General features: G+C 43.7%; 1 protein-coding gene and 1 non-coding gene across 4 annotated transcripts; one reads left to right on the forward strand and one right to left on the reverse strand.

The window, feature by feature from the left end:
- Nucleotides 1–8,535: 8,535 nt before the first annotated feature.
- Nucleotides 8,536–9,385, reverse strand: LOC103635044 (uncharacterized). Its single transcript, XR_557112.2, has 2 exons — nucleotides 9,216–9,385; nucleotides 8,536–9,021 (listed from the first exon to the last, which is right to left on the reverse strand). It is a non-coding gene; the product is annotated as an uncharacterized protein (transcript).
- A 23,319-nt stretch (nucleotides 9,386–32,704) lies between these two features.
- LOC100273692 (uncharacterized) lies at nucleotides 32,705–38,324 on the forward strand. 3 transcript variants are annotated; one of them, XM_035961343.1, is made up of 14 exons: nucleotides 32,711–33,023; nucleotides 35,107–35,162; nucleotides 35,317–35,460; nucleotides 35,534–35,626; nucleotides 35,833–35,892; nucleotides 36,001–36,273; nucleotides 36,385–36,459; nucleotides 36,549–36,605; nucleotides 36,710–36,850; nucleotides 36,930–36,980; nucleotides 37,065–37,160; nucleotides 37,267–37,350; nucleotides 37,426–37,528; nucleotides 37,798–38,324. In XM_035961343.1, the coding sequence occupies exons 3-14, from the start codon at nucleotides 35,356–35,358 to the stop codon at nucleotides 37,878–37,880; spliced, it is 1,221 nt and encodes a 406-aa protein (XP_035817236.1). In that variant the 5' UTR covers nucleotides 32,711–33,023; nucleotides 35,107–35,162; nucleotides 35,317–35,355; the 3' UTR covers nucleotides 37,881–38,324. The 3 variants fall into 3 exon arrangements, 2 of the variants coding, with proteins under 2 accessions (XP_035817236.1, NP_001352685.1); XR_002263918.2 differs by lacking the exon at nucleotides 35,107–35,162 and having other exon boundaries at nucleotides 32,705–33,023; nucleotides 37,407–37,528; NM_001365756.1 differs by lacking the exon at nucleotides 35,107–35,162 and having other exon boundaries at nucleotides 32,761–33,023; nucleotides 37,798–38,248.
- The last annotated feature ends 33,765 nt before the right edge of the window (nucleotides 38,325–72,089 follow it).

The following is a 72,089-nucleotide window of genomic DNA, read 5'->3' on the forward strand; positions in this document are numbered from 1 at the left end:
TAATTCATCATAAAGATAACAGAAATCTAGGCAAAAGAATTTTACCTTAAAATTGGAGTAAAAGAGACTGCCGACGATATGTTGCCGCCGGTAGCCGCTTATGTCAGACTCAAGCTTCGGGAAACCGACACTCTTTGATAGGGTGTCGATTATTTTTGCCCCGGCACGATCGCGAATACATCCCAAGGCCTCTTCGTCAATTCCACCAAAAAGCTTAGATCCTGGCTGGTAGCCACAGGATACTCCATATTCCTTTAGCTCCTTTTTCTCTGCCTCGGACAATTCTTGACCCACCAGGTTCCGAAGGTCAAAATCTTTTTCTTCTGAAGCAGCATCAGCAACCTTTTTTCCTTTGTCAGGCATTGCGGCCATGGCCTTCTCTGCAGTTGTAGCTGTATCTTCTGCAGCCATATCCAAAAGGAGTTTGTCAATTCCTGACAGTGTACTCACAAAATCGGCAGCAGCTGCAGCTTCGGAAGTGGCCTCGACACTTGCAATAGGTACTATTCTGGACGCCAAGGATAGAGGTGGTGTCCGCTCAACATCTTGCATAACATTAACAATTCTTCGCTTTTTCTGACCCTCAGTCTTCTCCTTTAAGGCCGAGGGTTGATCCTTCTTCTGTAAAAGTTTCGTCAGTTCTGGTCCCAGAGGACTTAGCAGCTTGATGGGTAAGGATTCAATCATTACCTTTAGAATTTCTGCTATTTTAGCAGCAGGAGGTATTGAAGGATTCTCTTCTGTTGCCTCAGTTACCTTCGGCTCCGGAGCTTCAGCTTTCCTCTTTTTTGAAACTGCCGCCTTCGGCTCAGGAGTGGATTTTGTCTTCTTAGAAATTTTCTCATCTTCCTTAACCATTCTGGCAGCTTGCCTGCTTAGAATGCTGACAACCCTTTTTCTTTTTACCCCTTCGACCCCTTTCTCAAGTTTTTCGTAATCAGGGTAGTCAAAATTCAAGGCGTCCATCACCTGTTTAATCTTCCCTTAGACCGAGTACCGAAGGCTACGGTCATCAGCTGATCTTCCTTCTTGGTATAATTCCCAAGTATTTCGTTGCACCTGGTCTCAATCATGTCTAGCCATTCTTTGCGAGGCTTCTTGAATTGTTTTTCAAACTTAAAACGGTAAGCAAGTCGAACAAGTTCATGTTTCTTCCCCACTTCTTTCCTCTTCGGCATTTCCAAGCCACTTGACGTCAGATATGTTCTGTTTGCCAAGTATTCTTGCACCAAGTCCCTAGTACTGATCTGCTCAGCTACCACTCTAAATTCTACTTCAGCCAACTGACAGGATGACCCCAGTTGCATATTGCATAAGGGCCTGGTCATTCTGAAGCTCAAGGTCAGTGGACTCATAACCATGGTCATCAGCTTCTCCCTCTTTTTCTCGTCAGCCTTCATATAGAACCACTCACTTTTCCAACCAGTTGGCCACTTCGTGCGGTAGCTAAGAACTGGTGCCTTTGTATCCTTTCGATATGTAAAATTGTAACAGCCAAAATTTTCATGAAGGCCATCTGCCCTGGCCTTCGTCTGGTAATGCAGCTCGTGCAATCGGCAGAAAGCTTCGGCATCTAGACTCATCCCTTGGCTTCGGAGGGCCTAGATATAGACACTGAGTCTAACAATAGCGATGGGAGTTAGCTGATGAAGATATATCTCAAGGTTCTTTAAAACTACCCCTATGATTTCATTAAGGGGGAATCGTAGCCCTGCTCTGAAGAAGCTCTTAAAAACGACAACTTCATCCTTTTTCGGCTCTGGGATTTCCTCTTCCCCTGCAAATCGAATAAGTTTGCTCTCAGCCTCTCCAAAATACCCTAATTTCATCATCATAGGCATGTCATCTTTTGTTACAGTGGATTTTTCAAATTCAATATGACTAGGCTTTGTCGGGTTCAGAATGATGTAGTCTTCTTCACTCTCATCATCATTCTCACCAACCACAGCTTGTCCAGCTTTGGCATTGGAAGCACCTTCGACAATAGGCCCTTCTAGCACAACAAGACATGATTGCCTCATCACCTCTGAAATTGGTGTTGTCTCAGTTACGTCGACTTCGTCTCCCTCACGAGAGACTCTAGTAGTTGATCGTACTCTAGCCATTTCAATGATTTCACCTTTTGACAAAGCTAACCTTAAACGATGAAGCGTTTACTCGAGAGAGAAATGCAGAAAGCTTCGGTTATGGTCAAATTTTTTAACAGCACAATAGTGCAATGGCAATGAATGTTGTGGTAACTCCTCACCAACCCGTCTGTTTATATAGTGCTGCAGGGGGGAAGGTGAACCGCTAGGCTGCTCGCACTCGCTGAACGATGGACTGTCCGACGCCTGGAATATTATAATCGTTTCTCTGCAATGAGCTCAGGGAAGGTGTTTTCCGAACCTTCAGCATTCCGAAGCCTTCGTGTTTTTCGCGGATCGAGCTTGTTATGAAAAACGATCTAGCACCGCGAAGGGGCTACTGTTGGGGGCCTTCTTCTGCGCCGAAGGTCCTCTAAGCAAAAACACCTTCAGTAGAACAATACACAAGCAGGTGTGACATGAAGATGTAAGCCGAAGCTACCATTGAAGGAGCTTCGGCATGGTGACGCGCTAAAGACGAAGGACGTTACCGACTTAAAGAGGAAAAGACTGTATAGCCCTTGATAGTATGTACTGTAATTGTAACCAGCCATCAGGGTCATGGATGTAATTTCGTCAGGGCTGTGTCCCATGCCTATAAATAGATGAGTACACTCGTACTGTTCACGCTGACTTGTAATCACCCTCGCGTCGCTCTCGCCTTTTCACCTGCTGCCAAGCCGAAGGTACTAATGTAATATAAATATTATTGATGTTTATTCATGCTTGCAAAATAAGAATATGAATAATCTAACAATTTGGAATGATTATTTACATTCTATTTGTGTTTCATGTATTTCCATCTTTGCTCACTGAAATGATGAAGGTACGTCCTTCATGACCTTCGTCTGAAGATCATTATATCCTGAGGGAAATAATGATTCGAAGGACGAAGGTCACTAATCATTAACAATCGTGTTGCTTTGTTCTTGGTATTTAGCATCTGAGAACAAGGACCAACAGCTGCCAGATCCACTGTTACCTTTACGTTATCCTTTGACTTATCAGGAATGTCCATAATTGTTGTCCAAAGTGCCTCGGCAACATTCTTTTCAGTGTGCATCACGTCAATGTTGTGTGGAAGGAGCAGGTCGTCATAATAGGGGAGCCGAGTCAAGCCCGACTTATATGTCCACATATGCTGCTCACCATATCCCACAAAACCACCTTCTGTATTGGCCACGAGCCCATCTATCTGTTGACAAATTTCGGCACCAGTCATCGTTGCAGGTGGGCGGTCTGTCACTACGACACCTTTCGTGAAGTTCTTGATGTCTAGGCGGAATGGATGGTTAGGAGGGAGAAATTGTCGATGTTTATCGTAGGACGAATATTTGCCACCCTTTTTCAACCAAATGAACCTAAGAGCTTCCTTGCAAACTGGCCATGGGAACTTATCGTGAACACACCATGCGCAGAATAGCCCATACGCTGGTAAGTCATGCATGGAGTACTGGTACCAAACATGAATTTTGAAATTTGTCTTTGTAGCTCGGTCATACGTCCATACCCCTTCCTCCCAAGCACGTACCAATTCATCGATCAAAGGCTCCATGTACACACCCATTTTATTCCCCGGGTGTCCGGGAATTATCAACGACACGAATATATTCTACCTTTGAATGCACACACCGGGGGGGAGATTGATTGGGATAACAAACACGAGCCAACATGTGTACGGGGCAGCGCTCATTCCATAGGGATTGAACCCATCTGTGGCCAGTGCAACACGTACATTACGAGCCTCTTTGGCTTTCTCACGGTGAATGGCATCAAAGTGTTTCCATGCTTCACCATCGGATGTGTGCACCATCTTGTCAGGATTGTATCATTTTCCATTTTTGTGCCATGTCATCTGTTTTGCAGATTCCTCGGTCATGTATAAACGCTAGATCCTTGGTATGAATGGAAGGTGCCTTAGGATTGTCAAGGGAATGTCGAGCTGCCTCTTCTGTCCATCACTAGAGTCTATCTCCATAAACCTAGACAATTTACACTTGAGATAGTACTTTGCCTCCGCGTATTCTTTCCTAAATAGCACGTAGCCCTTCGGACAAGCATGTATCTGCTCATACGTCATCTTGAGTGCACGAAGGAGTTTCTGTGCCTCGTATATGCTCTTTGGCAGAATGTGACCCTCCGGAAGTAGGCTCCCAATAACCGTCAACAAGCCATCGAATGCGTCTCAACTCATGTTGTACTGCGACTTGAACGCCATTACACGCCCAATGGCATGCAATTGAGAAACCTTAGTCTGGCCATGAAGGGGCTTCTGTGCCGCATCAAACATGTCATAGAACGCCTTTGCAGTCGACACTGGCTCATCATCCGAACATCCTCCAGCGTACTGTGCCTCGTGGTCGTTCAACATATCCGCTACCCCCGCATCAGCATCATAAGGCTCGACGCGTTTTCTGAGCACCTCCTCTCTCGTGCGATGCACTTCACCATGAAAGATCCACCGAGTATAGCCCGACGTAAATCCATTCTTCTAAATATGTTCTACCATGGACTTCTTTGATTTTCTTTTCCGATTGCCACATTTGTTGCACGAGCATGGGACTAGACTCGCTCCTTTAGCAAATTCGCCATATGCCCGTTCCACAAATCATCGGTCTTTCTAATCCATTCAGGGGTGACATCGTTCCTTCCTACACGACCCGTGTACATCCACTCACGGTCCTCCATACTCTAACATATATAACCAAAGCCTATCAATAGAAAATGTTGGCAGCACCTCCCCTGCATAGGGAGGTTTCCAAAACCTGCAAATAAAAGTACCAACACGATGGCTGACATCCACACATATATCAATGGCACAATGGCATATGCAATGCATTGGACATCATATATACAAGTAGTCGAAAATTATTTTATATCTATACAACTCAAATGGACTCTATCCAATTTACAATACAGTGAGTAATAAGATGTGATAAGAGTGAAAATTGTAGTTCGGATGTCACGCATGGTAACCCATGTATTCACGCATGTATACTCTATGGCTTTCTAATGCATCTAGCGTATAGGGATCATATACAAATTCTAATTACCTAGTGGCTAGAGATCATATACAAATTCTAATTACAAACTCTGACTATCCATCACATGCTCACATAGATAAGGAATTATCGTCTTATGTGCGACGACGGTTGAGGTCTGGCGGCGTGGGGCCGAGCGCGGCGGCGGTTGAGACCCGGCGGCGTGGGGCCGAGCGCGGTGGCCGTGGTGGCACGAGGCGTGGGGGCACAGCGGCGTGGGGCCGGGCGCGGAGTGGGGGCACGGCGGCGGCGGCGCGGCATGGAGGCGGCGTGGGGGCGCGACGGCGGCGGCGCGACGTGGAGGCAGCGACGGTGGCTGTCGGTGGAGCAGCGAGTGAGAAGAGAGCAGCGGCGGCGGCGTAAGAGATGAGTGCCCGAGTGGGCGCTCGGTGCGGCTAATGTCGCATTCTTTACCGAGTGCCCGCGATCTGGCACTCGACAAAGTTTTTTAATTTCAAAATACGCTTTGTCGAGTGCCAGATCGCGGGCACTCGGCAAAGACATCTGTGCCGAGTGTCCCGTGTCTGGCACTCGGCAGAGCATGCTTTGCTGAGTGTCTTCCTTGGACACTCAGCAAAGTATATGTTTATTTTTTTTATTTTCCTAACCAAACTTTTTGTGGTATGTTTCTACACTATGTAGACTTAAATGTTTCATTTTGGCACAGTTATAAAAGTGTTTGCTATAACTATTCGATTTAGTTCGTTTGATTGAATTTCTTCGGATAATTTAGATTTCAACTGCAAGTCACTCGAAAAATGAAAAACCATGAATGCAAAAATGATATCCGTGTTAGTTAACACAAGTTACGACCGATTTTAGGAGTGGACCGGAATTTTCGAGCACCATGCTCACTAAACATGACCGTGAACTTGCCATCCAGCTGTTTAAAAAATGTATAAAACACAAACAAAGTCAGAAAATCATGAAACTTGTCCACATGTCATGATATCATATATAGAGGATGTGATAAAAATTTGAGAATGTTTCGAGAAAGTTGTGAGGCAGCATGTGTAGAAACCTAAGAGAACTACATTGAAACTCTATGATTTCATGTGTAGACCGCTTAGGTTTCTACACATAGTGCCTCATAACTTTCTCGAAACATTTTCAAAATTTTATCACAGCCTCTATATATGATATCATGACATGTGCACAAGTTTCATGATTTTCGGACTTTGTTTGTGTTTTATACAATTTTTAAATAGCTGGATGGCAAGTTCACGGCCATATTTAGTGAGCATGGTGCTCGAAGTTTCTGGTACGCTCCTGAAATCGGTCGTAACTTGCGCTAAATATCATGGATATCATTTTTGCATACACGGTTTTCCAAGTTTCGATTGACTTGCAGTTCAAATGTGAATTTTTCGAAGAAATTCAAATAAACGAACTAAATCCAGTAGTTATAGAAAACACTTTTATAATTGTCCCAAAATGGTACATGTAGGTCTACATAGTGTAGCAACATACCACAAAAGGTTTGGTTGGCAAAAAAATATACTTTGCCGAGTGTCCAGCTGGGGCACTCGGCAAAGCTTGCTCTGCCGAGTATCAAACGGGGGTTGACGGCCTTTGCCAAGAGCCGCCCTTCGCCGTGCGTGTGACACTCGGCAAAGAAATCTTTGCCGAGTGTATTCCTGTGCCGAGAGTCCTGCTCTCTGCAAACGACGTCGTTACCGAGAGCAGGACTTTGCCGAGTGCCTGACAAAAAGCACTCGGCAAAGATCCGGATTCCGGTAGTGCATGTGTGACCCTGTCGATACACCGATGGAGCAGCACACAAAATTGTTACTTGGAAAGTCTGAGTTGATCTTGGATATGCAACAAAATATAGAATCCTTGTTGGTAGTTTGAGGTACTTGGTTAACTCGAGACTTGATCTTGCCTTCTCAGTTGGAATGGTGAGTAGATTTATGGAAACACCAAACGCTGAGCACTGGACAGCCATCAAGAGAATCGTCAGGTTTGTTGCAGGAACAACCTGATATGGATGCAAATATTCGTAAGGGGCTAATGCAGCACTAGTTGGCTACTCAGATAGTGACCATGCTGGTGATCTTGAAAAAAGGAAGAGCACAAGTAGGATTGTATTTTTTTCTGGGAAGTAATGTCATCACGTGGTGTTCACAGAAACAAAGAGTGGTCTCATTGTCATCATGCGAATCAGAATATATTGCCGCAGCTTCAGCAACTTGTCATGGTGTGTGGTTGAGCAGAATAATTGGGGACCTTTTGTGCACTGATGTGAAACAGCTTCGTCTCCTCATCGACAACAAATATGCTCAACAACTATGCAAAAATCCAGTGTATCACGAGAGGAGCAAGCACATAGATACTAGATATCACTACATCAGAGAATGTGTTGGCAATGGTGTGTTGGATGTGAAGCACGTTAGCATTGAAAATCAGCTAGCAGATATACTGACGAAGCCTCTTGGCAGACTTCGGTTAATTTACTGAACTGAGAAGGCTGATCGGGGTTGTCAAGATTGAAGAATGACAAGATTAGGGGGGTGAAATGTTGTTGTAATATTGCTTGTTCATCAGCAGTAGTTGCATTAGTTGCACGTAGGTGCATTCAGCGCTTGTTTGTTGCTGCATGGCATATTTGTTTTAGCGTAGATTACGGCGAGCTGGGGACTGCTCAGTCTGCATCGTGACCACGTCGTTCGCATGCTCACCGTCACCACCTGTACGCCGTGCATGTCGCACGGGCCACTGAAATATGAGGGGCATCGTGCAGCTGCAGGTAGTGGCGGGATAATCGGATCACTTCATGTAACTAGTAAGGTGCCCGTACTAATAATACGATAAATTTAAAATACAATGACACCCTGTTTGGATCATTGGAATTAAATTCTATTTTAATAATAGTAACTTAGGCATATATCAATTAAGCTAATTCGGTTTTATACAATATATATTTGTATACTATTATTAGCAAGATGTTATAGATATTTATGTGCTACATTTTTACTATGAAGAAGTGAGACGAAGAATGTCATGTAAGTTACAGAGTAGAAACAAATTCTACTAATTCATAAAATCATTTTTCATCCTCCACCCCATGAATTTGAGATAGGCTTATATCTGAACTTTGGAAAGTGGTGGAATGTCAAATTCCAAACTAAATAAGTTACTTTATTGAGTGAATTCCAATTCCTCTAAAATGAAGGAATCCAAACGCCCCGTGAAGTAAATAGATGTTAAGAAGCGTGGCAAAAGTGATCGGAATAACGAGGGAGAGCAAAAGAGAACCATTTTCCGTTCTATAACTTCTGAAGCAGCTCAAGAGGAACAAATAAAGATTGATTTGTTTCTAAAAAATGAAAGGAAAACTCGTTTTAATATGTTAACAAGGTTGAACATAGAAAACATGTTGATAACTGCAGAAGCTTGGTATGGATTGTGAACAGTATCCTATAGTTCATTTTCATGAAATAAAAAAATATACATGAAGTATCATCCTATTTCCTGTTTGTGCATTAGCACTCCACAAACTGAGTTATATCATACTAGCTAGTTCACGGCAGATCATGAATAGCTCTTGCAGTATTCACTGGATATTATTCATGTCAGTTGATCCGTCTCGACAGGCAGAGGAACAAAAATATGCTAGACTTTTAGACCACTCAGATAAGTGACTTAATAAACTTTTATGGTTGCACGAAGAGACCAGAATAATTTGAAATTTGAGAAGATTGAAAACATTGATGCCGATGCTCCAAGATGTGTAGATGTATTGTCCGAACTTAACACCACCATTCCCTTCTTCCTTCAAGTGGCGTGGAACAAGCCCCATATGGAGAACAAACGAGAAAATATTGTCTTAAATGTTTTCTCCAACTGAAAAACTGCAAAGGTACATGTAAGATATTTATGTCTCAATATATCATGATCATAAAAAGATAAAAGTTCAAATAAACCAATTATCAAAAGCTCAAGCACACCTATCATTATACTGATTTCTGCCTTGACAAATCACTAAACCTTTGGTTTTGCGCAAGCTAAGAAATTAATTCTCACCATGAAAAAATAAAATGTGTACCAGTAGAAATTGTGTATCTTTGGCAGGTGTCGTCCACTAACATGTACTTGTGCACCTCGTCATGGATCATCTCCTACATCGCTGCCACCAGCTCGCCATTGAATGGGTACAACGACTGAGATGGAGCTGCATGCGTAGGAAATGTTGGATGGAGGAGACTACGGCTACATGAGCACGAGGGAGAGATATAGAAAAGAAATGCTAAGTTTACTCTTCACTCTAGCTTAATGAACATTCAACAAAAACATTTTTGGACTTAAATGATATTCATTTTCCAAAGATGTTTTATTATGGTTAAATATATTTGTAAATGCAGTACGTCCCCTTGTACCCATTTTGATCCGTGAGACAGAATGTTTTCAACCTTATAACATGAAAAATATATAGAATCGAAGCATTTTTATTATCAGTGTTATATTACTGATATTCCTGTGATATTTTTTCTAAAGGACATGCAATTTTTTGGTTGTTTGGAACTAAAAACAAAGTGAATAGCAGAACCAAATCCTATTGTACCAAAGTCTATTACAGGTTGTACCAATATCTAAATGAGTAGTTGAACCTGCACATACCTATCTTGGGGTAGGGCGGTTCTGGTGGTGGATTGTTTAGACGGTGATCCACCTAGCACCGAAAGATGGAGAGGTGTGTTCTTTTGACAGAAAAAACAAATAAGATTAATAAAACATAATAATGTATATTCAGCTATATTTAACTACCTGACTACAGAATAGTTTTTAGATCATCCAAAGAGCGGTCATTGTTGCCAGCTACAAAAACTATATTCTGCTATATGCAACAAACTCATTTCTGCTCAAGCCAGAAAGTAGTGTCACAATCTATCCATATTATTAGCATCAAGAATTGAAAGTAACTAAATTAAGACATACTAAATCAACATAAAATACACAGAAAAACTAAAATGACATGAGTATACAAATTAACCTACAAGCCAAACTGAGACCACAACCACATAGTAAATCTAAGAGAAGAAGAAAAAATATGTGATTGGAAACAATGAACATAAGTGTTTGAAAGTGCAGGGCGATACACGTATAGAAATTATCCATCGGCTGGATGGCTAATAAAGCAGAGCAGTACCTGAAACTGAAGAAAGCTCCTTTGACAGACATAGCATTCTAGTTTTATCTTTCATACTAATATCTATCACATCTGAAATTTGATTGTAAAGATATAGGAGTTGTAGAAAGAGAAAAACTAAAGGAAAAAATGAATAATACGAATTACAAAATGTAGAACATACACTTTACAAAATATGCACAATCCAGTTCTATTCCAAATATGTGTTAAAATAAATCATATTGCATGAGCTATATTAAAGCATAAAAGTACCTAAAACTGAAGAAAGATCATCTGACTCAGGAACCATAAACACACACTTTTGCCATCGGATCTGTTGCAAGATGAAATAACTTGATATCATTTATAGCTATAGAGCACGTCAATATGTTGCAAGATGAAACAACCTTAGCTCTTAGCATGCCCAAATCTACCAGAATACAAAAAAATTAAAGGCAATAATGGAATTTATGTATACCAAAGTTGGGCCCAGAGGAAATTCACATCAACGGTCGCACAAACTTTGGCCTAGCCTCACAAGAAACAAATGAGTTGTGTTTGCTGGTCTGAATGAACAAACTACCGATTGGGCATCAAGTTAAACGTCAAGGGGCTAGGCAGATCTGGAAGTTACCTAATGATTTTAAAGACGTGCTCAAGAGGCATGTCCTCGTTCTGTGCCCCAACGGACGTGGAGGCGGGGTCGTCCCCACGACCCCGGACAGCGAACGAGAACTCACTGCCGGTGTAGGTGAGGCTCTTGCGTAGCTTCTGCCTCCGTTGCTGCTGGTGGTACGACGCCACGTGCTCCAGCACTTTCTCCCAGATCGATCGCCCCTAAGGCGATGCCATGGACGCCCCCATCGTGGCCACGAAGGACGAGGGGAGTCGGGGTGCAAGGGTGTGGACGGCGCCGGATGTTCGGGGGTGGGGAGTGGAGGGGGAGGCCAAGATGGAGGCAAGTGGGCAGAAGAGAGATGTGGGAGAAAATTGCGGATCAAGGAGAGCGGCGAAGGTAGTTTGGGGAAGGGGGTTTCGTGGGGAGGGAGGCACGTAGATGTTTGATGAGTAGCGTTGAGGTATGATCCATTAAAGAATGTCCGTCGGATGTGTTTGAGTAAGAGAGAATTGAAAGTCGCCTAGAGGGGGTGAATAGGCGGAAACTGAAATTCACAAACTTTAAGCACAACTACAAGCCAGGGTTAGCGTTAGAAATAAAACCGATTCCAAAAGAGAGGGTGAAAACAAATCAACCAAGAAATAAAGCGAGTGACACGGTGATTTGTTTTACCGAGGTTCGGTTCTTGCAAACCTAGTCCCCATTGAGGTGGTCACAAAGACCGGGTCTCTTTCAACCCTTTCCCTCTCTCAAACGGTCACCTAGACCGAGTGAGCTTTCTTCTCAATCAAATGGGTCACTTAGACCCCTCACAAGGACCACCACAACTTGGTGTCTCTTGCTTTGATTACAAGTGTCTTGGGAACAAGAAAGAGGAAGAAGAAAGCGATCCAAGAACAAGAGCTCAAAGAACACGAGCAAAACTCTCTCTCTAGTCACTATTTGGTCGGAGTGGATTTGGGACTTGGAGAGGCTTTGATTCTATTGAATTGTGTCTTGTATTGATTGCACTAGCTCTTGTATTGAATGTGAAGTCTGAAAAACTTGGATGCTTGAAGTGGTGGTGGTTGGGGGATATTTATAGCCCCAACCACCAAATGAACCGTTGGGGAGGTTGTCTGTCGATGGGCGCACCGGACAGTCCGGTGCGCCACCGGACACTGTCCGGTGCGCCAGACACGTCACCCAACCGTTAGGGTTCTGACGGTTTTGACCGTTGGAGCTCTGACAGCTTGGGCCACCGGACAGTCCGGTGCCGCACCGGACAGACATTGTTCACTGTCTGGTGCGCCTTCTGGCGCTGCTCTGACTCTGCACGAACTGTCTGCACACTGTAGCGCTTTTGCAGGTGTCTGTTGGAGTCGACCGTTGCGCTTCTTAGTCGTTGCTCCGCTGGCACACCAGACAGTCCGGTGAATTATAGCGGAGCGGCTCTCCGAAACCCGAAGGTGAAGAGTTCAGCCACTACGGTCCCTGGGGCACCGGACACTGTCCGGTGGTGCACCGGACAGTCCGGTGCGCTAGACTAGGGTTCTCTTCGGTTTCTTTTGCTCCTTTCTTTTGAACCCTAACTTAGATCTTTTTATTGGTTTGTGTTGAACCTTTAGCACCTGTAGAATATATAATCTAGAGCAAACTAGTTAGTCCAATTATTTGTGTTGGGCATTTCAACCACCAAAATTATTTAGGAAAAGGTTTGACCCTATTTCCCTTTCAATCTCCCTCTTTTTGGTGATTGATGCCAACACAAACCAAAGCAAATGTATAAGTGCAGAATTTGAACTAGTTTGCATAAGGTAAGTGCAAAGGTTGCTTAGAATTAAACCAATTTATACTTTCACTAGATATGAATGGATTGCTTTCTTTCTTTTAACATTTTGGACCATATTTGCACCACTAGTTTTGTTTTTGCAAATTCTTTTGGAAAATCTTTTCAAAGTCCTTTTGCAAATAGTCAAAGGTATATGAATAAACTTGTGAGAAGCATTTTCGAGATTTGAAATTTTCTCCCCCTGTTTCAAATGCTTTTCCTTTGACTCAAACAAAACTCCCCCTAGATGAAAATCTCCTCTTAGTGTTCAAGAGAGTTTTACCAATTGAAAGAAGACCAAATATTTTAGATACCAATTTGAAAAAATCCTCTTTTAAATATTTCATCATAAGATACCAATTGAAAACTTCTTTGTAAACTTTGAAATTGGTGGTGGTGCGGTCCTTTTGCTTTGGACTATATTTCTCCCCCTTTGGCATTAATCGCCAAAAACAGAGTCTTTTAAGAGCCCTTTTTACTTTCTCCTCAATGGTACTAGTAATAAGAGTGAAGATTATACCAAAGTGGAGAGCGGTGTGGAGTGACGGCGAAGAGTAAATAATACCGATAGAGTGGAGTGGAAGCCTTGTCTTCGCCAAAGACTCCATTTCCCTTTCAATCTACGACTTAGCATAGGAATACTCTTGAAAACACATTAGTCGTAGACATAAAAGAGATATGATCAAAGGTACATAAATGAGCTATGTGTGCAAAGTATCAATCAAAGTTCCGAGAATCAAGAATGTTTAGCTCATTCCTAAGTTTGGTAAAGGTTTTCTCATCTAATGCTTGGTAAAGATATCGGCTAGTTGTTCTTTGGTGCTAACATAAGCAATCTCGATATCCCCCCTTTGTTTGTGATCTCTCAAAAAGTGATACCGAATGACTATGTGCTTAGTGCGGCTGTGTTCAACGGGATTATCCGCCATGCGGATTGCACTCTCATTGTCACATAGGAGAGGGACTTTGCTCAATTTATAGCCATAGTCCCTAAGGGTTTGCCTCATCCAAAGCAATTGCGCGCAACAATGACCTGCGGCAATATACTCAGCTTTGGTGGTAGAAAGAGCTACTGAGTTTTGTTACTTTGAGACCCAAGACACCAGGGATCTTCCCAGAAACTGACAAGTCCCTGATGTGCTCTTCCTATCAATTTTACACCCTGCCCAATCAGCATCTGAATAACCTATTAAATCAAAAGTGGATCCCTTGGGGTACCAAAGACCAAACTTAGGTATATGAACTAAATATCTCATGATTCTTTTCACGGCCCTAAGGTGAATTTCCTTAGGATCAGCTTGGAACCTTGCACACATGCATACGAAAAGCATAATATCCGGTCGAGATGCACATAAATAGAGTAGAGATCCTATCATCAACCGGTATACCTTCTGATCTATGGATTTACCTCCCGTGTCGAGGTCGAGATGCCCTGGTTCCCATGGGTGTCTTGATGGGCTTGGCATCCTTCATTCCAAATTTGGTAAGTATGTCTTGTATGTACTTTGTTTGGCTGATGAAGGTGCCCTCTTGGAGTTGCTTGACTTGAAATCCTAGAAAATACTTTAACTCCCCCATCATAGACATCTCGAATTTTTGAATCATAATCTTACTAAACTCTTCACATGTAGATTTGTTAGTAGACCCAAATATGATATTATCAACATAAATTTGACATACAAACAAATCATTTGCAATGGTTTTAGTAAAGAGTGTAGGATCAGCTTTTCCGACTTTGAAACCATTAGTGATAAGAAAATCTCTTAGGCATTCATACCATGCTCTTGGGGCTTGCTTGAGCCCATAAAGCGCCTTTGAGAGTTTATACACATGGTTAGGGTACTCACTATCTTCAAAGCCAGGAGGTTGCTCAACATAGACCTCTTCCTTGATTGGTCCATTGAGGAAGGCACTTTTCACGTCCATTTGATAGAGCTTAAAGCCATGGTAAGTAGCATAGGCAAGTAATATTCGAATTGATTCAAGCCTAGCTACGGGTGCATAGGTTTCACCGAAATCCAAACCTTCGACTTGTGAATATTCCTTGGCCACAAGTCGGGCTTTGTTTCTTGTCACCACACCATGCTCATCTTGCTTGTTGCGGAATACCCACTTGATTCCTACAACATTTTGGTTAGGACGTGGAACAAGATGCCATACATCATTCCTAGTGAAGTTGTTGAGCTCCTCTTGCATTGCCAACACCCAATCCGAATCTCTTAATGCATCTTCCACCCTGTATGGCCCAATAGAAGACACAAAAGAGTAATGTTCACAAAAATGAGCGACTCGAGATCGAGTGGTTACCCCCTTATGAATATCGCCGAGGATGGAGTTCACGGGGTGATCTCTTTGTATCGCTTGGTGGACTCTTGGGTGTGGTGTCTTTGACCCTGAACTTCTTGCGCATCTTCCTTGTCTTTATCATTATCATCTCCCCCTTGATCATTATCCTCCTCTTGAGGTGGCTCATTATCTTGATCTTCTTCTTCATTGTCTTGAGCTTGATCCTCATCTTGGGTTGGTGGAGATGCTTGCATGGAAGATGATGATTGATCTTGTGCTTGTGGAGGCTCTTCGAATTCCTTAGGACACACATCCCCAATGGACATGTTCCTTAGTGCGACGCACGGAGCCTCTTCATCATCTAGCTCATCAAGATCAACTTGCTCTACTTGAGAGCCATTAGTCTCATCAAACACAATGTCACAAGAAACCTCAACTAATCCAGTGGATTTGTTGAAGACTCTATATGCCCTTGTGTTTGAGTCATAACCAAGTAAAAAGCCTTCCACAACCTTAGGAGCAAATTTAGATTTTCTACCTCTTTTAACAAGAATAAAACATTTGCTACCAAAGACTCTAAAATATGAAACATTGGGCTTTTTACCGGTGAGGAGTTCATATGATGTTTTCTTGAGGATTCAGTGAAGGTAGAGCCGATTGATGGAGTAGCATGCAGTGTTGATTGCTTCCGCCCAAAACCGGTCCAGACTCTTGTACTCATCAAGCATGGTCCTCGCCATGTCCAATAGAGTTCTATTCTTCCTCTCCACTACACCATTTTGTTGAGGTGTGTAGGGAGAAGAGAACTCATGCTTGATGCCCTCATCCTCAAGAAAGCCTTCAATTTGAGAGTTCTTGAACTCTGTCTCGTTGTCGCTTCTTATTTTCTTGATCCTTAATCCGAACTCATTTTGAGCCCGTCTCAAGAATCCCTTTAAGATCTCTTGGGTTTGTGATTTTTCCTGCAAAAAGAATACCCAAGTAAAGCAAGAATAATCATCCACAATTACAAGACAATACTTACTGCCGCCGATGCTTATGTAAGCAATCGGGCCGAATAAATCCATGTGGAGTAGTTCAAGCGTCCTGTCGGTCGTCATGATGTTCTTGTGTGGATGGTAGGCACCAACTTGCTTTCCTGCTTGACATGCGCTACAGACCCTGTCTTTCTTGAAATGAACATTGGTTAGTCCCAAAATGTGTTCTCCCTTTAGAAGCTTGTGAAGATTCTTCATCCCAACATGGGCTAGTCGGCGATGCCAGAGCCAACCCATATTAGTCTTAGCAATTAAGCAAGTATCGAGTTCAGCTCTATTATAATCAACTAAGTATAGCTGACCCTCCAATACTTCCTTAAATGCTACTGAATCATCACTTCTTCTAAGTACAGTAACACCTATATCCGTAAAAAGACAGTTGTAACCCATTTTGCATAATTGAGAAACTGAAAGCAAGTTATAATCTAAAGAATCTACAAGAAAAACATTGGAAATGGAATGGTCAAGTGATATAGCAATTTTACCAAGTCCTTTGACCAAACCTTGATTTCCATCCCCGAATGTGATAGCTGTTTGGGGATCATCGTTTTTCTCGTAGGAGGAGAACATCCTTTTCTCCCCTGTCATGTGGTTTGTGCATCCGCTATCAATGATCCAACTTGGGCCCCGGATGCATAAACCTACAAAACAAGTTTAGGCCTTGTTCTTAGGTACCCAAACGGTCTTGGGTTCTTTCACATTAGAAACAAGCACCTTGGGTACCCAAACACAAGTCTTGGAGCCCTTGTGTTTGCCCCCAACATATTTGGCAACTACTTTGCCTGATTTGTTAGTTAAAACATAAGAAGCATCAAAAGTCTTAAATGAAACATTAGGTTCATTTGATGCAACAGGAGATTTCTTTTTAGGCATTTTAACATGGGTGGAATGCCTAGAACTAGATGTCTCATTCTTATACATAAAAGCATGATGAGAAACAGAATGAGACTTCCTAGAATTAATTCTCCTAATTTTATGCTCAGGATAACCAGCAGGATATAAAATGTAACCCTCGTTGTCATGTGCCATGGGAGCCTTTCCCTTAACAAAATTGGACAATCTCTTAGGGGCATTAACTTGACATTGTCTCCCTATTGGAAGCCAATGCCATCCTTAATACCAGGGCGTCTCCCATTATAGAGCATGCTTCTAGCAAATTTAAATTTTTCATTTTCTATCTCATGCTCATTAATTTTAGCAGATAGTTGAGCTATGTGATCATTTTGTTCTTTAATTAAAGCTAGGTGATCATGAATAACATCAACATTAATATCTCTACATCTAGTACAAATAGAAATATGATCAACACTAGATGTAGAAGGTTTGCAAGATTTTAATTCATCAATCTTAGCATGCAAAATAGCATTCTCATTTCTAAGATTGGAAATAGAGACATTGCAAACATTTAAATCTTTAGCCTTAGACATTAATTTGTCATTCTCAATTTATGGCTAGAAAGTGATTCATTCAATTTATAATTTTAGCAATTAAACTAGCATTATCATTTTTAAGATTGACAAGAGAATCATCACAACCATTTAATTTCTCAACCTTAGCAAGTAATTTGGCATTCTCAGTTCTAAGTTTAGAGACGGTGTCATGGCAAATGCTAAGCTCTTTAGACAAGTTTTCATTTTTCTCTACTTCCTGAGCATAGGCATTTTTAACTTTAACATGCTTTTTGTTTTTCTTAATAAGGAATTCCTCTTGGCTATCCAAGAGTTCATCCTTCTCATGAATGGCACCTATTAATTCATTCAATTTTTCTTTTTGTTGCATGTTTAAGTTGGCAAAAAGAGCAAGCAAATTATCTTCATCATCACTAGAGCTACCCTCATCACTAAATGTCGTATATTTAGTGGAGGCTCTAGATTTTACCTTGTTCTTTTTGCCGTCCTTTGCCATGAGGCACTTGTGGCCGATGTTGGGAAAAAGGAGGCCTTTGGTGACGGCGATGTTGCTGGCGTCCTCGTCGGAGGAGGAGTCAGTGGAGCTCTCATCGGAGTCCCATTCCCGACATACATGGGCATCGCCACCCTTCTTCTTGTAGTATCTTTTCATTTCCTTCCTCTTTCCCTTCTTGTCATCGCCCCTGTCACTATCACTAGATAATGGAAATTTAGCAATAAAATGACCGGGCTTACCACATTTGTAGCACACTTTCTTGGAGCAGGGTTTGTAATCCTTCCCCCTCCTTTGCTTGATGATTTGGCGGAAGCTCTTGATGATGAGAGCCATTTCCTCGTTGTCGAGCTTGGAGGCGTCGATGGGGAGCCTACTTGATGTAGACTCTTCTTTCTTTTCTTTCGTCGCTTTGAATGTGACGGGTTGCACCTCGGGAGTGGAGGTGCCGCCTTGCTCGACAATTTGTTTGGAGCCTTTGATCATCAACTCAAAGCTCACAAACTTTCCTATAACCTCCTTGGGAGACATTAGCTTATATCTAGGATCACCACAAATTAATTGAACTTGTGTAGGATTACGAAAAACAAGTGATCTTAGAATAACCTTGACCATTTCATTGTCATCCCATTTGGTGCTCCCGAGGTTGCGCACTTGGTTGACCAAGGCCTTGAGCCGGTTGTACATGGCTTGTGGCTCCTCTCCTTGGTTGAGGATGAATCGACCGAGCTCCCCCTCGATCATCTCCCGCTTGGTGATTTTGGTCACCTCATCCCCTTCATGCGTGGTCTTTAGCACATCCCAAATCTCCTTGGCACTTTTTAGCCCTTGCACCTTGTTATACTCCTCTCGACATAGAGAGGCGAGGAGTATAGTGGTGGCTTAGGAGTCAAAGTGCTGGATTTGGGCGACCTCGTCCGAGTCATAGCCTTCATCCCCACGGATGGTACCTGCGCTCCAAACTCAACAATGTCCCAAATGCTAGCGTGTAGTGAGGTTAGATGATGCCTCATTTTATCACTCCACATACAATAATCTTCACCGTAAAAAACCGGTGGTTTGCCTAATGGGACAAAAAGTAAAGGAGTGTGTTTGGAAATGCGGGGATAGCGTAGGGGAATCTTACTAAACTTCTTGCGCTCATGGCGCTTAGAAGTGATGGACGGAGTGTCGGAGCCGGAGGTGGATGGCGACGAGGATTTGGTCTCGTAGTAGACCATCTTCTTCATCTTCTTTTTCTTGTCACCGCTCCGATGCGACTTGGCATGTGAAGGGGATCCCTTCATTTTGTTGCCGGACTCCCCCGATGGAGCCTTCCCGTGGCTTGTAGACTTTGTCACCGCCGGTCACGATCTCCTTCTTGGCGTGATCTCCCGACATCACTTCGAGTGGTCAAACTCTAATGAAGTACCAGGCTCTAATACCAATTGAAAGTCGACTAGAGGGGGGTGAATAGGTGGAAACTGAAATTCACAAACTTTAAGCACAACTACAAGCCGTGGTTAGCGTTAGAAATAAAACCGAGTCCAAAAGAGAGGGTGAAAACAAATCAACCAAGAAATAAAGCGAGTGACATGGTGATTTATTTTACTAAGGTTCGGTTCTTGCAAATCTAGTCCCCGTTGAGGTGGTCACAAAGACCGGGTCTCTTTCAACCCTTTCCTTCTCTCAAACAGTCACCTAGGCCGAGTGAGCTTTCTTCTCAATCAAATGGGTCACTTAGACCCCTCACAAGGACCACCACAACTTGGTGTCTCTTGTTTTGATTACAAGTGTCTTGGGAACAAGAAAGAGGAAGAAAAAAGCGATCCAAGAACAAGAGCTCAAAGAACACGAGCAAAACTCTCTCTCTAGTCACTATTTGGTCGGAGTGGATTGGGACTTGGAGAGGCTTTGATTCTATTGAATTGTGTCTTATATTGATTGCACTAGCTCTTGTATTGAATGTGAAGTCTGAAAAACTTGGATGCTTGAAGTGGTGGTGGTTGGGGGGTATTTATAGCCCCAACCACCAAATTAACCGTTGGGGAGGCTGTCTGTCGATGGGCGCACCGGACAGTCCGGTGCGCCACTGGACACTGTCCGGTGCGCCAGCCACGTCACCCAACCGTTAGGGTTCTGACGGTTTTGACCGTTGGAGCTCTGCCAGCTTGGGCCACCGGACAGTCCGGTGCCACACCGGACAGGCACTGTTCACTGTCCGGTGCGCCTTCTGGCGTTGCTCTGACTCTGCCCGAACTGTCCGCGCACTGTAGCGCTTTTGCAGGTGTCTATTGGAGTCGACCGTTGCACTTTTTAGCCGTTGCTCCGCTGGCACACCGGACAGTCCGGTGACCCACCGGACAGTCCGATGAATTATAGCGGAGCAGCTCTCCCGAAACCCCAAGGTGAAGAGTTCAGCCTTGTAACACCCAACTTGTAATTGGTAAGAGATAATATAAACGGGGACAATTTCACTTCATCTATATGTGAGTTTGACCTTTATGCATCATCACATGTGAACACCCTATGTAAAAACAAATAATTAATGACATAAAAGCCATTAAATTATGCATCATGCTGGGATTTTACTTTTGTGTGCATCTTGTGACAATATAAAATAATATGACAAGAAATATATTAAAATCCCAAAATGGAAAATTATAATATAAAATAATATGTGGACACCCAAATTGGAAATTGAATTCTAAAGGGAATTCTATAATTGGAGAAGATTGGGAAAATACTAAACAAAGAGGATAAAATAAATACATAAATAAATAAAAGTTAGTCCATATGGTTATGAAGATTTAGACAATTAGCCTAAGTTTGATCTTCACACAAAATAGATTCAAATTTGAAATCTAAAATTTAAAAGGAAGACAAGAAAAAGAAAACATAAAAGAAAAAGGAAAAACCCTGCAGTTGGGCCTGGTTCGCGCAATTCGGCCCACCAGAGGGGAACCACTGTGGAGCCCAACCTCGCGATGCCGCGCGCCGACGACTGGGCCCATCGGGCAGTCTCTGGCCGCGCCCCTCTCACCGATTCACTGCCGTGCGGGTCCAGGGCGCAGGCCCTCTTTCGTCCGCGCATTTGTTTCACTGGCACAGCTGGGCCACCACTCAGTCTCTCTCCCTCCACCTCGCCACGACTGCGCGGACCGCTTCCTTTGCCGGCGAAGACGGACTCCGTTCAACCATCTTTGCACCTTCCCTGTGAACTGCCCGGGAGCCTCAGCTTCATGGATAAAGCCAACGCGTCGTTCTTTCCTTTTCCCCGCTTCCCCAATACGTACGGTAGACACTAGTACCCGAGAGAGAGCGAGGGCCAAGTGCTGGGTGGGGTGCTGGTGTTGACCTCGCCCACGGCTGGCGTTCGGGAGTCTGTGGTGTGCCGCGGTGCTTCGGGTGCTTGCCGGTGGATCACCCGTTGACGGATTGGGGGCAAATCAATCCAGTGGAGGCCGGAATTCGTCATCGCGATTCGCGCCCATTGATCCGTCGTGGGAAGTCTAGCGCCAATTCGACCTCCGCGTTCGGTGAGCTCTCGATTCTTTACCCTCGCCGTATTCCCTTACCTAGCTAATGTCGCGCCATAGTTAATTGTGGGCGAATTGGGCACGAATTTGGCCTTTGTGCGGGGAATGTCGTTCGGGCGCCGCCCATATCGTGGTCGGGGGTGTTCGGCTGCGTGGCGGTCGGCGAAATCATTCCCCTGTGTTCTCCTTGAGTTCCGTTTATGGCAAGACTAGTTTGATTTGGGTTTGGGGCCGCGAACCTCGTCGGCCATATGGCGCGGCCGTGGGCATTCCCTGCCAGAGGGTGCTCGGCTCACCGGGAGAGCGAAAGAAAGGAGAAAGCACCAGAGCCGTTGATCTCAGGATGAACGGCCCAGGGTCAGATAGGATTTGGACCGTGGGATGGTTGTTGTGCGGCTTAGATCAAACGGTAGTATACCTCCTTCGTGCATTAGATCGTGACCATCGATTTCGTGATCAACGATCCTCGGCGCGTACCGGTTCATTAAAGACTAGATTCAATCCAGGCCAGTGAATCCTGATCGTGCGGCCCACAGTGCACGATACCCCTTCGGTCGTCCAAATTTACAAAATAAACCCCGGGCTTGTTATAAATTAACCCGCTGTCCATAGAAGTGGCGTGCTGAGTCTTAGAGATTTTTCACCAGACCCCCCTGTTGTTTTCTGTAATTGACGCCCAATCCAGAGACCCAGGAAATTCAATAATTAAATATAAAAATGTATTTTAATGTATAAACAATTGCTAGAGACTTGCTAAATTCATAGAAAATTCATGTTAAGTCCAAATTGATCCATTCCACTTTCTAAAATTTTATAATATTATTTTCTATCACTTAGAGTCTCTGTTTTGACATGAAAATAGTAAGAAAAATAATCTCTCACTTAAACCTATTTCAAGCATATAAAACCTTAGGAAATTTATATCTTAAAATCTATAACTCTAAAAATTATGATTCCTATTCCTAGGATTTTATTTTAATGTGTAGATTATTATCATGTATTTTGTTTACATGTTTGGTGTGATGCTAATTTTCTCAATATACTATGTATGTTTGTATTGATGCGAGTAGAAGAGCCTGTGGCTGAGGATCCTGGTGACCAGCAGATAGAAGTAGCTGAGTAGGAGCTCATTGAAGGCAAGTTGTGCCATTGATTCACTTTTTTTACCCAATAATGTTCTTTATTATCACTATTCAATGCATAAGTTTAATTTTGATGGGACCCAATATGTCACCCAAGTCTGTTTATCCTGATTACCTTGTTTACCCCTGAATCACTTGGGTAGTTTTGCTATTGCTTTACATGGTTTTGGGATAATATTTCATTATATCCATGTTCCAATTATTTTGTTATTCTATTTATGTTCATGTCAAGATCATTAATGTTAATTGGAACATGGAGCTTAACTTGAGAAACACGTGCCACCACAAGGGTTTAATGGAACGCCCTTGGCCAACTAACTAGGAAAGCTAGTGGAAGACTACCTTACCCGAAAGGGGAAAGGGCAGTAGGGGATTGCATGCAAGGAGGTTCTCGGGTTGATTTTGCTGCGATGGCGGTCAGACGGGGGATTCTTGCAAGTGCTCTTCCCATAACTGTAGCGGGTTTTCGGAAGCTAGTGGAACTTTGTAAAGGCCTCGTAGTGGATCCCTAGCCATTCACCTCGGTAGTGTCTAAGGGTCTAGCTAACCCTGGCGACATGGGATACACAACTTGTGGGTACAGGGTACAACCTCTGCAGAGTGTAAAACTGGTATACGACTACCGTGCTCGCGATCATGAGCAGCTCAGGACTCTTTGATGATTAATTTATGGAACTTAAATGCAATTTTTCATTTGCATCTGCATGGGATTATTTATTAATTTTGTTCTATTATTTTTATTAAGGTTTGGTATCTACTTACATTTAGTAATTGCTAATAAAACTTTGACCAACTTTAAAAGCAATGCTCAGCTTTAAACCCCTGTTGTTGATTAGCCTTACACATCACATGAACTCCCACCTTTGGTGAGTTCATGCCACTGGTTCCCCACAACTTGTTGAGCTATGATCATGTGTGAGCTCACCCTTGCTGTCTCACACCCCCCACAGGAGAAGAACAGGTGGTTCAAGAGGAGCCACGTCGAGGAGTTTGATTCGATCTAGGTGGCATTTCTCCTAGTTGACTTTCTGGCATCAAGGATGGATTTTAGATCCTGTTATATTTATATTTTATTTTGTAAGACTTCCGCTATGTAATAAGTACTCTGATTATTGTGACATTTATCTCTATACACTCTGTTATTATATATGTTGTCTTCTTGGCGCATGTATGAGATGCATCCGGCTTTGTTCCTTAAAGCCTTGGTGTGACAGAAGTGGTATCAGAGGAAATGTTGACTGTAACACAAAACCTAGATAGAAATGGACAAACCCTTATCTACTTACCTTACTCTTATTCATTCCATACTTACCTTATCTTGATCCTGTCTCACCTTTTGCTGTTCTACTCTGATTATTCTTACCTTTACTACTCTAAGACAAGATGGATTTCACACCTTGGAATCCTACAACTACGAACTTTTTAAGAGATAGGAGATCTAAGACAAAACTAAAAATATTTTCTTTATTAAAAAAATGTTGGTTGATTGTTCTAATGATAAATGCTTGATTTGCTTCTTTGGTTGATTGAAACATTAAAGTCGGGCATCTTAGCATGTACCAACATAAGGTAATGTATTAGCGTTAGTAGGCGACACACTAGTCTACTTAGCTAAATAAATCCCCCGCAGTAACATTTCTCGTAAATACTTGTCTTGTCTATAATTCTTCCTTTCTTACCCTATGTTTCTAACCCAGATGGGCTACCCCTATAGTGTTAGAAGAGAGCACTATAGACGTGATCTTTGGTATGTCATGGTTAAGAAAGGCAAAGGCAATATATACACTGTGCTAAGGGAACCGTAGAACTCACCAGTTCCAAAGAAGAAAGATTTGAAGTTGAAATTGCAGTAACTACCACCACCACACTAGCGGCATTCTTAGTAGATGGGAAGTTTGTTGGCGACAGCATCCGTGTGGTTAGAGATTTTCCGGATATCTTCCCAGAAGAGTTACCAAGGATGCCACCATGTAGGGAAGTTGAGTTTGTCATTGATCCCTTACATGGGACTGCCCCTACTTTCAAACGGCCATACAGGATGTCTGTAGAAGAGTTAAAGGGACTGAAGAAGTAGTTAACGAAATTACAAGAGGCTGGGTACATACGTCCGAGTTCCTCACCTTGGGGAGCACCGGTACTGTTTGTACAGAAGAAGGATGGATCGTAAAAGATGTGTGTGGATTATAGGTCCCTTAATGATGTTATCATGAAGAACAAGTATCTGTTGCCCCGCGTTGAGGATCTATTTGATCAGAGGAGAGGTGCTAGGATATTCTCGAAGATTGATCTCCGATCGGGTTATCACCAAGTGAAGATTAGGCCATCAGATATTCCCAAGACGACTTTGTCAACCCGATATGGTTTATATGAGTTTACCGTTATGTCATTTGGACTAACTAATGCACCAGCTTATTTTATGAATGAATAAAGTGTTTATGGAGTATTTGGATAGATTCGTCGTAGTATTCATCGACGATATTCTTATTTATTCCAAGAGTGAGAGTGATAATGAGGAACATCAGAGATTGGTGCTACAGAAGCTACGGGATAATCAACTCTACACCAAGTATAGCAAATGCGAGTTTTGGATTGGCGAGGTGCCATTTCTTGGACATATCATTTCTAATGGAGGAATATCAGTGGATCCTGCTAAAGTCAAGGAGATAGTGGTGTGGAGCATACCCACTATAGTTACTGAGGTCCGGAGTTTCTTGGGACTTGCAGGATATTATCAGAGATTTATTGAAGGATTTTCTAAGATCGCTAAGCCCATGACCTCGCTTCTGGAGAAGGGAAGAGAGTTCAAGTGGGACGAGAAGTGCCAAGATAGTTTTGATCAATTAAAGAAGAGGTTGATGTCGCCACCAGTATTGGTTATGCTAGATCTACAGAAGGGATTTGACATTTATTGTGATGCATGTGGCCAAGGCGTGGGATGTGTGCTCATGCAAGAAGGACACGTGATTGCTTACGCGTCTCGTCCGTGGCGGAAACATGAATTGAACTACCCCACTCATGACTTAGAATTAGCAGTTGTTGTGCATGCACTTAAGATATGGAGGCATTATATTATGGGAACCAAGTGTCAAGTATGCACGGATCATAAGAGTTTGAAGAACATATTCACACAGTAGGATCTCAACCTTAGGCTACGCCGTTGGATGGAGCTTATTAAGGACTATGATTTGGAAATTCACTATCACCCGGGCAAGGCGAATTTGGTTGCAGATGCCTTGAGTCGAAAGGAGCATGTTCATTCAGCTGTTGTTGCCCAGCTACCCGATGAGATTAATGAGGATTTCAGGAGACTTAACCTAGGGATAGTTGCTCACACTGAAGGAGTTACTATTGATGTGGAACCTACCTTGGAACAGGAAATCCGCAAAGGACAAATTGGTGATGCTAAAATACAAGAGATTAAGGATCTGATTACTGAAGGTCGAGGTCCAGAATTCATAGAAGATGAGCAAGGCACCGTATGGTTCAAGGACAGGATATGTGTTCTTGATATTGAAAGCCTTCGAGAGACTATTTTAAAGGAGGCCCATGACTTGGACTATTCTATTCATCCTGGTAGTACCAAGATGTATCAGGATTTGAAGCAGAAGTACTGGTGGTATGGACTGAAGAGAGATGTGGCTGCACATATGGCTATGTGCGATGTGCGTCAAAGAGTTAAGGCTGAACACCAGAGGCCAGCTGGATTATTGCAACCGCTTAAAATACCCGAATGGAAGTGGGAAGAGATTAGTATGGACTTCATTACTAGATTGCCTCGCACATCGAAAGGATATGATTCTATATGGGTTATTGTGGATAGACTGGCCGGCTCATTTCATTCCGGTCAAGACTACTTATAAGGGATCTCAATTGGTAGAGTGATATATGGCTCGGATTGTGTCTCTACACGGTGTACCGAAGAAGATCATTTTGGATAGAGGATCACAGTTTACCCCCAGATTTTGGAAAAGTTTTCATGAGAATACGGATGCGAAGTTGAATTTTAGTTCGGCCTACCTCATACTGATGGACAGACTGAAAGGGCTAATCAAGTATTGGAGGACATGTTGAGAACTTGTGCCCTTCAGCATGGTAGTAGTTGGGACAAGAGTCTACCTTATGCTGAGTTCTCATAATAGTTAACAGGCCAATCTAAAGATGTTACCATTCGAAGCTTTATATGGCAGGAAGTGCAGGACTCCTCTATATTGGGATCAGACTAGAGGAAGACAATTCTTTGGGCCTGGACTTAATCAAGATGCAGAAAAGCAAGTTCATATAATCCGGGAGAAGTTGAGGGTAGCTCAGACCAGGCTAAAGAGCTACGCTGATAATAGAAGAAGACCACTAGAGTTTGAGGAAGGTGATCATGTGTACCTCAAGATGTCACCACTTTGTGGAATGAGGAGATTTAAAGTAAAGGGCAAATTGTCCCATCGCTTTATTGGACCATTCAGAGTTTTTAGGTGAATTGGAGAGATGGCCTATCAACTCAAGTTACCTGATAATCTATCGGATGTGCATAATGTATTCCATGTGTCTCAACTAAAGAAATGCCTCCGTGTCCCTGAGGAACAGTTACCAATGGAAGAGCTTAGTGTTTAGGGTGATTTGACTTACACGGAGTATCCCGTCAAGATTATTGATACATTGACTCGAGTTACAAGAAATAAGGTGATAAAGGTGTGCACAGTGCAATGGAGTCACCATGGTGAAGATGAAGCAACATGAGAAAGAGAAGAAGAGCTTCGCATAGATTTTCCCCATCTTTTCCCTAGTCCTTCCTAAATCTCAAGGACGAGATTCTTTTTAAGGGGGGTAGGATTTGTAATACCCAACTTGTAATTGGTAAGAGATAATATAAACGAGGACACAATTTCACTTCATCTATATGTGAGTTTGACCTTTATGCATCATCCCATGTGAACACCCTATGTAAAAACAAATAATTAATGACATAAAAGCCATTAAATTATGCATCATGCTGGGATTTTACTTTTGTGTGCATTTTGTGACAATATAAAATAATATGACAAGAAATATATTAAAATCCCAAAATGGAAAATTATAATATAAAAGAATATGTGGACACCCAAATTGGAAATTGAATTCTAAAGGGAATTCTATAATTGGAGAAGATTGGGAAAATACTAAACAAAGATGATAAAATAAATACATAAATAAATAAAAGTTAGTCCATATGGTTATGAAGATTTAGACAATTAGCCTGAGTTTGATCTTCACACAAAATAGATTCAAATTTGAAATCTAAAATTTAAAAGGAAGAAAAGAAAAAGAAAACATAAAAGAAAAAACCCTGCAGTTGGGCCTGATTCGCGCAATTCGGCCCACCAGAGGGAAACCACTACGCAGCCCAACCTCGCGATGTCGCGCGCCGACGACTGGGCCCATCGGGCAGTCTCTGGCCGCGCCCCTCTCACCGATTCACTGTCGTGCGGGTCCCGGACGCAGGCCCTCTTTCGTCTGCGCATTTGTTTCACTGGCACAGCTGGGCCACCACTTAGTCTCTCTCCCTCCACCTCGCCACGACCGCGCGGACCGCTTCCTTCGCCGGCGAAGACGGACTCCGTTCAACCATCTTCGCACCTTCCCTGCGAACTGCCCCGAAGCCTCAGCTTCGTGGATAAAGCCAACGCGTCATTCTTTCCTTTCCCCGCTTCCCCAATCCGTACGGTAGACACTAGTACCTGAGAGAGAGCGAGGGCCAAGTGCTGGGTGGGGCACCGGTGTTGACCTCGCCCATGGCTGACGTCTAGGAGTCCATGGTGTGTCGTGGTGCTTCGGGTGCTTGCCGGTGGATCACCCGTTGATGGATTGGTGGGAAATCAATCCAGTGGCGGCCGGAATTCGTCATCGCACCCATTGATCCACCGTGGGAAGTCTAGCGCCAATTCGACCTCCGCGTTCGGTGAGCTCTCAATTCTTTACCCTCGCCGTATTCCCTTACCTAGCTAATGTCTCGCCGTAGTTAATCGTGGGCGAATTGGGCACAAATTTGGCCTTTGTGCGGGGAATGTCGTTCGGGCGCCGCCCGTATCATGGTCGGGGGTGTTCGGCTGCGTGGCGGTCGGCGAAATCATTCCCCTGTGTTTTCCTTGAGTTCCGTTTATGGCTAGACTAGTTTGATTTGGGTTTGGGGCCGCGGACCTCGTCGGCCATATGGCGCGGCCGTGGGCATTCCCTGCCAGAGGGTGCTCGGCTCACCGGGAGAGAGCGGAAGAAAGGAGAAAGCACCAGAACCGTTGATCTCAGGATGAACGACCTAGGGTTAGATAGGGTTTGGATCGTGGGATAGTTGTTGTGCGGCTCAGATCAAACGGTAGTATACCTCCTTCGCGCATTAGATCGTGACCGTCGATTTCGTGATCAAGGATCCTCGGCGCGTACCGGTTCAGTAAAGACTAGATTCAATCCAGGCCAGTGAATCCTGATCGTGTGGCCCACAGTGCACGATACCCCTTCGGCCGTCCAAAATTACAAAATAAACCCCGGGCTTGTTATAAATTAACCCGCCGTCCATAGCAGTGGCGCGCTGAGTCTTAGAGATTTTTCACCGGACCCCCCTGTTGTTTTCTGTAATTGACGTCCAATCTACAGACCCAGGAAATTCAATAATTAAATATAAAAATTGATTTTAATGTATAAATAATTGCTAGAGACTTGCTAAATTCATAGAAAATTCATGTTAAGTCCAAATTGATCCATTCCACTTTCTAAAATTTTATAATATTATTTTCTATCACTTAGAGTCTCTGTTTTGAGATGAAAACAGTAAGAAAAATAATCTCTCACTTAAACCTATTTCAAGCATATAAAACCTTTGGAAATTTATATCTTAAAATCTATAACTCTAAAAATTATGATTCATATTCCTAGGATTTTATTTTAATGTGTAGATTATTATCATGTATTTTGTTTACATGTTTGGTGTGATGTTAATTTTCTCTATATACTATGTATGTTTGTATTGATGCGAGTAGAAGAGCCTGTGGCTGAGGATCCTGGTGACCAGCAGATAGAAATAGCTGAGCAGGAGCTCATTGAAGGCAAGTTGTGCCATTGATTCACTTTTGTTACCCAATAATGTTCTTTATTATCACTATTCAATGCATAAGTTTAATTTTGATGGGACCCAATAGGTCACCCTAGTCTGTTTATCCTGATTACCTTGTTTACCCCTGAATCACTTGGGTAGTTTTGCTATTGCTTTACATGGTTTTGGGATAATATTTCATTATATTCATGTTCCAATTATTTTGTTATTCTATTTATGTTCATGTAAAGATCATTAATGTTAATTGGAACATGGAGCTTAACTTGAGAAACACGTGCCACCACAAGGGTTTAATGGGACGCCCTTGGCCAACTAACTAGGAAAGCTAGTGGAAGACTACTTTACCTAAAAGGGGAAGGGCAGTAGGGGATTGCATGCAAGGAGGTTCTCGGGTTGATTTTGCTGCGATGGCGGTCAGACGGGGGATTCTTGCAAGTGCTCTTCCCATACTGTAGCGGGTTTTCGAAAGCTAGTGGAACTTTGTAAAGGCCTCGTAGTGGATCCCTAGCCATTCACCTCGGTAGTGTCTAAGGGTCTAGCTAACCCTGGCGACATGGGATACACGACTTGTGGGTATAGGGTACAACCTCTGCAGAGTGTAAAACTGGTATACTAGCCGTGCTCGCGGTCATGAGCAGCTCATGACTCTCTGATGATTAATTTATGGAACTTAAATTCATTTTGTCATTTGCATCTGCATGGGATTATTTATTAATTTTGTTCTATTATTTTTTATTAAGGTTTGGATCTACTTACATTTAGTAATTGCTAATAAAACTTTGACCAACTTTAAAAGCAATGCTCAGCTTTAAACCCCTGTTGTTGATTACCCTTACACATCACATGAACTCTCACCTTTGGTGAGTTTATGCCACTGGTTCCCCACAACTTGTTGAGCTATGATCATGTGTGAGCTCACCCTTGCTGTCTCACACCCCCCACAAGAGAAGAACATGTGGTTCAAGAGGAGCCACGTCGAGGAGTTCGATTCGATCTAGGTGGCGTTTCTCCCTCTTGTCTTTCTGGCGCCAAGGATGGATTTTAGATCCTGTTATATTTATCTTTTATTTTGTAAGACTTCCGCTATGTAATAAGTACTCTGATTATTGTGACATTTATCTCTATACACTCTGTTATTATATATGTTGTCTTCTTGGCGCATGTATGAGATGCATCCGGCTTTGTTCCTTAAAGCCTGGGTGTGACAAGCCTGTACGGTACCTGGTGCACCGGACACTATCCGGTGGCCGGTGCGCCAGACCAGGGTTCTCTTCGGTTTCTTTTGCTCCTTTCTTTTGAACCCTAACTTAGATCTTTTTATTGGTTTGTGTTGAACCTTTGACACCTATAGAATGTATAATCTAGAGCAAACTAGTTAGTCCAATTATTTGTGTTGAGCATTTCAACCACCAAAAATATTTAGGAAAATGTTTGACCCTTTTTCCCTTTCAAGAATAGACAAATAAAATGATATGGACCGTTGTTTTTTTATAGTGGGATTTATCTGGGGTTAAATTGTTTGGTGACTTTAGTAGAGACATGAGTGCGTGGGATGATTTGTGGGTGTACATAGTTTAGTTTAAACTGGTGGGTTTAAGGGGTAGAGATAAGACCAAGTGAATGCATGAGAAAACGTTGTGCCAGTTGCAACAAAAAATAGAGCTATCTCTGGTGATCGTGCTCCGACGTCGCGGTTACAACACTCGTTCTCATCGCCAGGCGCCGTGGCTCAGTCCCATTAGCCGGTCTGGCTCCGCGTCGAAGGAGCACACGACCATGGCGGCCAACGGACCATGCCTCCAGTGGCGACGCTGTCGCGCTGTCCAAGCGTCCCTCGGGTGCGCTGGCCTCGGCGACAACCAATTACAGAAAACTCGTGCTTTAGTAGAGTAGAAGATAAAAGATAGAAGATATATGGGTTGGACTAGACTAAGGTATCTCTAGCAGGCCTTGTATTTAATCGTACAAAGTATCATTTTACACTATAGACATACTGTTTGCAGAGTTAAGTTTATAATAAGAATTAAAATAGGGAATAATACAGAGAATTTGCTAACGACATAAAGTGCTCGAAGACCGACTCCATCTTCCACGACGGCAACAGGGCAGTGGGGCGTGAGGCGTGAGCGTGACTATAGGTGTACATTTGGGCCGGGCCTGATGGGCCGGCCCGAAGCACGGAAAAAAAAGCACGGCCCAGGCACGGCACGGCCCGAAATAATTTAGTGCCGGGCCGGCATGGCCCGTTATATCGGGCCGGGTTTGGGCCGAGGTCACGGCCCATGGACGGGCACGGGCACGGCCCGTTTAAGGCAGGCACGAAATGGCCCATATAGAGGCACGAAAAGGCCCATATATTTATTAAAACCACACTTCATTCCACACTTTCATATACTTGATAAAGAACACAAAGCTAGAGATAATGCTAGTTAGATGTTTTTTGTAGCTTTGAATTAGAGTGTGTGATGTAATTTTGCTTTTGTTATGAACATTAGACAATAAATTGAACTTACGAACTTTGTATAGAGCTGATTATACTCTTTTTCGTTCTAACAAAATGATTTATAAATGAGGTAGTCATTGCATAGCTGTGGTAACTTTAATACAAATATTAAGTTTGATTTTATTCAAATTTATTTGTCTTATCTTTTATTTGTTTTATTATTTTTTTGAATTTAGGGCTCTAATGTGAATTTTGGGCCAAAACTGAATTTCGGGCCAAAAATTGAATTTCGGGCCCTAATGTGAATTTCGGGCTTTTGTAATTTCGGGCCGCCCGAAATGAGCCCGGCACGTTTAAGCAATTACGGGTCGGGCCGTGGGCCGAGGGCTAGGCCCATGGGCCGGCCCGGCACGGCCCAAAATTCAAACGGGCCGGGCCGGCCCGAAATTCAAACAATACAGGTCTTTTCGGGCTTGGGCCGGGCCGGGCCGGGTGGCCCGAATGTACACCTATACCTTCGAGTTCGAACTTCCAGTCAGGCTCGACTCCGGCTCGAGATAGGCTCCGGCCGGATGGTCGTGACCATCCGGCCGGAGCCTATCTCGAGCCGGAGTCGAGCCTGACTGGAAGTTCGAACTCGAAGGTTAAGCTGGCTCGGCTCAACTTTCTGCTGGGGTCGAGCCTGTGCATCTGAGGACTGAGGTCGCTTGTGGTCTTGTGGACAGCCCTGCCCCGCTTCCAATAACTGCGCCGCCGCCTCTGCTCCTCTGCTGCCCCTTCGAATCGGGCACCACAAGAGCAAGGGTGTAGATGGGAGAGCCCAACGGATTGGTATAGAATCTTTTCCTCAACCCGTCGATTGTAGTTGCTCAGCACTAAGGAAATTCTCTGATCTGGTAAGTCCCAACAGTCCTTTCCTGTGAATTTTTGGTCGAATTATTTATTGGGGGCGTGGGAATTCAGCAGACTTCGGCCGAGGACGGTTCGAATCCGATCTGTATTATGCTATCACACAAATATCACGGGAGGCCGTAGAGGTGTTGTGATGTGTTTCTTTGGAGCACTCACTGCCCATTTGATCTTTGTAGTTGATTTGGGGATCGGAGGCTTCTTGATTTATGTTGTAGGGACTATTCTCTTAATTAGTATGTGATTTGGTCAAGAGGTGTGGAAACCCATATTCTCATATTCCCGTTGTTGGTAGGTTAATTGCGATGATTCATTGATAAAAAAGAACTCAGTTTTTAAAGTCATTGTGGTCGAAAGACCTAGTTCTTATATAGTTCACTGCTGGATGCTTTCTTGTATCATTCCATAGGCCTGTTTGGATACACGAACTATTTACTAGCTAGCTAAAAATTAGCCTTAGTGCATCCAAGTAAGAAAACTAATAGCTTAGTAATAGGTGAGCTTATTCTTTAGCTAAGTTTTCAACTAGTTGTTAGCCAACTAGCTATTCAAACTCAGCTAATTTGAGCTAATTTTTAGCCCGACCAGTAACTACCCCTAGCTCATCCAAACAGACCGTAAGTGGGTATCAAAGAGGTTCTATCTTCCACCTCTAAAAACAGAAGCAGCTATCAATTCTTGTTCCCTGGGTAACTCTGCAAAACAAAGTTGCTTATAATTGTGGCCATCGTTTTATAATCAGTGCAAAAGGTGATGTCTTTAGCAACATTCTTGCTGGATTTTACTATTGCTGGGGTCTTCCTGCCTAGGCAATACGGTGTGCCCAGCCTGCCTTGGGTGACCTTCTAAATCATGGAGGCAACTATTATCTTTATCCAATAAAATAAGTGACATATTGTAGTGTGTGTAGTGAAACTAATAATAATGTGTGCCGCCGAACTATTTGAAGTCTGAGCAGCAAAATTCTTATAGTTGTTTTAACTTGTGATGAGCAAGGTCGCAAATGTTTTGTGGCTATATTCAATTTGATATTGCTTCCGATATATTATAACTCTAATAGGTTTTGCATGCTATTGCTATAGAAAGCACTGTTTTCAAGTTGTATGACTAACCACAATTAGTCATCTAAATCGGTTATTAAGGGGGCGATTAGGAGTATCGACTCGATTAGGTGTGCTAATCGTCCAGTCGTCCGATTAAGCGGCGACTGATCTCAATTAGTTCTCCGTTTTGGACTAGAAACCGACCAGGTGTGTTAGGCTTATTTGGGTCTCCTATTTTCGGCCTAGCTACAATTCCATATGAACAGCCACCACTAACACCTCTCCAGTTTCGCACGAGTGCACAACCCTTCAGTTGTTGCCCAGCTATCCAGTTCCCTCTCATCGGCGGTTGTTCTCTCTTGCCCCTCCTCTCTAGTTCTCTCTCAGCAGCGACCATTCTCTCTTGCCCCTCCTCTCTAGATCCCTCTCACTAGTGGCGGCAGCAAATCCATCCCAAAGATGAGCTCCTGTTCTGAAGTACAGACTACAAACTCCCGGTTCACTCCAGATCTTCTTTTGTTATTTGTTCACGAGTTCTCTTGTTCAAAGGAGTTCTTCACTGGTTCTCTGCTAGTCTGTTGTACATCCTTTTCACACTCACATGTTCTCTTGTTCCTGTCCTGATGCTGATCACCATCCTTTATCCATTCACATTTCATATGCTACTGTCTTGTTCCATCTGAATTCTGTATACCACGCACGTGCGCGCTGCATAGTATGTATAATAAATGTGCACAAATATATATATATATGTATATATATATATGTATATATATGTATATATGTATATATATGTATGTATATATATATATATATATATATATATATATATATATATATATATATATATATATATATATATATATATATATATATATATATATATATATATATATATATATATATATATATATATATATTATGTCCTGGAAAACCAGGACGATCAGGGGTGATCAGGACCCACTAATTGTTCAAGTCGTTGTCCTAATCACGATTAGTCGGCTGATCGCCCCTGCTACTCGACCAGCTAATCGGGCGACTTGAAAACCATGATAGAAAGTCATCAAAATTGGAGCTATCAAGGTACAAAATAACATTTATCTGTGTCTGAAGAGATTAGCAGAATTTATTCATGTAGTGGTGTAGACAAGTTATCTAGTTTTTGAACAACAATTTTCTCCTCAGATTAGGTGCAAAGACTGTGTTTTGTGATTTGCTAGAATGATGCTCTTTGCAGGTAGCAAGGAACTTGATCAATAGTACCTTCTGAGGCAATATGACATCAGTAGGTCTACTATCATCAGGTTATGAAGCAAGTACCAGTGGAACCACTGATCGATTGCCAGATGAGATGAACGGGATGAGCATAAGGGATGAAAAGGTAAAAATTGGAGTGGAGAGATTACTTGATATCTATTGCTATCACTTGTTGAGTTTATTTGCAAATTTATCAGGAAGTGGAAGCCGTTGTTGTCAATGGCAATGGGATGGAGGTTGGTCATACTATTGTGACGACTGTTGGTGGAAGAAATTCACAGCAGAGGCAGGTAGTAGAAAAAGCACAGCCATGGGCAATCCTTAAATGTCTGTTTAGTCCCTAGTGCAACTTGATGTGGCGATGGTTGTGCAACATATCTATGAACAATGATAAAAATTGACATTATTATATGCCACAACCTTTCATTTACCACTTTCAGTCCTTCTAAAGGAACCCTGAAGGTTCATAATAAATGAACCATTTATTAAATTGCAGACTATTAGTTATGTGGCAGAGCGTATCGTGGGGCAAGGTTCATTTGGAGTTGTCTTCCAGGTCAGTTGTTGGACACAAAGATTCTGCTATTCTCGTTCTATACCATAACTTGTGTCATATTCCATTAGAATCTGTGTTTTTCACGCTTTTTTTTATCACAATTAACAGGCCAGGTGTCTGGAAACTGGTGAGAGAGTAGCTATAAAGAAAGTTCTTCAAGATGTGAGATACAAGAACCGTGAGCTGCAAACAATGCAAGTTCTTGATCACCCAAATGTTGTATGCTTGAAGCATTACTTCTGCTCAACCACTGATAAGGAAGAGCTTTACCTCAATTTGGTGCTTGAATATGTGCCAGAAACTGTTCACCGTGTTATTAAACATTACAATAAGATGAACCAACGGATGCCATTGATTTATGTTAAACTTTATATGTATCAGGTAATGTCTTTCATTTTGTAAGTACCTTCCAATACAGCTTTGATTGTGTCCTTTTTTGTACCAATAATTATTTTTACTGAACCTTTGGTTTTTATTGGACTAAATTTACAGATTTGTAGAGCTTTGGCTTACCTTCACAACTGCGTAGGAGTGTGCCACAGAGATATAAAGCCACAAAATATTCTGGTATCCGTGTGGTTAGATTTCTTAAAATGTTTATAGAAACGTTTGGTTTGATTATTGGTAATTATTTTATCGAATAACTATTGTGACAGGTGAACCCACATACCCATCAGCTGAAGTTGTGTGACTTCGGCAGTGCCAAAGTCTTGGTATGTGCTGTAACTTCTAGATTTACTGAATACTGATGTCGCCTGAAACATCACATGATTTGTGTATGCCATCCAAAATTGTGAAATTCTACCTATGTTAATAGGTACAAGGGGAACCAAATATTTCATATATTTGTTCTAGATACTACAGAGCCCCAGAGCTCATATTTGGGGCTACTGAGTATACAACAGCTATTGACGTGTGGTCTGCTGGTTGTGTACTTGCTGAGCTTCTTCTAGGTCAGGTAATAGATCAACCAAGTTATTGTGATATATCAGCCAACTTTGAAGCAACTTCTTCATAAGATACCTGTTGTTGGATAGCCTGTTTTTCCTGGGGACAGTGGTGTCGATCAGCTTGTTGAAATTATTAAGGTAATAGTGACTTCTTTCAATTGAAGATTTAGCTTGCTAGTTACACATTTCCAGTTGACTCATGGAGGCTTATTTTTCTTTCAGGTTCTAGGTACTCCAACACGGGATGAAATTAAGCGCATGAATCCAAACTACACCGAATTTAAGTTTCCGCAAATCAAAGCTCACCCATGGCACAAAGTAAAAGCTACATATTTTTCTTTTTTTTCCTTTGGTTTGATGATGAATGTCTTCCTATATTATTATATATATACTGTGAAATATAATGATTCATATTTTTCACCAGATCTTCCACAAAAGAATGCCATCTGAAGCTGTAGATTTTGTGTCTCGGCTTCTGCAGTACTCACCAAACCTCCGGTGCACAGCAGTATGTATTAAACACTTCATCTTGGGAAATCCGTTGCACTTAACAATAATATTTAGTTTCTTCTCTCTCTAACAGTTGGAGGCGTTAATCCATCCATTCTTTGATGAACTGCGGTACCCAAACTCACGTCTACCAAATGGCCGTTCCCTTCCCCATCTCTTCAATTTTAAACCTAATGGTAAGTTCATGCTATTTCGACATTTGCACGGGCTGAAACTTTAAGGTAGTGTTTGGTTCCGGAGTCGGTTGGGATGGAGCAGCTCCGTCCGAGAGATTTTAGGGAGGCTGATAGTTCAACATTTAAACACTTGTTAGAGTCACTCTATCCTACATGGAACCAATCCAAACAATAACAATTGAGAGCGGAGCAGCTCCGTCCCACCATGCTTCAGTACCAAACACTATCTAAGTAAATCCTGATGTACCACATCTTCATTGCTTGAACAGAGTTGAGAGGAGTACCAGAGGAGTTTGTTGTGCAATTGATCCCTCAGCATGCTAAGAAGCAATGTGCTTTCTTAGGAGTTTGAGAAAGCAGTTCAATTTTATTCCAGAAAAGAAAAAAGAGAGAGGATGCAGCAGTTGAGAGGTTACCTGAGTATTGATTACTTACGTTCTGTTTAACCGCACAGTAGCATTAGCCTACAGTATTATCGACTAGGCAACGTGTGCTGTTATCTTTCACGACGGCTTTTACATCGCAATGTTCTACCACGGTGGTGGGATCTTTTTCACCACATTCTGTAAAGCAGAAGAAGACGTAAATCGACTGGTCACCCGTTCTTGTGGTCTGTATATTGGTCTCCCCCAATCTTGAGAACACGTTCTTTTGTTTTTGGAGATGGATTCATTTCGTATCTGTATCACTATCACCAAATGAAACAAGAACTCATGTATTCTTGAACTGGATTCAGTTACATGAGAGTCAAACCATGTCCTTTCTCTAAGGTCATCCACATGTCTTTTCAGCTGAAGTTACTATTTTGTATTTCTATATGATTTTTTGTGTCCTAATGCAACCAATGTGTCAGGGAAACCGTGCAACTCAACGATTTGATGCTCCAGTTGGATGGGAATGAGTTTTGCCATGAATTAGGAGGGGTAGCACTATTGGTTAATGTATATTGATAATATAAAAAAGTTGTGTACAAGCAACATAATTCGAGACACAAACGAACAAAATGAATATTAGGGAACTCTAATTTTCAAGACCCAGTGACTTATAGATGGCAGAAATTTTTGGAAGACGATCATTCCTAGGACCATGGTTTAAAAAAACGAACGGATAGCGAGCGGAGTGTCGTTTACCGCTGGAGCACGATTCGGTTCGGTACAAATTGTTTTCAAACCGCTAAAATTCAAATTTATATGAAAGTTTTGGAAAAAATTGATGGCCATTTTCTAGTTAATTATTGGCAATATTTGATGAGTATTTCAAGAAACGAAACTCAAAAAATCAATACAGATTAGAAGAAACAGTTCATGAACCGAATGAGTGAAGAAGAAAAAGAAAAAAGGCCACTGCTAGGCCAAAACACGGTTTGGGTTTTGAGCCCTACCAAACCTATTGGCCGACAGTCCCCTCCCACATCTCTTAAAGGAACGTGAATGTCTAAGAGGGGTGAATTAAGACTTCTATTTCTTACACTCTAAACTAGGCCAATAAACGACCTCTTAAACAAAATCTATGCAAACAACTAAATTAAAATGTGCAACTAAGGTTTTATCTAAGTATTGTTATCTCTATCGAAAATCGTAGTTTTGCAACATATGTTCTAGTCCTATCAACTAGCCTAAGCTAAAAATGGTAAAGATCACGACTTAAGTAAACACTAAATACGGAAGCTCACAAAGAGGTAGAGAATGCAAACTCTTGTAGATGCACCGATATTTTTTACCGGGTTATCACGAACCACACAAGGTTCTAACTAATCCTCGTTGGTGCCCCTACGCAAAGGGAAGCCCACACAAGGGCCAAGCACCTCGGACAGGTAACTCGGTAGAGAGCCACGAGTCTTCTCCACGCGCAAGTGGTGCTCCGCTTCTAGCACCTCTCAGACGCTCTCCATCGTCTTTACTATTGAGCTTCCAGTCAAAACGTCACGTGCCTTGTCCCCCCCGGTACGTGATGGCAGCCATATCACAAACTCGATTGGTGTGGTCTCGCAAGACTTCCGCTCGCTCCACTTGATACAAGTTACAATCGGCTCGTGCAAGAGGCGAGGGTTTGTGTTGTTTTTCTAACCTCACTCAATCTACTAGGAACAAACCTAGAGCAAGTGCAATAGTAGTCTAACTAACCTAAGCATTTCACAAATTACCTATGCTGGTCACCGAGTGATTCTATTAAGCACTTGGATGTTTGAAGCAATGGAGATGTGTTTCTACTCAATGGCTATGTTGTTTGGGCTCCCACATCTTCAAATGGCCCGATGGGTGGGTATATATAGATCCCCAACCCCATTATAATCGTTGGAGGAAAACAACATGCCTGCGTCGCACCGAACAAGTCTTGTGCGTCACCGGACCTCCATGTTGAGTAGTGTCAGGGACCATAATTAGGGGTACCCTCAAGACTCCTAATCTCAGCTGGTAACCCCCATCAGCACAAAGCTGCAAAGGCCTGATGGGCGCGATTCCGGTCAAGGCTCCGTCCACTCAAGGGACACGATCTCGCCTCGCCCGAGCCCAGCCTCGGGCAGGAACAGTAGACCAAGGCAGATTCACGCCTCGCCCGAGGGTCTCCTCAAGCAACGGGCGCACCATCGACTCGCCCGAGGCCCAACTCGGACAGGCTTCACGGAGAAGCAACCTTGACCAGATCGCCACGCCAACCGATCGTATCGCAGGAGCATTCAATGCAAGGATCGCCTGACACCTTATCCTGACGCGCGCCCTTCAGTCGACAGAGCCGAAGTGACCGTAGTCACTTCGCCGCTCCACTAACTGACCTGACAGGAAAACAGCGCCGCTAGCCCTGCTCCGACTGCTGTGCCACTCGCCAGAGTGAGGCTGACAGCAGCTAAGGCCAGCCTCGAGTGCCATAGGAAGCTCCGCCTCGCCCGACCCCAGGGCTCGGACTCAACCTCGACTCCGGAAGACGGTCTCCGCCTCGCCCGACCCCAGGGCTCAGACTCAACCTCGACTCCGGAAGACGGTTTTCCGCCTCGCCCGACCCCAGGGCTTAGACTCAACCTCGACGCCGGAAGACGGTCTCCGCCTCGCCCGACCCCAGGGCTCGGACTCAACCTCGACCTCGGACGACGGTCTCCGCCTCGCTCGACCCCAGGGCTCGGACTCCACCTTGACCTCGGACGACGGTCTCTGCCTCGCCCGACCCCAGGGCTCAGACTCAACCTCGACCTTGGACGACAGTCTCCACCTCGCCCGACCCTAGGGCTCGAACTCCACCTCGACCTCGGACGACGGTCTCCGCCTTGCCCGACCCCAGGGCTCGGACTCAGCCTCGACCTCGGAGGAGCCACCACCTCGCCCGACCTCGAGCTCGGACCGACCACGTCACAGGGGGGCCATCATTACCCTACCCCTAGCCAGCTCAGGCTATGGGGAACAAGACCGGCGTCCCATCTGGCTCGCCCCGGTAAAACAGGTAATGATGGCACCCCGCGTGCTCCATGACGACGGCGGTTCTCAGCCCCTTATGGAAGCAAGGAGACGTCAGCAAGGATCCGACAGCCCCGACAGCTGTGCTTCCACAGGGCTCAAGCGCTCCTCCGACGGCCACGACATCACATGAATAGGGCAGCAACACCTCTCCAACAGCCACGACGACATGTACATAGGGCTCTGGCTCCCCTTTGCTAGACACGTTAGCACATTGCTACACCCCCCATTGTACACCTGGGCCCTCTCCTTACATATATAAAAGGAAGGTCTAGGGCTCTCGTACGAGAAGGTGGCCGCGCGGGAGAACGGGCCGACGCACAAGGCTCGCGCTCTCTCTCTCTCCCTCGCGAACGCTTGTAACCCCCTACTGCAAGCGCATCCGCCCTGGGCGCAGGACAACACGAGGCCGTGGTTTCCCCTTACTGTTTTCCCCCTTGTGTTCCGTCTCGCACCGACCCATCTGGGCTGGGACACGCATCGACAATTTACTCGTCGGTCCAGGGACCCCCCAGGGTCGAAACGCCGACAAGTAGCGTTGGTCCGTTTCATAGATTATCTGCGCCTGCAGAGGTTGGTGCACCACTGGATTTGTCCAATGCACCTGCCATGTCATATAGCTGTCGAAACTAGCCATTGTCGACCATTGTTTGTTGGTCCAATGCGCCAGCTAGCCGAGTGCCCGGAAATGTGCTCTCTGCACATTCAGTCCAGTGCACCCAGAAACAACCTGTCTTCAATTCTTCAGGCTTTTTCACTTGGGCTTGTTTCTAGTCTTGTGTCTTGGACTTTGCTTGATATATTGAGTCTTCCTTGAGTCTTCAAGTGTCTTATTTGAGGTGTTGCTTCCTCAATGCCTCAGTCCAAGTCATCTTTGCATCATATGAACTATAAACATAGACACTAGCAAACACATTAGTTTACAAGATTATGTGGATGATCAAACACAAAAATCATATAGTCAAATGGGTCGAGGTCCATTTTCCTTACAATCTCCCCTTTTTGGTGATTGATAACAACACAACTAAAGCAAGCAAATATTAGATACAAAAATGAAACGTGCAATCTTTGTTACGGATGCATGTGCATAGTCAAGATGTATGAGATATCAAATTTAAGGTTATGTGGTCATGATCTTTTGAACGACATTCTTTCTTATGCAAATAATCTCCATAATGTGAGATTATGGACTTAAGCCTCCCCTAACTCTATAATCCACATACGAGAACACAAAATTTTAAAAGATTGGTTTTGGTATTTGATATACTTTGATTTTCTTTAGTCCACAAATTTCTCCTCCTTTAGAATCAAACACCAAAAAGGAAGACATGTTAAAGCATATAGGAAGAAGCAAAATAATTTTGGGACTCAAAAAAAATTCTCTCATAGAAAAGGTTCCCCCCATTTTGTGAAGTAATCTCCCCAATGTGAAAAAGATATACTCATTCTATCGAAAAACTCTCCCCAAATGGAAAGCATTAAGTTAATGAATGGAAGAGGAACCAAAACAAGATGAATAGACTAGACTCCCCATTTGCCTATGCATATTTAAATGATGAAAATTTTTCTATAGATACCAATCGAAAAATTTAAAGCATATGCATAATAGCAACATGAGGGGCAATATATATCTAATAATGACATAGTCTAATCCAGTGGAGATGACATATAAATGGTACCAAATGAAAGCTCGTCATAAGAAGGACCAATTGAAAGACTCAATTAGTGATACCAAATGAAGAACTTCACATCTTTGCAGTGTAAGCTTTTGTCTATCTCCAGGATTCCATTTTCCTTCAATGAGACTAATACACACATGATAGGCTTTTAAAAGGGTGTTAGTCTCAAAGAAATCAAACTATAGAGTAACCACCCTCTAAAAGTGTGCATACAAGTTTTGAACACTTGTAGGAGACATGCACTTGCTCTTTTAAGGTCATGATACCACTTGAAAGGTTAATGTCGTGAGAGCATTACCTTAGGTGATACTTAGGGGCAAATTATCTATAATTTCAACTTTGGCACATAATTTAAAATGATACTTAATTGAAAGATATAAACTGGAATATAAACTCTAAGATGTCAATTGAAAGAAGCACATGAGTCTATATCAATTGAAATATAAGCATGGGTATCATTTCTATAAGAGTTTAACTAAGCTATGTGCCATGCTTTGCTAAACATTTAGAACCATGCAGGTTTGCTCCAAAAATATGAATTTAAAGAGAGCAATCCTACCATATGATTTACCTAGTATGCATGCAATTCAATCGTAAGTAAATACCAATTGAAAAGAATTATGATAACTAGCATATGACATCAATTGAAAAACAATAACAACTGAAAGCAAGACTAGGCATGAAAAGGTAAAACTAGATACATGAAAGTAGATACACATATCTAAATAAAGAAATGACAAATCTAGTTACTTAGTCATGGGTGGGGAACTTGGGCCCATAATGTTCACTAACCCACTTGACAATAATCTGATCCGATATGATGTATCCCATGATATACATCCCATTTTTCCAAGTCTCCAAATTCCCCGAAGTCCATCGGACTTCTTACTTCCCTCTCGGGACCCAAACTTTCTTGGCTCTTTTCATGGTTGAAATAATCTCTATTGGTACCCAAATCCATTTGGCTCCCTTCCCTTATTTTCTTGCTTGTTGGCCTTGATTGCTATCACCTTTCCATTCTTCTTCTTCTTGATCAAGTGTGGTGTAGCAGCCTTTTTGTCCACCTTGTTGGTGTAGGTGTTGGTCACTTGTTTTCAAATGCTACACAACATCAAAAAATAAGGCAACACAAGTTAAGAAGCTTGTACCTTCGTCCTTAAGTTATATCTTCTTCGAAGTTATAGCTTGAGGATGAAGGTTTTCAGAGGAGAAGCAAATGGAACAATACTGAATGAAATGACAATGAGCCATAAGGTATGAAACTCATCTCATAAACCTTAGCATTTTTTATTCCATCTTTCTTCATATTAAACAAATTTACAAACATACCTTCGACTTCTTTGCACAAGATAACTCAAAGATACTTTGAAGGCTAATCAAAACGAAGCTTAAGGCCCACAAAGTTTACACACATAATTTACAAATGATACTAGGGCAGCACTGTCTTTTCTCTTTCTTTCTTGCTGCACAAGACTTTAGCTTCTTCGCCTTTATCACTTCGCACTCAAAGCCTTCCTCATGCCAAGGCTGGTGATCTTCAGCTTGCACCTTTGCTGCTCATATGCAAAATGAAGCTTCTTTACTCACCGCTTTGGCTGAAGGCTAGCTTCGTCTGTCCTTCATTATATACCTGAAACACATTTGTTTGTACTGAAGTAAAGGCATCTTGAGGACCTTCGACAAGACAGGCCCCAACAGTAGCCCCTTGTGGGATGAGTTTGTTCCTTCATAACGAGCTTAGATCACAAAAACACAATTAGGAGGCCTTGTGCCAAAAGTTCGAAAAACACCTTCCTGAAGCTTGTTATGAATCATTACTTTGGGACCACTCTGATTAGTGGAGATCGACGTTTAGAGAGTGCAACTATTAAATTTCAGAATTTGTTTGTATAAAAGGAATGACTCCCGGTGACATTGGCATGACATTTGATGTTTGCGCTTGTTGTTGTTAGAGCCTACTCTGCCTTCGAAGCTTGCTTCGAGCGCCTTTGCTGCCTTGAAACCAGCCTTAGCTAGCCACAAAGCACGTGTTTTCATTATAAATGGCCGGAGAGCAAGCTGCCCTGAGATGTCTTTGGCACCTTCATCAGATGCGCAAGAGACAAAGATTGAAGGCTTATCCTTGGCAACAGAGGCTACCGCTCTCAGACTGAAGTTGCTACTGTGGATCCATCTAAAGACAATGATGATATCGACATTGAGGACGATAATACTATCATTTGTCCTACAAAGCCAAGTCATGTGGATTTCGACAAATCAAACATCAAAGGAGGACATACTGAGGTACTTACTCATTTTGGTTATATTGACAATGTTGAATGGGTCCTACTAGGGGGCGATGACTTAGTGCTGAAGCCTAAAGAGGACGAAGTCATTATTTTTCGAAGTTTCCTAAAAGTTGGTCTTAGATTTCCTTTGGACAAGGTGATAATCGTTGTTTTGAAGTGATTTAATATATATCTTCAACAGCTTACTCCAAATGCCATAGTGCGGCTAGGAGTTTTTATTTAGGCCTTGAAAAGCCAAGGTGTTGAGCCTGATGCTGAAGATTTTGGGAGGCCTTTTGCCAAATCCACGAATTACACTTTCAGATGAAGGCAACTAGGGACCTTCACAACAACTTCGGGTGCTATAACTTTGCTTATCGAAGAGGCGCTCTGTTTCTGGTTCTTGCATACCTAATCAAATGGCCAATGAATGGGAAAAAGAGTGGTTTTATATAAAGAACGACTTGAAATAGCGACCTGATATAAAAGGACTCATTCAGACGCCTAAACCATAAAAACCAACTTGTTATATCAATTTCGAAGCTCAAGATGAGATAGTTGCTTTCAATATTGTTTGTAGACATATCAGGACAAGGGATATTGTTCAAGAGTTTTTGGCTTTTAAAATATGGCAACTAAGGGCTGAGTGGGAGATGCCGAAGATGTCTGAGAAAGATGCTTCAGATATGGAGCCTGGACTAGTCAGACTTCACTATAAGTATAATTTCAAAGATGAATTTGGGAAGCCTTGTGACGAGTGGTTAGATTCTATTGAAGCAAAATGTAATGAAATTCTTTGGAATTATAGCAAGCCAGATGACGAAGCTTTGCTTTGAGCTTTTGCGGCATGAAAAAGACGTCGATTGAATTGCGGTTTAACACTATTGGCTTCTTTTACCCTGACTACCCTCGTGTGGTTCAGGAGACAAAAAAGAGGAAGAAGAAGGTGACGACGAAACGTAGCAAAATTCCAAAGATAAAACCTAGGGAAACACCTTCTCAAGCCTTGGAAGAAATACAGGTATGACAAACTCTTGAAATTTATTATTTTAACTTAATACTATTTTGTTGACTTTGTTATTTATAACATTTGTAGACTGTGCTCGAAGCTACGAGGTTGCCTGCTATCGAGGAAACTTCCTTGATTATTTCAACTTTGGAGACCCGAGAAACTACTGTTTTAGAGACCTAGGAGACAAAGATCGAAGAGGCCACTGCTCCGAAGGCTCAAGGGGCTGTTGCTCTAGAATCACTCCCAGACAGCGAGGAAGATGATGAGGAACGCATAGCTCCGGTGATGAGCTCATTTTTTCTGATGATGAAGACGACGATGCCAACGATAAGGATACCACCGCAATAGCCTTGGCAACGAAGGGAGCTGCACTGCCTGTTGTAGATGCGACGAAGACAAAGAGCTCGAAGGTTCAACTAATGTGTCTAGCAGTAACACCTTCGGCGATCATAGTGGCTGAAGAAAAGACTGGTTCTACGAAGCCTGTGATGGCAGAGGACAAGGGCAAAGGCCCACAAAAATTGAAGAGGCCAAAAAGGCTATCGAGGACGACACATCGCTTGGTGAAGGGCCTTTTGATCAAGAGCTTGGAGCCCGAAAACACAGATTTCATCATGCTGCTGGGAAGACTATGGGCACAAAGCAGCTGGCTGAAGCTATTGGCTTTGCTCAACAACTTGAGTACCCTTCGTGGTCTACAATCTTTGGGGGAGGGCCAACGGACTATTTGTATTGCTGCCCGGATAACTCGGAAACTGATGTATGCCGCTATATAGCAGACAACATTGGTTTTCTAAAACTAGAGACCATGTTATCAACCATGTCCTCCGACGATTCCTTAGATTGCCTTGCCTACACTCATCTAAAGGTAATGTTTACATTGATTTTCCTTCTATACTTTGAATTGAGTTATTACAAAACTTAGTTATTTTTTATTTTTGACTTTTTGCAGGCCCTGTTCTTGGCAAAGCCTTGAAGAATAGGAAAAATGTCGAGGGCGAAGCTGCCTAAAGAGAAATTGTAAAGCTTAGATCCAAAGCATCTGAGCTTCGGTACGAATGTGGGGAGAAGAAAAATCTTCTAAAATTCTGGAAAAAGACTTTATTAAGAGTTGGACCAAAGGTCATACTTTGTCTAAAGAGAGAAACAAGCTTAAGGAGACAATGGAAAACAAAATATCAAAGTTCACAACTTCAATTGCGGAGAAAGGCAAACACATTGCATCACTCGAAGCTGAACTAAAGCGAGCAAGGGAAGAGTACGAAGCATAAACTAGTAAAATAAGACAAGAATATACTGAAGTTGTTGTTAACTTAAACCTTGCTCAAGTGAGATGGGACACCTTAATGAAATAAATCACGTGAGGCAGCTCAACAAACACTATCGGATTTTGATGAGCAACTACTATACTCTAGGCAACAAATGCCGCAATGAGTTAGAGAGGACCTTTTCCTCTGCTGGAGCAAGGTCTCGGGAAAGAAATTCTGCAGATGGTAACTTAGAAAGAATGATACGATGAATTCTCAGTGAAACTCACGCATACAAAGGTGTTCTCTCAATTTGAGAAGACTATTGCGTGTGGATAGGCACCCAAAGCACTAGTTTGGTTTTGCTGAAGGCTGGATGCCACCATGTGAAAACTTGCATTGAACCCGACTTCGAAGTTCTACAAATAGTGTCAAGATATTAACCGTCGAAGATTTAGAGTGGGGGAGAAGTTCTTATCTGACATATGGACTAAGGGCGAAAGGAAATCAAAATTGAAGAATCGATGAAAAATAGGGAGAAGGTATGTATCTAGTTTCTTTCGTCTTACCGTTGCGAGATACACACTCTTTCTAATACCCATGCTTTTGTAGGCTGGAAAGGTAGCTGAAAACTGTAGCTATCAGAAAGAAACTGCAACCAAAGGAAGCCAAAGGTGCCTTTTTCTTTTTGCTTTTTATAAACCATTTTGTGCATATGGTGATAATTCTCTTCTAACTTTTACTGCGAAGTTTCTACTTCACATGTAATAATTGAGGTTAAACACAATGAAGCCGAAGCTGAAGTTGCTGCCATCGAGGCTGAAGCAATAACCACCAAAGCTACGAAGAGAGCTGCATACAACATAGTTCTTAAAATATGTGAACAAATTTAGTACGAAGTGATGCGAGGATAGTGAACATTTGGCAGGACCTTTTTATTGTAATATTTGCTATGCTGAGAGAACAAACATTCGAAGCTCTCTAGTACTCTTGATTTTATGTAATATAACATATTTTTACTTTGATTTGCTAATTTCTTTTTTCCTTTGTGATGTGTGGAACTTATATGTTATGTGTTTTTGAGCCGAAGGCAAAAAACACATTTCCTTCTTTTCACCCGTTACAAAGACACCCTTCGTAGCTGTAACACACCAAAATCCTATTTTTAGGATTCAAAAAAAATTCTCTAAAGATTTAAAATTTAAAGAGTCTTTATAATAAAGTTATAAATTAAAACTATTTTTAAATGTTAAATATAAAAAATGGCTATGTGTTTGAATTATTTTCTTAAATAATTATTATGGTAAATCATATTACATGAATTATTACTGTTGAGTATTGTTTGAAGCATTTGTTTAAATGTATAAATTAATTAATAAAAAGTGCTTTGCATTCATGTTGAGTTTTTGCTGTGTTGCAATTTATGCTTAAAATAGAAAATTTAATTGAATTTTAAATTTAAAATAAAAAGCAGAAATTAGAAAAAGAAAAAAAGGTAGTGATAGAGCGTAGAAGCCCTTGCGTAATCATAAAGGTGTTATTGTATGCATTTCTTGACTATGTTGTAAAATTCATATTTATTTAGTGCACAAGTTATAACCTATCTAAAGGATTACTTTCTGCCTCTAGAGATCATAAATCTTTATCTTTATATAGGCACTATCACCCAGAAGCAAGAATAAATGGCTCTATCGTCTATAATTAGAAATAAAATGTAAGCTAAATAATATATCGATGTTTGTTTAGTTGGTTTATCTTGTTTGTTTGTACGCGGCGTCCTCTAGGTAGAGTCGATACAAATTAGGATATTATAATAAGATATTTAAGAAAATCCTTCTTTCAACTCATGTTTAACACCTAAAAAACTTAATTTAAAATTTAAACAAAAATATATTATTAGATTTATTTAAATTAGAGGTATAATATGATTAGTACAAATTAACAACAATATTATTGGAATAAAAGAGACAAGTTAGAGTTTCAAACAGATAGGATAGGATTCTAACAGATAAATACCAGATTAGATTTGTCATGTAACTGCCCACCTCCTTGCGTATATAAATATGTGTCATCTTAACACCTCAAGCCATCAACCATAGACTCATCTCATCTATAGCCTCGCAGCAGTGTCGCCTCCATCCAAGCCACAATAGCCCACCGTCAGCTAAGGTCGCAGCCATAAGTCGTCATGATCATCTCATCGAAGTTCGACTGCCTCCCCAACTCTAGCGACAACTCAGGCAAAAAATTTCTCACCGTCCATTCATCTTCCGAGACAACCCAGAACATCGTCGTGACTGGCTCGGCAAAAGCTTCGTCACCACACTTCCGGTTCGTCGGTCGATCTCCGGTTCATCATCAAAAACCGAGATATCTGTCAGCCTAGGATCGAAGGGATTAATTGGAAGGTAAGTTTGTGGTAGGTTAGAGGTCTTTCCCGCGTGATAGATTTGACGCTTCCCACCTGATTGATAACCACGCCACCACATACCCTTTTACGTGCAAGACTGTCATGCAACACGAATTTAACAATAGGTACAATCATGATAAGTTCACATTAGTTGATTCATGCCTTTATAAACAAACCTTCCCCATCATTAACAAATCGATCTAACCAATCAGATCGAGTCATATCACCTATTTCTGTGTAGCCTTAGTAATTTATTTAAAATACGATATCTTCTATGTCCAATAATTTGTTTTAATTTATTCAAATTGCGTTAGGTTTGTATTAATTTTTGCATACGTAGTAATAACATTATTTTAATTATGCTACATATTTTAATTAATTGTTAATGTTAATTAGCTAGACAATCTAGTTAATCTAATTTATAGTTCTAACCTACACATTTTATAAATAATTGTTAAAGTGATTAATACCAACTCAAATATTTAAATTTAATACCTAATTAATTTAAATGCAATATCTGTTAGACCCCATATATTAGTTTTAGTGTGCCTAAAATATTGTTTTGTCCATAAATTATTCGTTTGAACTCTAGTTTTAGTGATTCTCGAACCTACAATCTCATAGTGGCGTGTAAAATATTCTTACGTAGTTTATTCTTATGCTTTGGTGTAATGTGACCATATCCATTATTTGCTTGATTGTATATATTTCTACGAGTATAGGCGAGATGACGAGAAATCTAAAACCCACTTTTGGGGCAGTATCTAGACTACAAGGTTATTGCAAGTATAAGACAAGTTGTGCCCTTAATCACTTTTTTAACCTAATAATGTTCTGTTAATCACCGTGACACTTTTAGGTTAAGCTGATGGGACCTAATAGGTTACCTACTTTTTTTATCCTACACCTTGCAATCAAATGAACTATTGAGTAGTATTGCTATTGCTCTACCTGGTTTGGGATTAATGATACTTATTATTCATGTCCATGTTCCATTATGATTTATTATTGTTGGTTATCGATTATTGTTCATGATAAGATAACTTTGTTTAATTGGAATATGGAGCGACCACCCGAGAAACTGTGCAGACACATGGTGTGAGTACCTGCCGATATAGGGAGGTTATCAGGTCGATTATGCTACAATGGCTTTTTGGACGAGGGATTCCTATATCTCCCCTTCTCGCAGAAACCGTAGCGGGTTTTCTAGAGCTAGTGGAACTTTGTAAAGGCCTCATAGTGGGATCCTACCTCGTCTCCTTGGTAGAGATGAATGGGAAGTCGCGGTCCTTGGCAAATGGGTAACACGACTTGTGGGTAAAGATGCACAACCACTGCAGAGTGTAAAACTAGTATATCAGCCGTGCTCACAATCATGAGCGGCTCGGACCCTCACATGAGTAATTTATGTAATTAAACTTAACCTATCATTTGCATTGCATCGTGGGATTTATTATTAATTGTGATCACTTATTTAATAGGGTTGGTATATACTTATACTTAGTAACTGGTAATAAAATTTTGACCAACTTTAAAAGCAATGGTCAGCCTTAACCATTCTTCTTGGTAAGCCTTACACTTCACATGATCCTCCACCGTAAGTGAGCTCATGCACATTATTCCCCACAACTTAAGCGGTGGTTGCATATCCTTGGAGGTTCATCTTCGCTTGAAGAGTCATCCCAAGTTTTGACACTTGTAAGCGCCTTGCCTTTGCTCCTCCTCTTTGTGGGTTCGGCCATATTTGGACAGTTTTCCCTGAAGTGGCCCTTCTCCCCGCATGCGAAGCATCCTGTGGCGGAACCGCCCAGATTATTCCAGCTTAAGTGCCCACATCACGCCTCAGAGGCAGCAACACACTTAAATCGGAATAACCCATCAGTCCCTCAGATCTAGTCTGATAAAGCCACTTCCGAAGGATCGAATATTACTAGCTCACGCGAAGGTGATGTATAGAGAGAATACAATAAAACATGAAACCACAAGTTAAGGTACTAGAGTTATTACATAAATCAGAGTTTTAAATAAAAGGGAACAAGTTCATAATTAAAGTGCAGTAGATAATCGATAACGTCCAACGCTGAGGAATGGGGCAAGACCTAGCCCACTACTCCTCCTAATCCTCTCCTGCCGGAGCAGCATCCCACTCAACCATCCAACCTGGTGGCAGGGTGGAAGGCCAAGTCACACCATCAACCATGTCCTGTAGTGTACCTGCAAAAATTATGCCACAAGCAAGGCTGAGTATACTAATACTCTGCTAGACTTACCCGGTGTGAGGAGTCTACTCCTCTACCTCTAGACCATGCAGCTGTTTGGCTGAAGGGTTTGGTTTTCCAAAAGCACTAGCTGAGTCTAAAATTAATTTTTAGCTTTTCTAGTTATAGCATATTTAATTAAGCTAGGTTTGCTCCTTTCTAAGCATACATGGTAACAATCATTTAGTACAATCAACATGTTATCTCAAGTAAAATGTCATTTCACTTATTACTCAATGCAGTACAAGGGGTCAAGCAGTCTCATTAGCTGCGAGAAGCAGACAATTCAAATCGAGTTTTAACCTTGCAAGGTAAACCTAAACACACGACATGTAGGGGCACTCTGTCCCCACACATATCATCCGTCCCATCGATTCCCCGTTCGTGGCCAGGACTCACCGCCTTGGCATACAATGATCGAATGACCTCGGCTACCGTCGTGCAGTGACCGCACTTGTACCCACCATAGCTAGCATGGAAGACCCAATCTCAAGACAAGTGAGGGGTAAAGTCCGTGCCCGGCTTCACTCAGGTACTAGGCTTACCGGTTACCATATTTCCCGACATGTGCTTAGTACATTCAAACGCTTGACTCAGGTATCCACACATTAATCCTTAATTCCATTTTTGTCTCATAGACAAGGCATCCACCTTGGATCCAAGTCCATAGACCATCATAGATCCCGTTATCAAGATGAATACAATCAATGTCTGATCTCGCGCGAGTGCTAGAAAAATCACCTGACTTCTACCAAGATCCTGATTAGCAAAGCAGCTACCCGACCTAGTATACTAGTATCCATCTCAAAAAGGAATCATGAGTTCATGCAACTAAGGGTTTCAAGCAACTCCTACACTTAAGTGCACATTACAAACCTACAATCATTAAGTGTAGTAAAGTAGCATATATAAATTGGTTATGTATAAAACCGAGGCTTGCCTTCGAATGCTAGGGCTGCGGGAAGATCCTCGGTGGCAGGCTCGGGAGCTGGCTCCTGGACTTCCTCTTGGACAGCTCCTTGCTCGGGAATGAGCACGTACTCTCCGTCAGCGAGGTTGTAATCTAATGAATGCAATGAGTGAGATATATGTATGCCATGATATGCAATGTAGTAGTAATAAAAATGATTAAATTGATAAGGTAAAATTTAATCTTACTACTGGAAGTTATAGTGGTATACATAGCCATTTAGGGTCAAGTATGGTCCATCTTAAATGGTCAGATTAATTGGGTGTCCCAGTGGTTTTCTTATAGTGTCTTAGTGAAAAGTCTATCATGATCCTTGCTGAAATCATTATGGGTGTGATTTATCACTCTTACCAATTCTCTCTTTCCCCTTTTTCTATTATGCTTTTTAGAGTGGGTTTGAACTAGAACATAGCTTTAACAATTTTCAAAAATCCTGTAAACATTACAGTAGCTTCTCACTGGTGTATAATTCCCAGTCTCAAAAATTGAGGCGTAAAATGACAAGGGTTCACTCTGTACAAAAATGTTAAGTTTTTGGACACAGGGAGTGCTTTGAACTACAACTCTCTTCTAACAGTGAATTATTCCCTAAGGCTTATTTTTTCTGGTATTTAGGTGCAATAATACGACCTTGTACCAAGTTTTAGCCAATGATACCCACTGGCCATTTTATTGTGATTTTCTAAAGTTTTAAGGCCTAGTGGTGCTTTCTAATGTTACTATATTTAAAAAATGTCAAACAACAGATTCCCTAATTTTTTCTGTTTTCTTCTTTGTGCAAGAGCAATCATTCTAGAATTTGGCTACTTTTTCTCAAAGGGAAGGGGTGGTAGAATTTCTTGGAATACATGGCCTTTTTCATAGGGTAGGGGGTAATGTGTGTTACCTCACATTTTTATTTTAATTTTTTTATTTTTCTCTAGTGGTTTTTATCATAAGTAATTTGGTAAAAATTGGTTTGCTCACTGTTGCACCTTTTTAGTCTTTCCTTTAATTTATTTGAGGTATGGGCTAAATCCAAGTTCAATTTGTTTAACTTACTTAATGTGATGATGTGGGGTGGTTATCATTTTTGTAGTGATGTTCTAGTAGTTGAAGGTCTACTAAATTTTTCTTGCCATTTTTGTATTTGTACTTATATTTTTAATCATGGCTTTTCTTGATTTCTTAGTGCTCAATAAAATTTATAACCTTGGGTTAGCTCTGGACTAGGGTTCCTTATATTTTTCCTATGTTCTCTATCACTTAGGTATACTAGAAAAAATATGTTCATCCTCTGATTATTATTTCCCATTGCCTTTCTTATTTTTCTAAGGTTTGGGCAGAAATAGCTTTTAATGGTCATTCTTGGGTTATTCTTGTATACTGGGGTGCTTAGTATTTTTAAACAGTGTATATGCCAGGTAAGTATCTCTACAAATTTTCTTTAGCTCAGTATAGAATTATTCATATTTTTCCTTATATTAATAAGGTTTGGGTAGTTTCCTAATTTAAATCAAAACTCTAGAAAGTATTATAGAAACCATGGGGTTTACTGTTTTTGCTTGATAGATTATAATATGTAGGTCCTAGCAAAATTTGTTTGACCAAATTTGGTTGAACATAACTCAAGTTATGAATTTTTCAAGTTCCCTGATCATTTGGAAAAGAATAAACATAAAAGTTTAAAGGAAAATGACTTTGCATCGGGGTCCCTGGACTTATTCTTATCTGAGTCGTTTAAACCGTGCCCCTGGAGAACTATTCATATGTGTCACTGACTTAACACTTAACCCCCTAGCCTTTTACCCTCTCTAACCCGCACTCCTCCGTCGCCTGAACAGTAGCCGAGGAAGAAAAAGCGGTGGCGCGGCTTACCATCAACGGTTGAGGTCCGGCGAAGGGTCAGGTGAGGTCAGGGAGTCTCTAGCGGTCACGTCGAGGTGCGGGTCGTCGGCGGTGGTGACCGGAGGTGGGCTGGCCGCGTGCGGAGGCGGTTGGGCTCGTCAGCGGTGCGTTCTCCGGCCTGCTCATGGTGGTAGAGTTAAATCAAAGTGCTTGGGAAATTTCATGGGAGGGCAGTGATGACGTGGGTGCAAGGAATTTGGGAATGGCTCACTGTGTGGTCTGGTCCACGCGTGGCGGCGGTCGGATGGAGTTCGGCGATGGTGATCTGGTGCCTCCGGCGAGGTAGCGTTCGGTTTGAGGGCTCGGGAAGCTCTACGGGGCTCTAGGGAAGCTAGCAGTGGAGCTGGTTTGGGTGGAGGTGGGCTGGAGCGGCCGGTCCACAGTGGGCGTGCTCGGGCGGCAATGGCGGGCGGCGCAGAGCTCGCCGGAGTTGGGGTTCCTGCTCGGGGTGAGACGGAGTGAGGGGTGAACTGCTGCACACCAGGGAGACTTATAGGCGCCCTCGGGCACGGCTAGGTGCATGCACGGGGGAAAGGAGCCGACCGTGCTCGGCGCGCGCGCAGAGAGCGGCCAGTGCGCGGCCGAGCACTTGAGCACACGATCGAACACGTGGCGACAAGCAGTGTGGTAGCTTTTAAGCATTCATAGGCTCCAAATCTTTGCGAATTTGGGCAAGATTCCATTGTAATATTTGTTCCCCCAACTGAGCTCTGTCATTTGTGTGTGGAAGTCGAGTGGTTTCGGGTAATGGACAGAGAGTTGTCGCGTCGCCAATGTGTCAGTGTCACAAGGCCGAGTCTCGAGGTAATCCACGCCAAGATTATGTCAAACGGTTGAGAAAATTTCTCAAACTTCACCAGGGTGTGTTCAAGGTAGTTTGACGCCACTTTGATATTTGGACTTTGTGGATTTGAGTTTTGAAAAACAGAGAACACAACTGATCTTTGGGAAGAGGTCGAAATTCAGGTTCTGAATTTTCTGAATTTTTCATGGAGGCCTTACTTAAATAGCTATTTTGGGAATTTTGAAAAATCCAAATGATCAATCTTCCTTACTACATTTTATAGTTTCTTTAATGCACTATAACTTTGTTAATGGTTCCATATTAAGATTTTGTATTTTTCCCAAGTCTTTTCTCTAATTCCCCTTTTGTGCTCAAATGGCCAATTTGAATAGTGTTAGGGTTTTGAATGATTTTCTCACTTCAGGTGCATCATGTGCTTAGTGTATGATTCTTGAGCTGAAAAAGACTTAACTTAGGCTTTAATTCCTTAAGTTTAGGTGTCTCTTGCATCATTAGGGCCACATGTGATAAGGAGCACAAGTTGGGGTACTGGAAAAAACCCTAAGTAACACTGGGGTGTTACACATCCTCTCTTTCTTTGTTTTTTTTTCTGTCAATGTTAAAGATAAGATCCTCGACCTATAGGGGCACGCCCATTACATTAATCTTGCGAACCATCCCCATTACCTTACTGACGCGTCGGACTGTTTCTTCGTCCTCAGAGGATAATGTTGAGGGTTTATCATCTTCATCATCATCACTTTCTTCTTCTTCCTCTTCTTCACTTGAGAGCTTGGAGTGGGAGCCTTCTTCTTGCCTTTCTTTTCATCACATGCAAAAATGTATGGCCTTGAAGAAGTTGGCTCCTCTTGACCCATCTTTCACGACATTTTAAATGTCGCAATCTTTTCGATCACAATTATCGGGGTCATTGTACTCAAGTCCTCCATGTTGTGAAGAATGGTGATGATGCTCCCATATCTTTGTTGTGGCAATAGGTATTGGTCTAGCCAGGGTTTGCTCTTTTGGAAGGAAGTGGTATGTGCTTGTGGTTGTCGACGACTTCTCTCGCTACTCTTGGGTGTTCTTTATGGCAGCGAAGGATGAGTCTTTTACTCATGCTCGAGATTTGATTCTTCGGTTGGAAAATGAGTTTCCTAAAAATGACATGAGAGCTATACACAGTGACAATGGCATGTGGGCTGGCCGCGTGGGGAGGCGGTCGGGCTCGTCGGCGGTGCGTGCTCCGGCCTGCTCATCGTGGTAGAGTTAAATCAAAGTGCTTGGGGTATTTCATGGGAGGGCAGTGATGACGTGGGTGCAAGGAATTTGGGAATGGCTCACCGTGTGGTCCGGTCCACGCGTGGCGGCGGTCGGATGGAGTTTGGCGACGTTGATCCGGTGCCTCCGGCGAGGTAGCGTTCGGTTTGAGGGCTCGGGAAGCTCTACGGGGCTCTAGGTAAGCTAGCAGTGGAGCTGGTTCGGGTGGAGCTGGGCTGGAGCGGCCGGTCCACAGTGGGCGTGCTCGGGCGGCAATGGCGGGCGGCGCAGAGCTCGCCGGAGTTGGGGTTCCTGCTCGGGGTGAGACGGAGTGAGGGGTGAACTGCTGCACACCAGGGGGACTTATAGGCGCCCTCAGGCACGGCTAGGTGCATGCATGGGGGAAAGGAGCCGACCGTGCTCGGCGCGCGCGCAGAGAGCGGCCAGTGCGCGGCCGAGCACTTGAGCACACGATCGAACACGTGGCTACAAGCAGTGTGGTAGCTTTTAAGCATTCATAGGCTCCAAATCTTCGCGAATTTGGGCAAGATTCCATTGTAATATTTGTTCCCCCAACTGAGCTCTGTCGTTTGTGTGTGGAAGTCGAGTGGTTTTGGGTAATGGACAGAGAGTTGTCGCGTCGCCAATGTGTTAGTGTCACAAGGCCTAGTCTCGAGGTAATCCACGCCAAGATTATGTCAAACAGTTGAGAAAATTTCTCAAACTTCACCAGGGTGTGTTCAAGGTAGTTTGGCGCCACTTTGATATTTGGACTTTGTGGATTTGAGTTTTGAAAAACAGAGAACACAACTGATCTTTGGGAAGAGGTCGAAATTCAGGTTCTGAATTTTCTGAATTTTTCATGGAGGCCTTACTTAAATAGCTGTTTTGGGAATTTTGAAAAATCCAAATGATCAATATTCCTTACTACATTTTGTAGTTTCTTTAATGCACTATAACTTTGTTAATTGTTCCATATTAAGATTTTGTATTTTTCCCAAGTCTTTTCTCTAATTCCCTTTTTGTGCTCAAATGGCCAATTTGAATAGTGTTAGGGTTTTGAATGATTTTCTCACTTCAGGTGCATCATGTGCTTAGTGTATGATTCTTGAGCTGAAACAGACTTAACTTAGGCTTTAATTCCTTAAGTTTAGGTGTCTCTTGCATCATTAGGGCCACATGTGATAAGGAGCACAAGTTGGGGTATTGGAAAAAACCCTAAGTAACACTGGGGTGTTACACATCCTCTCTTTCTTTGTTTTTTTTCTGTCAATGTTAAAGATAAGATCCTCGACCTATAGGGGTACGCCTATTACATTAATCTTGCGAACCATCCCCATTACCTTACTGACGCGTCGGACTGTTTCTTCGTCCTCGGAGGATAATGTTGAGGGTTTATCATCTTCATCATCATCACTTTCTTCTTCTTCCTCTTCTTCACTTGAGAGCTTGGAGTGGGAGCCTTCTTCTTGCCTTTCTTTTCATCACATGCAAAAATGTATGGCCTTGAAGAAGTTGGCTCCTCTTGACCCATCTTTCATGACATTTCAAATGTCGCAATCTTTTCGATCACAATTGTCGGGGTCATTGTACTCAAGTCCTCCATGTTGTGAAGAATGGTGATGATGCTCCCATATCTTTGTTGTGGCAATAGGTATTGGTCTAGCCAGGGTTTGCTCTTTTGGAAGGAAGTGGTATGTGCTTGTGGTTGTCAACGACTTCTCTCGCTACTATTGGGTGTTCTTTATGGCAGCGAAGGATGAGTCTTTTACTCATGCTCGAGATTTGATTCTTCGGTTGGAAAATGAGTTTCCTAAAAATGACATGAGAGCTATACACAGTGACAATGGCACATAATTCAAAAACTCAATTTGCAACCTTTTGTGCTTCTTTAGGACTCGAGCATCAGTTTTCCTCTCCGTATGTGCCCTAGCAGAATGGTATTGTTGAACGCAAAATTGGACCCTTGTTGAGATGGCCAGAACGATGCTTGATGAGCATAGGACTCCTAGGCGTTTTGGGCTGAAGCGATCAACACTACTTGCCATGTGTCCAATCGCATCTTTCTTCAGGATTTTCTGAACAAAACTTCTTATGAGCTGTGATTTGGAAGGCCATCCAAGGTCACCCATTTTAGGTTGTTTGGCTGTAGATGCATTGTGCTGAAACAGGGTAATCTGGATTAATTTGAGTCCTGGTCTTCGGATGGGGTTATTCGAGGTTATGCATTACATTCTCATGCTTATCGTGTTCTTAACCTAGAGACTAACCGCATTATGGAGACTTGTGAGGTTACATTCGATGAGACTGCACCTTATCCATCCCCTATCTTTGAGCATGCAGGTCTAGATCAGATGTGACATACCATCTTTGTGGATGAGGAGCATGATGACGCCGATTGGGTTGCTCTCGAGCAAACTCCATCGGCCACCCCAGTCGAGCCTGCTTCCACTACTACGGCTGACGGACCCGACCCCACTCCTTCCACCACTTGGGGTCTGCTCGAGCCAGCTCTTGCTGAGGCTGGAGGAGTTGAAGCTGCTGTTGAGGGGGAGGCCACTTACTCAAGGGAGGCTCCACAGCATATTCAGCGTCATCACCCACCTCAGCAGATGATCGGGGAGCTTCACAAGCGAGTCACTCGATCTAGGTCACAACAGATTTCTCATTTTACTCACTCAGCTTTTGTTGCTACTTTTGAGCCCAGAGATGTTGGACATGCTTTATCTGATCCTAACTAGGTTAATGCTATGCATTAGGAGCTTGAAATTTTTGTAGGAAATCAAATTTGTGTTTTGGTGCCACCTCCTTCTAACTGTCATCCCATCAGTACAAAATGGGTTTTCAAAGACAAACAAAGTGAGGATGGTTTGGTAGTGAGAAACAAGGCGAGGTTGGTTGCCCAAGGGTATTGCCAAAAAGAGGGAATTGATTATGAGGAGACCTTTGCCCCTGTTGCCCGTTTAAAGGCCATTAGGATCCTTTTAGCCTTTGCTGCTTCAAAGGGTTTGAAGATTTTTCAAATGGATGTCAAAAGTGCCTTTTTGAATGGGTATATAGAGGAAGAGGTATATGTTAGGCACCCCCTGGTTTTGAGAGTTCCAAGTTTCCAAACCACGTTTTTAAACTCCAAAAAGCTTTGTATGGTTTGAAACAAGCCCCTAGAGCCTGGTATGAGCGTTTGAAATCTTTTCTTCTTTGTAAGGGTTTTAAAATGGTCTCTATGGACAAAACTCTTTTTCTCCTCAAGCATAATAATGATACCATTTTAGTCCAGATTTACGTGGATGATATCATCTTTGGTGGTTCTTCTAATGCTCTTGTCTCTAGATTTTTAGATCTTATGAGCAAGGAATTTGAGATGAGCATGATGGGCGAGCTAAACTTCTTTCTTGGGTTGCAAATCAAGCAGACTCAAGACGGGACCTTTGTGCATCAAGGCAAGTATACAAAGGACGCCCTGAAGAAGTTCGACATGGGTGAGGGCAAGCCTCTTTTGACGCCCATGTCCACCTCGACGACACTTAACACTGATGAGGATGGCGAACCCATGGACCAGAAGGAGTATAGGAGCATGATTGGCTCTCTCCTGTATTTGACTGCGACAAGGCCGGACATACACTTCGCAGTGTGTTTGTGCGCTTGTTTCTAGGCTTCCCCACGCACATCTCACAGAAAGGTTGTGAAACAGATTATGAGGTACCTACGTTTCACTCCTGAGTTTGGTTTGTGGTACTCCTCATCGTCCGTTCTGTCTTTGTGCGGTTATTTTGATGCTGATTTTGCGGGTTGACTTTTGGAGCGCAAGTCTACTTCTAGGACTTGTCAGTTTTTGGGTACTTTGTTAGTTTCATGGTCTTCTCGAAAACAATCTAGTGTTGCCCTATCTACCATAGAGGTCGAGTATGTTATTACCGCTAGCTGTTGTTAGCAATTACTTTGGATGATGGCTACCTTACGAGATTTTGGCTTAGATTTTCATCATGTGCCTCTGCTTTGTGGCTCCCACTCAGGACCCAGGGCACTCGCTGCCAAGGTGATTCGTCAGGGATTTTACTGGCCCGCAATAATCTGCACTGCCAATCGAGTCACAAGGTCATGCAAAGCATGCCAAAAGTTCTCCCCTCGCTCAGGCAGCCCTTTGCAATTCACCAAACTCATCGCCCATACATGGCCACTTCAACGTTGGGGGCTGGACATCGTTGGACCACTGCCTACAGCTCAAGGGAACCTCAAGTTCACCTTCGTCGCCGTCGAATATTTCACAAAGTGGATTGAGGCCAGGGCAGTATCCATAGTAACATCGAAGACCACCCAAAAATTCTTTTGGCAAAACATTGTCTGCCGCTTTGGAGTCCCGTCTGAACTCACAGTCGATAATGGCAAACAGTTCGACAGCCAAGACTTCAGGGATTTCTGCTTTTTCATCGGCACCAAGCCTGTCTTCGCCTCTGTGTACCACCCACAATCCAACAGTGTTGTTGAGCGCGCCAATGGCAAGATTTTTAGTGCCATCAAGAAAAGGCTTCTTGACGACAAAAAGGGCAAATGGGCTGACCAATTACCTGAAGTTGTATGGGCCTTGAACACGACAGAGAGCCAGGCAACCGGGTTCACACCCTTCCGCCTATTGTATGGATCTGAGGTCATGACGCCACAAGAATTAAAGCACGGGTCCCCCCCAAACAAACAAATCAGCCGTCCCCGATGTCGACGAACCAACTTCCAAAGATCTCATCGACGGAGATCGCGTCCTCGCCCTGCAGGCCCTCGACAAATATCAAGTTCAAACCAAGGCCTGGCGCGACAACACCGTTGTCCCAAGAGAATTCAGCGAAGGGGACCTCGTACTCGTAAGAACCACCCGGACAGAGTCACGGGGCAAGCTAGAGCCGAAGTGGGAAGGTCCATTCATAGTTAAGACGAAGGCATCCCCCAGTGCTTACAGGTTGGCAACATCATCCGGTGAGGACTTAGAACATTCTTGGAACATCGATAATCTCTGGAAATTTTCTGTTTAAGTCCCAAGGCCTACACGCCTTGTAATTCTGCAAACAATGTTGTTCAGGCCCGCACTCTTTTCCTCCCGGGGGGTGAGGTTTTTAACGAGGCGACGCCATGTAATATACCAGTGAAAATCCCCCACAAAAAATTTCAAGTATCACCATGTCAAAAAAGACCGCTCCGACGGCCTTCAGCATTCGATCGATTCGAGGTCACCGCGACAGGTAGCATAGACTACTCTTGCTTGCGACAAAATCCACGCAAAAGTCGCCTAAGGGTGTAGCCGGACATGCACAACAAGTGCACGATACGAAGTCTTTACTAAAAGACAACTCCACGCAAAAGTCGCCTAAGGGTGCAACCGGACAAGCACAACAAGTGCACGATACGAAGTCTTTACTAAAAGACAACTCCGTGCAAAAGTTGCCTAAGGGTGCAGCCGAACAAGCACAACAAGTGCACGATACGAAGTCTTTACTAAAAGACAACTCCACGCAAAAGTCGCCTAAGGGTGCAGCCAGACAAGCACAACAAGTGCACGATACGAAGTCTTTACTAAAAGACAACTCCGCGCAAAAGTCGTCTACGGGTGCAGCTGGACAAGCACAACAGGTGCACAATACAAAGTCTTTATCAAAAGACAAATCCGTGCAAAAGTCGCCTAAAGGTGTAGCCGAACAGTCATAACACACGGATTCCCCATCTCATTCAACTAAGGGTAACCAGCCACATTACACAAACAATAAACAGATAGTCACAGATTACATACACACAGCGAGGGGCCACCAACCCTACCGCACAAATAAATACAATCACATTTTTTCCTCTCTTTACTGCGAGTCGGGGGAGGGCAGCATTTTCACTCACTACCGCAAGACAAGAGCGAGGGCACCAAACATACTACATCGGCTCAGCCTTTAGGATAATGCCCGCCTCCAAATAATTAAACAACATCATTTTCAATTCCTCACCCTCAAAAAGATTTCGCAGATCCCCCTCACCAATACTCGTCCCAAACAACGAGGACAACAGATCTCGTTGGCCACCCCGATCCACTCGAAGGCGGTTTTGCTCCATCCCCATTCGACGGCGCCTACCACTTCACGACATCTCGCCAACACTATGCTTCGACACCACTTTTCATCACTGACGCTCGATCCTCGCGCTAGCCGGGGGATCAGACTCTTCGCCCACCTCTAGCCGTGGTGAGGACTCCGCCGCGGCCACATCTAACGCAGCAAAATAATTCAAATCTTCATCCGAAGACTCTTCAGTCCAAGAAAACGGGCTCCCAAACTCACTATCAGATGAAAAAGACCTAGATTTAGAACCAGACAAACTATCATTAGCAGGCACTGCGGTTGCGACCGCCACAAAATTAGTATCGTCAGTAAGGGTTGCTTGCGCAGGCCCAGACGTCGGAACCTCCGCAGCAACCGATTTTCAGTATCACAAAAATAAAGCCCTACATCCAACACCCCTAACTCTATCCCGCCACCTGCAAAGGGCCGACCGACGCTGCAGGGTCTTCGGCAGCCGGTGCGGCTGCCACCGAAGTGTCTTCACCAGGCGGCACGACGGCTGCCACAGGGTCCTCGCCAACACCAGTCGGCGGCACCGTCTGCTCCCCAATCCCCGCCCTTGCATCCTCCGCCAGAGGCACCATGCTCTTCAGGCCTCTGAAGTCGTCGACCTCCACATCATTCGCCATCTACAGAAATAGCACCAAATATAAATACATATTCCAAAAAAATAGTACCTGCTCCATCGCCCGGTCGGACCTTTCCCGAACAGTATCACGACCGTGAGGGCCCCACATCCTATCATAAAGCTCCCCAGCAGACCGCTTTAGCACCTCGTCTTCGACCTGGAAAATTCCACGATCGAAGTCTTCGTCAGATCGGTCAAATACTTCGAAGTGCCTGCATCCCTTACGGGACAAGGCATTAGCAGCCCCTTCACAGGTGATGAGCGAGGCGAAGGACATGAGACCCGTCACGATTGCCGGAAGCATCTCCAGTTCCTCCTGCAGCCATCCGAGAAAGCGGAGGCCCACCTCCTTACTGGACGCATCAAAGGGGGTGGTATGCGCACTAAGCTGCCGGTACGCGTCCACGAGCAACGCGTGCGCTCGGTTGACCTCCGTGAGGGTAGAGGCCTCCGCTTTGTCCAGATAGCCGCGTAGGCTCCTGTGGCTCGCCTCCGCCTCCGCAGCACGTTGGAGAGCGAGGTTGGCCTCGGCGCGCGCAAGCTTGGCCTCAGCACGCGCAGCCTAGGCCTCCGCGCAGGCCTTGTCCGCATCCTCTTTTTCCACCGCCAGCCGACGGCCGAGGTCCTCTTTTTCGGCCTTCGCAGCCAACAGCTTCTCCATCAGGTTGCGTCTCTTGTTCTCCGCGGCCGATTTGTCCCACACAGCCTCAGTGTGCTGCATTCGGAGGCGCTCAATCCTCTCCTCGAGTCATCGCCTTTCAGGAACAAACTCCAAGGTCAGGGCCCCGACGCAATACGTTCGGTGAAGGCGGCCGCCTGGCATAAAAAGCCGTCAAATTCAAGGTCATATAAGAAGAGCAAACTGCCGAAGTCCAAGAGTACTTACATGCTTCAACTGCTGCGCAACTGAGCCCACCACGTCCTTAGCGGCGGCGGCCGAAGCGATCTCACCGCTGGCGCAAAACTTGGACCATGGGTCCTGCGAAGACCCCTTCGCCATAGTCGCCATGGCGACCGACCCAGCCGCCACCGGCGTTGGGACAACAACCAGTTGCCCAGCATCCGTCCTGCACCATAGTCTCATCAAACACCCAGACCCCGTAAAAAACAAAAAAACTCACCGACAGGTCCCCGCCCTGTATGTGCGTCGAAAATCGCGACCTCGCCCACAAGATAGTCCTCCACGGAAATATCCATGAAGACCTTGGCCCCACCCACCTCCGTCTCAGCAGTACGCGGTGGGGATGGAGGCCTTTGCTCATGTGCGACCACAGCAGGGAGCGGCTTGCTGGGGCCGGGGGTGGCAGACTTCACGCCCAGCGGAGGCTTGCTGGTGCCGGGGGCGGCAGACTTTGCGATCCCCCGTGACATCTTGACCTTGCAGCATGGGTCCGTGACTCTCGCGAATGCCCGGTGCTTCCGCGACGCGTCTTGGTGATCCTTTTCCATCACTGCCGATACAACAGCAGCAACATTCCGTCCGTAAGGAAAAATCTTCATCTCATGAGCTAATCGAGACATACACATGTCCTCACCGGCTACCCGAGGGATCAGAACACTCCTAGGCTAGCGACCCCCGGTAACCTTCAGCTTCGCGCGGAAGCTTCCCGGAGCTCGGGCGAAGACATCCTCTCCCCGGGAGCCACGCAAGTTCCCAATAAATCCACAGCAAAACGATCAGAAGCCCCCAACCCCTCAGTTGTTGTACCTAGTTTCCTCTTCTTAGCGGTCGTAGCCGGCACTGCTCCCCACGAAGGGCCTTCATCAACCGCTGCCACCCCCCCTTTTTCCTCGGCGGTCACCAACAACGGCATCGTCATCCCCCGGGTAGCCGACATATGGCAGACGGTTCAACTCAAAAACACGGTTCAACCGAACATTCGAACCGCAGGTATCCCAACTCTGCAGGGTCTCAGTCTTCGGCACATATCGCCCTACAATCTTTGTGGCCTCGGCCTCCACTTCGCGCACAAACGCGGCTGGGTTCCGACCCCGTAAATCCACAGCGAAGGAAGGACTTTGCACCAACCGACCGCCCAGGGTCAGCATCCGACGAGGGCACACCTCGCCAAGTACCCAGCCGTGTGCCAAGGGCCACACTCCATAGCCGATAAATTCCTCAACCAAATCGCGCCCGCTACTCATGCGGGCAGCATACCGAAGGGCTCCTTCGTCCTCGTCATCCTCCGCCACCTCGAATCGAGGGAACGCCACATAGCAGTGAGAGCACAAAATGGCCGGAGGGAGCCCAGGCAGATCTTCGACTTCCCCACAAGAAACATAAAACCAAAAGTCCCACCAGTTGCCCCACTTGTTCCTGGCACAAGGGACTATCTCCATGACTTCCGCCGAAGTCTTTCCAGTCCTCGGCGTAAAGGTGCACGATCCAAATTGTGCAATCTTATTTCCTATTTTCCTTTTTTGCCAGTGCAGGCAATAATTCTTGGTGAAGACCTCCATAGACGGCTACTCGTCTTAAGAAGCAACCGCCTAAACATACTTCGCCAGCGCAACCACGGCGTTAGGCGTCAACTGGTGGACCTGCACTTCGAACCTCTGCAAAACCTCCGCCACGAAGTGATGCGCCGGGAGACGAAGGCCGGCAATGAAAAATGCCTCAAACACAACCAATTCGCGATCAGGCTCAGGGATCTCCTCTGCACCCAAAACCCGCCCGAGACCGTCACCAAAGTATCCAAGCCGCTGCATCTCTAGCACGCGAACCGAGGAAATCCTCGAATTATCGAACTCCACGGTGTGGCCCGGTTGCAACTCCGTCACCGCCAAATCACTCAAAGTATCCTCGGACGATGGGTCAGCCGACGACGCACTCGCATCAGACGAGGAAGAAGACATTGCTACGTACCGTCGGCGGTGGCGCGCAGTCTGCTTGACACGAGCCAGATTTCCGAAGCGGGAGAGCAAGGAGGGCAAACAGCGCAAGCAAGCTTAAGGGTAGGAAATAGTCCCGGCCACGGTCGCCTTTTTATGGACAGGACGCGACGCTTTGGGAAACACGCAGTCCAACAGTAACACGTCCATCAACGGTCACATTTCAAAAACCCCCACGGGACCACTTCGAGCGAGGGCAGTGTCTTCCCCATCTAGCGGCGTCTTCGGCACCAGATGACTTAGTCAAACTGGTCCCTCGGAGGGCAAATGTTGGGGCGAAGGAGAACACGCTACCCTTCGCTCGATGCCTTCGTCTCCTCATCACTCCGACGAAGGCTACATCCACAGAACGCGTCCGAACAAACTGAAGGCGTCGACTGGATGGAGACCGACGTGGTCCCCTTCGCCCTCGCTGTTGCAAGACGAAGGCTTTGTCGAAGTCTATGGGTCTCCCACGTCGTCACCGCCTCGGGAGGCCCAGGCGGGATTCGACCCATTGTAACGGGCCCCGCGAGGATAAGCGCGTTCGAGCCGCGTCTGTAATAGCCTTTACCGTAATGACTGTCTGTAACCTCCCCTCGTGGGAATATTCTGGGGATAAACTAGGTACTTGAGGGCATAAACGTCTTTGACAAGGGACATGCGGCCACTCAAGTGCCTATAGATACCCCCGTACAGTGCCCTCACACGGGAGATTAACAAAGCTTTTGCCATCCCTCGACAAACTTTGCAAACACTCTTTCCACTTTCCCATTGGATCAACTTGCCCAGGAGAGCAAGTTCCAACACTGGTATACTCCTGAATTTCATGCATTTTCTCTATTTCATACTCTTTGTTGCATTTCTGCTTTTTCTTAGAGGGGTTCTCTTGTCAAGGGGGAGTTTTTTCTTTCTACCCTTGTCTGTGCTTGATAAGTTTACTTGTCAACAAGGGGAGAGATTTTGAGATTTCATGATTCCTCTATCTAGGTGGAGAATTTTGTCTTTTGGGCTTCCTCTCATTCAAGAGGACGAGATGTGTTATTTGGAGCTATTGCTAGTTGTGTTGAGTCATTTGCCTCTTCGTGGAGGAACTAGCTTTGATTTTAGCTTTTGTGCTGATCTTATGCTTTGAATTGGTTTTTATGCTCTGATAAAGCTTTTTGTGCTCCGATGAGATTTTGGCTTCTGGCTAGTGGTGTTGAACCCTACTTTTGCCTCTTATTGAGGGCTAGCCTTTTCTTGCTTGGTCGTGTTGAGCCGTTGCCCATTTCTTTGGGGAGCAAGTTTTGCTTGGCTTATGGTCATTTGAGTGAGTTTCTTTTCTTCTTCCTATTTCTATTTACATATGCTCATATGGTGGTGTTGACAATGCACTCATCAAGGGGGAGATTGCGAACACAAGCTTGACTTGTCCCTTGTGGTTTGGGTTGATGATGAGTGATTGTCAATGGGTAGCACTCTAGGGTAGTGAGTGGACTAATTAGAGTGTGAGATTATGCTTGTGCAACCATGTCGGTCGACTTGTGGTGTGCAGGTGTGGAGCACAGGAACGGTGGTCTACGGCTGAGGTGAAGGTCATGCGGGCTCGTGCTGATGGACCGGGAGCGGTGAAGGGCGAGTGTAGGGTCCTGACTGACGGATCAGAGCAGACTGGTGACCAACCACGGTGGCTGACACCTAGGACACGCACTTGCGCGAGGACATGGTGGAGTGGACCGTGTTGCCGGCGTGGTCGAGGACTGGCGGGACATGCATCTGATCGTGGAGGACATGCATGAGGTGCAGTGCTCACGGCAGGTTTTGTGGTTTGGGCCTCAAAACCACCCATCGCTACGGATGTCGGGTTTTGCTGAGTTTGGGCCTCAAAACTCGGCGGTGGCGGTTTCGGAGGGAAAATGGTGGTCGCACGCGCCGTGATCGCGGAGGGTGCGTCAAGGCGAAGCAACTCCGTGTGAAGGACATGGCCGTCGGATCGAAAACCTAGGAGTTGGTCCATTTTCGCCCCCGGTGGAGTGGATAGGCTCTATATAAATAAGGGTAGTTTAGGAAGTGAGGATAACCCTCTATAAATAGAGGGGAGGGCTGGTTAGTTCAACATTTCTTGTCTGCCATTTGTTTAGAGCACTCATTCTAGAGCTCCTAGTTTTCTCTCTAGGTAGACACCAGTTGAGTCGAGGGTTCCGCAGCGATTTTGTACTTCGACTATGTTTTTGATTTTCAAGTTTAATCAGAGGAAGGGTCGCCGGTCCGGCCCACAGGGCTCTTTGAATTCAAATCTCAGTTTGTACCCTTGCTGGAATTTTTGAAGTTTTATAGTTTTGGTTTCTCCTTTTCCCCGATCTTGTGTTTTTGGTGAAAAACCTTTGATTCCTTTAAGAGGATTTGGTTTGGGGATTGATTGGTGATGAGTTGCACTCTTCGGACCACTGCATACACCTAGTTGTTGCAAATTTTGGTCTCAATTTGAGAAAAACTCAGTTTGAACTCGTTCTAGAAAACCTCAACAAAACCCAAATTTCTGGCTGCATTTTTAAATTTGTGTGTGATTCACAAGTCTGATTGAGCTCAAAATTTAGGGAGATCTTGGAAACATATTTGCTCAGGTGTGTGTAAAATTTCATCTCAATCGAATTTCGTTTGGTTCAGTTTTGAATTCAAGAATAGAATTTTGTACTGCTGAAAACGACACTTGTTGACAATACTGTATTGGACCGTTTTGAACTTTTTGGTGTCCGATTTGCGATCCGTTTGTTTTGCTGGTCTCATGTGAGTATTAGGAACGTTTTGTAATCATGAGATCACTCGTTCACTGATGTGTTCATGGTTTGATCACTTGCTTCATCTCAATTGAAGTGAAGTGTTCATTTTCAGTGTTTGGAAGCAAAATCTGATTTGCTCCCATTCACCCCCCTCTGGTCGCCTTACCGGTCCTACAAGATGCACTGAATATTTCAGGTGTCAAGGGCAACTGCGAGGGGCAAAGCTGCCGTGGTAGCAGCTGGTGGGACAACAAGGCTGGTGTATTTCTTTTGAACGTATTGGCAGGAACTCTGCCTTTCCATTAAGAAGAATATTAGAATTAACCTAGTTTTAAAGAAAATTGGGCCTGAAACCTACACAGGGAGCCCAAACAACATAAGCAGCGGCAATAACCCCACACACAAAGCACATCCAGAGTGATCGTTGTCGAGATCAATACAAGGTACAAGCGGCTCCGACTTCACCAGACGGGCCGCACACGGACAAAAGAACACGACGACGCCTACACCTTAAACCTAGCACGGAAGGAGGACCGCGATGCGCCATCGTTGCACATGCCTCAACACACCCACACTCTAGACAGACCTGATTCTTCACTAGCGATCTTGATCCAACACCCACCTCCGTTTTTTGGCCGACCTCCAAAACAATGCAGGCCAAAGGAAGGGGGTTCGCCTCATGTCATCATTGCCGAGCCACTTCCCCTAACGTGATAGCTTCGACTTCACGTTGCAAACCCCACCTCCACCCACAATCCAAACGCTGGGAAGCGAAAGCAAAAAACCGAAGACAACGATGAGGCCGAGACGAGCGCAAATGTGACGCCTTCAGGAAGGAAGTGATGTCCAGGACGCCACCGTCACATATCCAAGATGGACTAGGCTTTCGCTCATGAAGGACAGAGCAATGCGACGTCCTCAACAGAGGTAAGTGGCGCCCACGGGCGTCACTGTCGTGAGACTTTCGCCCAACATACATGGATTCTGGGCGCTCCTGAAACTTGAGTTGTTTGAGAAGAAGGGCCGCCTGTTACCAAAAGCGGCAAGGCCTCCGCCCAAGCAGCGAGATGAAGGTCGATAGCATTGGCCGCCTGCCCGCACCCAAAAAGCCACTCCCCTTCACGCCGGAGAAGCTAGAGTTTGCAGCCAAGCGTGAGGCCACCCATGTGACCCCATAAGATTGGGAGCACGACGTTGGCAGCAACTTTTTTTTTCTCTGTTCTACAGAAGAAAGAAAGCATGCCCCACTGAATGTGTATCACATTAGCTTTAGCAGTACATTTATAATGGACTGTTATAAATTGAAGATCCATTCCTTGGAATGGGGCATGGCTGTAATTTCTCAACTTACCGTGGGATTTGGCTGGATGAATGCTGTTTTTCTGAATAGGCACATGCACTAGTAGAAAAGAGCTCAAAGCCTGCGGCACCCATAAATTATCACTGGCGGTTTCAGTTACCGCGCGCCAGTAAAAAAACCAGGTGGGCCCGGCTTGGAAACCGCCAGTGGAAACCTATTTCCACTGGCGATTCTCTTAACACAACCGCCAGTGGAAATAGGATATTTACACTGGCGGTTGGTGTAATAGAACCGCCAGTGAAAATCTAATTTCCACCGCGGTTCTGTTACACCAACCGCCAGTGGAAATATCCTATTTCCACTGGCGATTGTGTTAAGATAACCGCTAGTGGAAATAGGTTTCCACTGGTGGTTTTTCAAGCCAACCGATAGTGAACTATGTGTTATAAATACTACTCTTCCTCCCCGACAGGAGCTGTAGCTCGCAGCCAACTTCCATTGGAGGCGATTTTGGAGGTCCAGATTTCACAAAATACAAGGGGGGAGGTTTTGGTCTTCATGTTTTGGAAGAAGGTGAATAAGAAAGGTTGGTTTATGTTTCTTTGTCAATTTTTGTTCATTCTTGCCCAATTTTAGCCACATTTTGGATCTAGGGTTTTACATGTGAGAGAGAAAAGTATAGCTAGGTTATTTTCTCTATTTCCTCAAATGAGGTTGCTTAAGATGGTTAGATTTTGTCTATTCCCTCTCATTTTTCATGTTTAGTTCTCAAATCAGTTTATCCATGACACATATTTAGTTTCTTAATGAATGGTGAATGTGTTGTATGGAGAGGGAGGATGATAGGTTTGGTAATTAAGATTGTTTTTATTAATTGTTATGAAAGGTTGGTTTAATTATGTTTCAATTGCCAATTATTGTTCATTTTTGCTCAATTTTAACTACATTTTGAAACTAGGCTTTCACCATGTGTTAGAGATAGGTTTGGGTATTAAGATTTTTTTTTATTAGTTGCTAGGAAAGTTTGGCTTATGTTTCTTTTGCCAAATTTTGTTCATTTTTCCTCCATTTTTGCCACATTTTGGATCTAGGGTTTCACCATGTGTTAGATATAAAGTATATAGGTTGCCTAATCCAACCGCCTATGACCTTTGTTGTATAAATACCCCTTTATCCTTCTCGACAAAAACTGTGTAGCTCGCGCGCAGCCCAACTTTCATTGGAAGGCCAGATTTCACAAAATACAAGGGGGGAGGTTTTGATCTTTATTTCTTGGAAGAAGGTCGCTAAGAAAGGTTGTTCATGTTTCTTTTGCCAATTTTCTTTATCCATGATATATTTAGTTGTTAGGAAATATTGGTATATATTTCTCTTGCCAATTTGTGTTCTTGTGTGTTTTATGTTACTTTTTTTACAGGTGATGATGGATAGGATATCATGGATGTATAACTTATCAAGGCTAGATCCATCATACATATCTGAGGTCCATAGGTTTATTGTTGTCGCTACGAACCATGCTTGGAGAACAAAGACAAAGCACATATATTGTCCATGCATGGACTGCAAAAATGTTGTTGTATTTGATGACACAGAACAAATCATATCTCATCTGGTATGCCGAGGATTTGTGAAGGATTACATAATTTGGACAAAGCATGGAGAGGGTAGCTCTTCGCCTTATACAGCTGGAAACC

The sequence above is a fragment of the Zea mays genome, chromosome 8 (genome assembly GCF_902167145.1).
Source record: "Zea mays cultivar B73 chromosome 8, Zm-B73-REFERENCE-NAM-5.0, whole genome shotgun sequence".
In the NCBI taxonomy this organism is placed as follows: Eukaryota; Viridiplantae; Streptophyta; class Magnoliopsida; order Poales; family Poaceae; genus Zea; species Zea mays.

Coding starts and splice junctions, on each gene's coding strand:
- LOC100273692 (XM_035961343.1), top strand. CDS start 35,356: ATGACATCAGTAGGTCTACTATCATCAGGTTATGAAGCAAGTACCAGT. Junction 37,351..37,425: donor CAAACCTCCGGTGCACAGCA/GTATGTATTAAA, acceptor TCTCTCTAACAG/TTGGAGGCGTTAATCCATCC. Junction 37,529..37,797: donor CTTCAATTTTAAACCTAATG/GTAAGTTCATGC, acceptor TTGCTTGAACAG/AGTTGAGAGGAGTACCAGAG.